The following is a 72,089-nucleotide window of genomic DNA, read 5'->3' as shown; positions in this document are numbered from 1 at the left end:
ACGACCACTTTTCACACTTATGGCCATTGTAGCATCCCCATGGTCATGTGATTTACATCCGGATGCTTGACAAGTGGTTCATATTTATGACGGTTGCTGCATCCTGGGGTCATGCGATACTCTTTTGCGACCTTCTGACCCCCAAAGTCCCTGGGAAAGCCAGATTCACTTAACCGCCGTGTTACTAATTTAACATCTGCAGCGATTCAGTTACGAAATGTGACATGAAAAATTGTACAATGGGGCAAAACTCACTTAATACATTTCTCACTTAGCAACCTTAGCAATTTTGTTGCGGTCGTCAGTCGAGGACTACCTGTATAAAAGAGGTATGTGAAATTAGTCCTTAACTTCCTAGCTTTGCCCAGCACAATTTTATACACAAATCATGTTGCCAGGGTTGAAATCAAGCAGGTTCTGGAGAACCGGTAGCGGAAATTTTGATCAGTTAGGAGAACCACAAATACTACCTCTGGCTGGTCCCAGAGTGGGGTGGGAATGGAGATTTTGCAATATCCTTCCCCCAGGAGTGGGGTGGGAATGGACATTTTGCAGTATCCTTCCCCTGCCACGCCCACCAAGCCACGCCCACCAAGCCACACCACACCACACCCACCAAGCCACGCCCACAAAACCGGTAGTAAAAAAAAAAATTGAATTTCACCACTGCATGTTGCCTAATTAACCACGATACCCATAAACCTGCTGCTGATGCTATTACGGGTTTTGAGAAATGCTGCCTGATTATGATGATAGTCTGGCTATAATTTTTTTTTTTGAGACAGAAAACAAGAAAGAACCAGAGCTTCAACCCTGCCCCCACGCCCCCCCCCCACCCACCCACCCAACAGGAGGGACCAGACCCAAACAAATTAGATCAGAACGCATTTGTCCCTTTCTCCTTTGAACCAAGAAACTTTGTGAAAAATCTCCTTTCTAAAGAGAGTCCAAACTCTCTCTTACCCGAAAGGCCCCCCTTACACACACACACACACACACAGACACACACACTTTCTTTTCTCCAGCAATATGGCATTTCCCAAGCCCAGAAAAGATATGTTATTGCTGCAGATGGTTGTTCAGCAACTGTTGTGCCCATTATGAACTGATTATTATTATTATTATTATTATTATTATTATTATTATTATTATTATTATTATTATTATTTGAATTTATATACCGCCCTTCTCCCCGAAGGGACTCAGGGCAGTGAACAGCCGAAAATTAAAATAGCATACAATATAAAAGTTAAGATAAGTAAAAATAAATTAAATTAATCGGCCTCCCAATTTAAAACCCCAAGCTATACATTTAAAAACTAACCCATAAAACCTATTCAGGCCAATGTTTTTACAATGGAAAAACAAATTTAAGGAAAGGTTATGTCCTTCTCTAGGGATGCGGTGGCTCAGTGGCTAAGATGCTGAGCTTGTCGATCGAAAGGTGCCGCATAATGGGGTGAGCTCCCGTGACTTGTCCCAGCTTCTGCCAACCTAGCAGTTCGAAAGCATGTAAAAAATGCAAGTAGAAAAATAGGGACTACCTTTGGTGGGAACGTAACAGCATTCTGTGTGCCTTTGGCTTTTAGTCATGGCGGCCACCACCATGGAGACATCTTTGGACAGCGCTGGCTCTTCGGCTTTGAAACGGAGATGAGGACCGCCCCTTAGAGTCGGGAACAACTAGCACATATGTGCGAGGGGAACCTTTACCTTTACTTAGGGGGGCAATGCTCATCTCTTTTTCTTAGCTGAGGGGAGCCAGCATTGTCCGAAGATGATTCTGTAGTCATGTGGCCAGCTTGGATATATGCCGAGGCACATGGAACGCTGTTACTTTGCCACTAAAGTGGTACCTATCTATCTACTCACATTTTCATGCTTTCGAACTGCTAGATTTGCAGGAGTTGGTGCAAGTAACGGGAGCTCATCCCGTCACCTAGCGCTGGGGTCTCGAACCTGAGCTGTCAGCTTTCCAGCTCAGCATCTTTATTAAACATGCATCCATCACATACCCCAAGTCCATGCTTTAACCAAAGAGAGGAATGGATGTCATTCCCAGGGGTTTGCTTTGTGTGAATCAGGACACTAGGACACTGTTCTCATCTGAAGAAGCTGAAGAAGCTTGCTGGATGAGAAGCAAAACGTCTTCAAAGAAAAACCAGAAAGTCCAGTTGCCTTTTGAAACAAAGCACCTTTGGGACAACGGGGATGAATGAGAATCTCCATAGACATTTAGCTCCTGATTACTGGTAAGAAAGCTTGAAAGACAATGATTTCAGTTTCTAGCATGCACATCATAGTATGAATATCCTTGGGATAAAGTCTGGTTGAGGAGTGGCATGCTGATCAAAATGTGTCATCAAATTGACTGGTATTATCTCTTCCTTCTTAGCCGGATGTGGCATGACTATGACTAAGGTTGATACATCATCTACCCCAGGAGTTCTTAACCTGTAGACCTTGCTTGGATCAATGGATAGATTGCTTGGAGCAGGATGAAAAGAACAAGGTTAAAGTACCACCGAAGTGCACAGAATTGTAAACAATCCACAGAATAATGAAGTGAAAAAGTTGTGAATGAAAAATACGCACCTAAGAGAATAATTACTGAAAAAGAAGAGGATGAGAGAAAGGGATTGCATAATGTTTAGAGAATTGTTAAGAAGAAATATCCTTCTGGGTTCAACTCCAAGTGGGGAAAAAGTCACTGGAAACATGGAGACTGCTTGGAAAGATGGTTTAATGGTGGACAGGATCACATGGTTTGAGTTCCTGAACAGAAAAAAGGGGCGAGACTCAGTGAATCCCCAGGTTTTATGCCCTCTTTGGCTTTGAAATTCCTGGGGCCCAGAAAGAGTATCCTGATTGGTTGTCAGACTCCCAGGGGGTGGGGGTCTTAGCTGGCCTTGCTGGCTGATATAATCTTCCCAGGTGCCATGTGGTGAGTTTCTGTTGCTAGATGGGTCCTATTGTATTGCAGATGATGGTCCTTTGACAAAGGATTGGGTTTCTGCCTCTGGCCCATTGACAAAAGGGTGGGGGGGCAAGAAGGTGGGAGCTGCTTGGTCTTTAAAACATGCTTCTCCATTTCTCATCCAGGGAAACATAATATTCTGCCTTTTTAATATTTCCTAAAATATTTCATTCTTCTAGGAAAGGGGTGGGTGCTAACTTCCTACAGAATATAAGGGGGGAAAAAGAATGTAAGTAAAAAAAGAACAAGGAATGATTAGAATATATTTTTTAAAAAACGATTGTTTTGATGTTTCAAAGATGCTTGTTCAAAAGGCAACCGGACTATTTTTTTTCCTTGAGGAAGACGTTTCGCTTCTCATCCAAGAAGCTTCATCGGTTCTGGCAAGACGACGATCCTGCCAGAACCAAGGATGACAATCCTCAAAGAGAAAAAACAGTCCAGTTTTGGGGGAAAAAAGCACCTTCGAGACAACGATGACCTGGATGGCTAAGAAATCTCCACACAAACATATTGTTTTGATGGAAACAGGAAAAGAAGAAGAAGAAAAAAAAAACGGTGCAGGGAGAATGGAACGAAAACTACCAGAAGGAAGGAAGAAAAGAGAGTCAAAGATGATTTGAGAAGGCTGAAAAAAACTGAGGTGACTACATGGGGGGAGGGCAGAATCGGAGAGAGGTTGAAATATGGTTGCAGTCAGCCTTAGGGAGGGGCTGCGAAGACTTCCTTTCTGCCACCCAAGCAGGAAGACAGCCGACGGCTGGAAGGAGGCCCCGATTATCCCCCTTCTTCACAACGGGGGTGAGGTGGGGGTGGGAAGTGGCAAGAGTGAGGCCACAACTGCAGGAGGATTTGTGAGTGGAGCCTGAGGGGGTGGGGCTGGGGGTGGGGGAGGAGGGTCGGAGCAGAACAATAACTGAAAGGGTTGGAGGGGACAGGAAAGGCAACATTTAGGAGGGGGAAGGTGGGAGGTAGGCCAGATGTTCTCTCTTCAACAGGTCACTGAGGAATGTTCTTGGAGAGAAAGTGTATGTGTGTGTGTGCATATACACACACACACACACACACACACACACACACACTCTTTATATATATATAAAGTGTATATATATATAAAGTGTTTTTCTATCAAGACACCTGGTCTACCCCAACATGTAGGAGGGGGCATTCTGCTCCCTTTCGACTTTCAGCTCCAATCCAGGAGCCCTCAACCAGTCGCATTCACGACAAACCATTTTATACCAAATTTATATTTTGCTGATAAAGAAATAAAGGGAGACTAGTATAGATCTATTTCAAGCGTTTTAGCTTTCATCAGCTAGCCATACCCTTACTCGGATTCGAACTTGGGCTTCCTGCATATTAGGCAGTTGAATTAATCTTCTGAGCCACAAGTTCTCCTCCCTTCATCAGCTTGAGCCAGGGGAAAGATTTATATATATATAATTATATATATATATATATATATATATATATATATATATATATATATATATATGTATATGTATATGTATATGTATATGTATATGTATATGTATATGTATATATATATATTATATATATATATATTATATATATAATATATAAAGATTTATATATTAAATTATATAATTTAATATATAAATATAAGTATATATTTATATATTAATATATATTCTTTATATATTAATATATATATATATATTATATTAATACATAAGATTTATATATATATATATATATATATATATATATATATATATATATATATATATATATATATATATTTCCCCTGTAATATTTTTCTTTTTTTTTTCTCATCAAAGTTTTTTATTTTTATTTCTCATAAAACATATATAAATGTATAATCTCTTTAACCATTCTTATCACACATATTATCTTTTGGTTTCCGTATTGGTTCATTCTTCATCCTAAAAGTTTAAAATACATTCGGAGTTGCTCTTCTACCATGCAGTATCTCCCTTCTTCCACAACAACCAATCCTCTCCTTCTCCCCTCTTACCCTTCCCTCCCTTCTTCTATTCTTTTCAACTTTCTTCTTTCCTCCTCTCCTTCCCCTTCCTTTCCCTCACTCCTTCCCCTCTTCCTCTTTCTAATCCTCTCTCCTCCTATTTCCCCCTCCCCTTTTCCCCTCTTACCCTTCTCTTCCTTCTATTCTTTTCAACTTTCTTCTTTCCTCCTCTCCTTCCCCTTCCTTTCCCCCACTCCTCCCCCTCTTCCTCTCTTCCTAACCCTCTCTCCTACTCTTATTTCCCCCTCCCTTTCTTCCTCTCCTTTTCTCCTCTTACCTTTCCCTCCCTTCTTCTATTCTTTCCAACTTTCTTCTTCCCTCCTCTCCTTCCCCTTCCTTTTCCCCCACTGCTCCCCTTCTTCCTCTCTTCCTCACCCTCTCTCCTCCTCTCATTTCCCCCTCCCTTTCTTCCTCTCCCTTTCCCTTTCTTCTTGGAGAGAAAGTTTATGTCTGGTTATTATGGGTTGGGGAAAAAGTGGCTGGAAGTGAACTGGAATCCGTGGTGGGGTGGGGGGGAGAGAAGGTTTGGGGGCAGAGGGAGCAGAAGCTGGTTGCCCAATACCATCGGAGGGAAGAGCCACCAAGTCCTGGGCAGAAAGAAAGGGACTCCAGAAAAGGAACCAACCCTTGAACAAGGTTGCAGCCATTGAAGGGTGTGTCTCCCCCTCCTCTAATGACAGATGGAGCTCTGGGAGTGGGGGGCCGGGGGGGGGGGTCCCTGGAGGGCAGGGTCTCCTTCTCCAGGCAAGGGTGCTTCCTTGCTCCAAGCCACCTGCCAGCAATGCTGGGGAGACCAGGGGGTGGTGGTGGTGATGGAGGGGACCCAGAAGCGAGCCGAGCTGGATGGGGAAGGGTCTCCACCCAAGCCCCCCTCGGCCCGGATGGCGACCCTTCCTGACTGCTCCATCCGAGGAGGGTTTCCTAGGGAAGATCCGGGCCACCCTCCGCTCTCTCCCCCTCCTCTTTCGCGAGCGGAAAGCAAGGCGGGGGGGGGGGCTCCTCTGGGAGCCTCACCTGAGCCCTCCCCACGGACAAAAGCGCCCGTGCGCGTCGGGTCCGGCGCCCCTTTGTTCGTCGGAGGCCGTGCCGGCTGCTCCGGCCCCGCGGCAGCGCCTGGCATGCTAACGAAGGGCAGCTGCCCCCCCCCACCACTTCCCTCTTCGGCCCCCGCCCGGCGTTGCCATGGGAACTGCAGGCTCGCAGCAGCTGCGGCCCCACTTCCAATGAGGGGGGGGGGAGAGAAGAGAAGGGAGGGGACGGAGAGGCGTCGCCTGCGCAGAAGCCACTTCTCTCCTCCCCCCCCATCCCCAATCCCCTCCGCCCCGATCGCGGAGGAGAAAGCGACATAGCCCAGGATGCTCAGCCAGTAAGCCCAGGTTTGGGGTACAGTTTGGGCCACATCCCTCCTGCTGCAAAGTCGGGGGTTGCAAGATCCAGATGTGACACCGCCCCCCCCCCCCCAGGAAAGAGGCAGAGAAGCTCCCGGCTCTTCTCTTCCTCTTGCAGATGGGCAGAGGCTCAGCCCCATAGCCAGCAAGGGCAAGGGGCTGGCTGATCTGGATGGGAGACCACTAGGAGATCATTGCCCGAGAGGGAGCTGTGTCCCAGAAGAAGCAGCAGCGGTGAGCCACGTCTGGGCTCTTGAGTAGGAAATCTGCAAGCTCAGCTTGAAGGCTTCTGTAGGAGACTCACCCGGTGCTCCTTCCCGGTTCTGATTCTTAAGACTTTCTCATTGTTTCCATCTCAAAAGAATTATTAAGCAATAATTAAGCAGTTTCCAGAAACAGAAAGAGGACTTCGGCTACTCCTTGTCCTTGTCCCCCAAATGTCCTGCCCTATTAAGGAGCCACAAGTTTTTGGCACAGTTTGTTTATTTATTTATTTATTTATTTATTTATTTATTTATTTATTTATTTATTTATTTATTTATTTATTTATTTAATTTTTCAGATTTCTATACCGTCCTCCTCCTTTCGGACTCAGGGCGGTGAACAGCCAAAGTAAAACACTTTATACACAAAAGTTAAAATAGATTTAAAATAATTAAATAATTTGGCCCTTAATTTAAAACATTTCAATTTAAAACCAATTTCAAATTTTAAAAACCCATTAAAAACTAGTTATGCCCAGTGGTGAAATCCAATTTTTTTTTTACTACCGGTTCTGTGGGCGTGGCTGGTGGGCGTGGCGTGGCATGGCACGGTAGGCGTGGCAGGGGAAGGATACTGCAAAATCACCATTCCCACCCCACTCCAGGGGAAGGATACTGCAAAATCTCCATTCCCACCCCACTCGGGGGCCAGCCAGAGGTGGTATTTGCCAGTTCTCCGAACTACTCAAAATTTCCACTACCGGTTCTCCAGAATCTGTCAGAACCTGCTGGATTTGACCCCTGGTTATGCCCCTTGAACTTGGTCCAAGAAAGTTGCCAAGGCCTGGCTTGTGGCAAGGACCAATGGGGCTTCTAACTTCCTTTGCACCATCCAGCATGGCCAAGAGGTGGCAGCCCAGAAATACCCCCAAATGCTGATGCTTTGGTGCCACCCAGTGGCCTTCTGCAGCTCTGCAGTGCAAGCTCCCTGTAGGCTAAGAAGGGGCCTTTCCCAGCTTGCCTTAAACAAGGGAATCTGGATACAGAGGAATGCTTTATCAAAACCATCGCTATGTTGGTTCACTCTCAAAGCTTGTTCTCTTCCTCTCCGATAACTTTGCACCTAAAGCATAGCTGGATCTTGCAGCCATCATCTCGGTTCCCTTGACCAGAGCTGTGGTCATCTGAAGAAGGTCTCCATGAAGGAGCCAAAACACTGATGCAGAAAAACAGTTTTTCCTTCATCAGAGTTAGTATCCCCTGTGGAAGCTTTTAAAAGGGGCAAAATAAACCCCAACCCTGTATAGTTTTAGTCGCCACAATATAAAAGAAGATGTTGAGACTCTAGAAAGGGTGCAGAGAAGAGCAACAAAGATGATTAGGGGACTGGAGGCTAAAACATACAAAGAATGGTTGCTGGAACTGGGTATGTTTAGTTTAATGAAAAGAAGGACTAAGGGAGACATGATAGCAGTGTTCCAATATCTCAGGGGCTGCCACAAAGAAGAGGGAGTCAAGCTATTCTCCAAAGCATCTGAGGGCAGGACAAGAAGCAATGGGTAGAAACTAATCAAGGAGAGAAGCAACTTAGAACTAAGGAGGAACAGTTAGAACAGTTCCTCACAGTTAGAACAATTAATCAGTGGAACAACTTGCCTCCAGAAGTTGTGAATGCTCCAACACTGGAGGTTTTAAGAAGAGATTGGATAACCATATGTCTGAAATGGTATAGATCCTATTCTATCCTGTCCTGTCCTGTCCTGCCCTATCCTATCCTATCCTATCCTATCCTATCCTATCCTATCCTATCCTATCCTATCCTATCCTATCCTATCCTATCCTATCCTATCCTAGGGGTAGTTTAATGAACAAAGATGATTAGGGGGCTGGAGGCTAAAACATATGAAGAACGGTTGCAGGAATTGGGTATGTTTAGTTTAATGAAAAGAAGGACTAGGGGTGACATGATAGCAGTGTTCCAATATCTCAGGGGCTGCCACAAAGAAGAGGGAGTCAAACTACTCTCCAAAGCACCAGAAGGCAAGACAAGAAGCGATGGAGGGAAATTAATCAAGGAGAGAAGCAACCTGGAACTAAGGAGAAATTTCCTGACAGTTAGAACTATTAATCAAGTGGAACAGCTTGTCTCCAAAAGTTATAGGTATTCCATCACTGAAGGGTTTTAAGAAGAGATTGGACAGCCATTTGTGTGGGATATTATAGGATTGCCTGCTTGAGCAGGGGGTTGGACTAGCGGACCTTTAAGGTCCTTTCCAACTCTGATATTCTGTTATTCATAGAAATCTTTTCCATCATGAACTCATCATGACCAGGCATTTTAGTCTTGATGCCCTTCAAGATCTGATCTGAAAATACAGGATAGGCCAGGGACTTGGAGACTTGGAGAAATCAACAGACTTGGAGAAATGGGGAACTGGCTGATTTAGCAACTGTTGAGTATAGAGTAGAGTGGAGTGGAATGGAATGGAATGGAATGGAATGGAATGGAATGGAATGGAATGGAACAGAACAGAACAGAACAGAACAGAACAGAACAGAACAGAACAGAACAGAATAGAATAGAATAGAATATTCATTATTGGCCAAGTGTGATTGGACACACAAGGTCCAAAACTAGATGGTCACTTTCAGATCTGACCCTCATCCAGAACATATTTTTAACTCACCTCCTTATTTGCCATCAGGAGAGGAATATTAAATTTCATCCCAAGTCTTTTAGAGTAGGGAGTCCATAAACTCCATACAGATAAAAAGAAAAGACAAATGACACAAGTTAATTTCATTAAAGTTTTGCTGCCGGGTACAAACCGGAGAACAGATGCATTGTTGTGTGTGTGTTTTTGCTTGTGTGTGTATTTCGAATGTGCATGCAAGCATACTCCTAAGTGTAAGTGGTATTTTGGCATTCCTAAGCAGTCGCCTGCTCATCCCTGGGGGATGCTGCACCTGAAATACTGATTCAGAAGAGCTGAGGGAGAGAAGCCATTCCGGTTCTTGGCAGAGATTTGGGGAAATGAAATACATGTCAGCCGAAAGAGTCACCCAAGGACAGGAGAATTTAATAGTGCCCTTCGGCACGTTTGAGGCTGGAGTAGCTCCCTCCTGATAGAAGGAGAGAAAGAGAGAGAAAGAGAGAAAGGGAGAGAGAGAGAAAAAGACAGAGAAAGACACACACAGAGAGAAAGACAGAGAGAAAAGAGAAGACAGAGTGGGGAGGAGAGGAGAAGAGAGGAGAGAAGTCTTGGGGAAAAGTCTGGATTGGCCATGGAGTAAAGGAACTAAAGAGACAGAAGTAAGGATAAAAGAGCCTGCACAGGAATGATTTCCCAGAGGTGGTTCTCCAGTTGCAATCTTTGTGTATGTGGTGTGTGTGTGAGAGAGAGAGAGAGGAGGGGGAGCTGCTTATTTTCACCACAGCCAGGAAGTCCCTGGTCCATTTAAAAAAAAAAAAACAGGACGAAAGGGAAAGTGCAACCCCACAGAGAACTGAGCTATTTGCAGAGGAAGGGAGAGGCATATTCCAAGGGCTGCTCTTTATTTATTTATTAAATTATATGTCCCCCATCTCACTCTGCCAAGCAACTCTCGGTGGTTGCTTCCCCCTCCAAGTTGATTTGCCTAGGGCCCTTAGCAAAGCAATGGATTTTAGCAAATGGGTTCCAGATCAGGGGTGCTATTCAGCAGGTTCTGACGGGTTCTGGAGAACTGGTAGCGGAAATTTTGAGTAGTTCGGAGAAGCGGAAAATAACACCTCTGGCTGGCCCAAGAGTAGGGTGGGAATGGAGATTTTGCAATATCCTTCTCCCAGGAGTGGGGAGGGAATGGGGATTTTGCAGTATCCTTCCCCCAGGAGTGGGGAGGGAATGGGGATTTTGCAGTATCCTTCCCCTGGAGTAGGGTGGGAATGGTGATTTTGCAGTATCCTTCCCCTGCCATGCCCACCAAGCCACTTCCACAGAACCGGTAGTAAAAAAATTTGAATTCCACCACTGTTCCAGAGCGTCCCCACGAGTGGGCTCCTTGCATTCCTTTCAATGCAGGTGAACTGCACCAGGGTATAAATCCCATCCCTAAACAATCGGAATAGTAGAAAGAACAAACCACCCCGGACAGCCCTTTTATACCTCCATGCAGGGAACCTCTGGAATTCTGGAAATAAAATCGGTTTTTCTCTTTAATCGGAGTGAAGTACTGCCTGCTTGTCAATGTGATTGCTCATTGCTGCTCTGGAGATGCTCAGAAAACCATGTTTAATGTCTGTTGCAAATGGGAATTGAATTAGTTGCTAAAATGGCATTGACTCGAAAGTCCCCCCCCCATCATTTGAAATATTATTACTGTAGTGCTGTGACAGCTTTCATTATGATACGGTATTTGAGGCAATAAACTACTTTTCCAGCATTTTAGTGCTAATGAAAAGATGGCTGTTTAAAATGACGTGAGAAGAGTGATCAGCGCTCCTCTATAGGTAATGATAAAGGGACTCAGTCGTCCTCTTCATGCAAAGTGACTTCTCATTTGGAGATATGGAGGAACCTAGAACCTAAAATAAGAAGGTTGAAAGGGATCTTCGAGATCTTCTAGTCCAATCCTCTGTTTGAGCAGGACACCCTATACCATTCTGGACAAATGGCTGTCCAGTCTTTCTTAAAACCTCCAGTGATGGGGCACCCACAACTTCGGGAGGGAAGCCATTCCCCTAATTAATTGTTTTCACTATCAGGAAATTTCTTATTTATTTATTTATTTATTTATTTATTTATTTATTTATTTATTTATTTATTAGTTAGATTTATATGCCGCCCTTCTCTGGAGACTCAGGGTGGCTTACAATGCGTTAAGCAATAGCCTTCATACTTTTGTATATACCTGCTTAGTAGGGTTTTCGGGGGCCCCTAAGCGGTGTTCTTTTTTATACAAAGTCAGCTTATTGCCCCCACAATCCGGGTCCTCAATTTACCTACCTCGAAAGGATGGAAGGCTGAGTCAACCTTGAGCCTGGTGAGATTTGAACTTGCAGGAATTGCAGGCAGTTGGCAACTTAAGTGCTACTTTAACAGCACTTAGTCCACTGCGCCACCAGGCTCTTTTTGGTTCTAGTTTGATCTTTCTTTAATGATCTTTCACCCTTTACTTCTTGTCCTGCCTCAGGTTTTGAAGCTAATTCAATTTTTTCTTCTTCTTCTTCTTCTTCTTCTTCTTCTTCTTCTTCTTCTTCTTCTTCTTCTTCTTCTTCTTCTTCTTCTTCTTCTTCTTCTTCTTCTTCTTCTTCTTCCTCCTCCTCCTCCTCCTCCTCCTCCTCCTCCTCCTCCTCCTCCTCCTCCTCCTCCTCCTCCTTCCCCTTCTCCTTCTCCTTCTCCTCCTCCTTCTTCCCTCAAGTAACCCTGACAGCTATCGTGTCACCCCTAGTTCTTCTCTTCATTAGGCTAAACATACCTAGTTCTCTAAACCATTCATCATATGATTTAGCCTCCAGACTTCTTACCATTTTTGCACAAAGAGAAGTTACATGGCTTCATTCTGCCTTTCTCCAAAAAGCTAAAACCCAAAAAAACTTTTCACAGAGCATTTCCCACCCCACTCACTCCAATTTATAGCATCAGACAGCTGCTTTACATCATCTTACTCGGGAAGAAGAACAAATCTCCTGAAACACAAAATTAAACCTTCCCACGTACTCACCCCTATTTACACAAAGGTACCCAGGACTAATTCATTTAGACAATCCTGAGATTGGCATGGTTTTTCACACAGGCTGTGCAGCATGGGTATTGTCCTGGTCTAAGGCTCTCTCCATCTTGAGAAGCCTCTGCAAATGTATGAAGCTGTTTCAGGGGTCTTCTCTTAAAAGTGTTTGTGGGCTCAGATTGCTCTCAACTCTACTTCAGAAGTTGTGGATGCTCCATCACTGGAGGCTTTTAAGAAGGGACAGGATAGCCATTTGTCTGAAATAGCAGTAGCAATAGCACTTAGACTTATATACAGCTTCATAGTGCTTTTACAGCCCTCTCTAAGCGGTTTATAGAGTCAGCATAATGCCCCCAACAGTCTGGGTCCTCATTTTACCAACCTCGGAAGGATGGAAGGCTGAGTCAACTTTGAGCCGGTGAGATTTGAACTGCCGAACTGCAGCTAGCAGTCAGCTGAAGTAGCCTGCAGTGCTGCACTCTAACCACTGCACCGCCTCGGAAATGATGTAGGGTTTCCTGCTTGAGCAGGGGGTTGCACTGCAGGACCTCCAGAGTCTCTTCCAACTCTGTTATTCCATGTTCTAGTTTCTCCTAGAACTCAACTCTGTGGACTGGTTTGGTTTTGGGCAATGGTTTCTTTATCTGCATCGCCATCATTAGCATCCTTCCTTCATTATATAATTTGGAAGAACATTTGCAACAATGGTATGTATTTTACCCCTCAAACACATCCTGCAAACATCGCAGTGCTTCTGTGAATGAAGACCGTCTCCCTCATCATCTTCTCCATGCCCTTCAGCTACCAGGAGGAGAAGAAACGGAGTGTACAAATGAGCAAGTTTCATGCAGTAAGCTGGTAATGAAACTATCATTCTTGAAACCAATTTAATCTTCTATTTCCTGGTACGAGATAAAGAATTAATTGGCAGCCCATGGCTTATAACGACATTTTTGCCGGAATGCTCCCTGGTGGCCAGTTGAAATGCTAAGTAATAGTTCCGTTGCTAACTCGGTGAGCAACCAGATGTGAAAGGCGTGGGTGCAAGGACATCTGCCACCACAGATGCCCCACTTGCCAATGCAGGGTGCGGCATCAGCCTTATATTGCTGCAGGAATCTTTCATGCAGCTCAGGGGAAAAAAAGGTAATTTAACAAACTGGGATGGAACTAATCTTAAGGTATGGTTTCACTTCTTGCTTTGCTAAATATTGTGGCGGAAGAGGAGGAGGAGGGAGAGGAGGAGGAGGAGGAGGGGAAGGAGGAGAAGAAGAAGAAGAAGAAGAAGAAGAAGAAGAAGAAGAAGAAGAAGAAGAAGAAGAAGAAGAAGAAGAAGAAGAAGAAGAAGAAGAAGAAGAAGAAGAAGAAGAAGAAGAAGAAGAAGAAGAAGAAGAAGAAGAATCACCATCTCTGGAAATTAACTGAGCAAGTTATAGGCTCAAACCATCAGAGTCGTCCTTGCTTATAGAAAAGCAATAACACTTTGCAAAATGAATGCGAGTGATTATGACATTAGCCTTGTCATAGTTATCCCAATCTACAATATCATTGAAAAGAGCCCTGGTAGCTCAGCAGACTAAAGCACTGTTATTAACATCAGCTGCCTGCAATTACTGCAAGTTCAAATCTCACCAGGCTCAAGGTTGACTCAGCCATCCATCCTTTCTAAGGTAGGTAAAATGAGGACCCAGATTGTGAGGGGCAATAAGCTGACTTTGTATAAAAATATACAAAAGTATGAAGGCTATTGCTTAACGCATTGTAAGCCGCCCTGAGTCTCCGGAGAAGGGCGGCATATAAATCAATTTTTTTTTTTTTTTTTAAAAAAGGGAGATGTTGTTGAGGCAGAAGATACCTGGAGGGAAAAATGGGCAGCTGTGAGATGGAAAGGAAGCAGATCTGCTGGCTTGAATGAAAGCTACATCATCTAAGCAGGGGTTGGCTGCTGGGGGTTCACAGGGGTTCGGGAGAACCTCTAGCTAAGATTCTGTGCAGTTTGGAGAACCCCCAAATCCCACTCCTGTCTGGCCCCACCCACCCCACCCTGCCTTGCCCCTCCCAGGAGTCCCCAAGCAGCCTGTTTTAGGTGCAGATAAGTGCAGGGTGCATGCGGAGGGGTGGAGAGGGCGAAATATGGGCCTACCAGAAATTCGGGAAGGCCAGAAATGGGGCCGTTTTTGGCCTCCAGAGGGCCTCCATAGCCTAGGGAGGCTGTTTTCACCCTCCCGGAGGCTCAAGAAAAGCCTCTGGAGCATGGGGAGGGCAAAAACGCCCCCCTGCCATGGTGCAGGAGGCCAACTAGGCCACACCCACCATGGCCACACCCACCCAGCAACCAGGCAGAGAACCCCTTGCTAAAAGTTTTGAATCCCACCCCCGCTTCTAAGCACCATATTGGTTATAGGCTTGGCATCCTGGACAGTTCCATATTCTTGGAGTTGCTGTGAGTCTGAGTTCTCTGGCTGTGCTTTTGACTGATTTCCAAAAAGCTTACCAGGTTGAGCCTGGTTAGTGCTTAGATGAGACTCTGCCTGGAAGTTCAGTGGGAACTTCCATGGGAGAGAGACTGGACAGTCTCAAAAGAATATGGTGACCCTGGCGAATCAATGATGTAGCCAAGAAAACAATCCAAGGTATTGTTGAATCTGAAGTGTAACAATCCAAATGTGCACAAGGGGGCACCAAAGGGCAGGGTTTTCAGTGTCTATCTGGAATGTTTGCGGGTCGGTAAGCTGTAATTGAAGCATCAGGAGATCAGCTAAACCTGAAGGATACGGTACTTCTTTATATCTAGAAAAAATAAATTGTCAAGAACTATTCAGAGCTAGAGTTCTTTTCTCTATTATGTCTGTCAGCTTCGACCTTGAGTGAATTGTGAACCAGGCAATAAAGATCGTATCAACACAACAATACCTGACTAAGGAAAACCTTCCAGCTCAGCTGTCTTAAAAGGGAACAGCAGCTTCTTCCACACTTTATCTGAAGGCTCTTTTTTCCTGGATCAGAAAGGCAGAAACCGGAGAGCATCAAAGAGCCAAGCAGCTCTCCACCCCAAAAATGAAGGGATGGGGTTCTTCTGAAGACCAGATTTCCAAGCAGGCTCTACTGGATTGGTACTGGAGCATTGCAGGTTGCGCAGGCTTGTTTCCATGTGGCGCTGATGCTTCACAGTCCTTCTGTTGTGGGAGGAATTACAGTCTTCCTTCTTCCCAATGCACAATCGTGTGCAAGATAGGAATGTTCTAAGGAGCACAGTAAGGACCCTGTTCACCATCGCACTCGGCCATCGTGCAACCTAGCATGGGGCTTGAATGAACGCACTGTGATTTATAAACATGGTTATGGATCATCACAGAAGTGTCAAGCTCAAGGCTCAGGGGCTGTATCCGGCCCATGGGGTGCTTAAATCTGGCCTCTCCCTGGAAATCGCGATGGGCCAGCCCACGGTGCCTCTGCCAGCGAAAACAAAGCTCTGGAGGACCGCCTGAGCTCGTTTCCACTGGCAGAGGGCTGCAGGAGGCCATCATGGCAGAAAACAAAGCCCAGGCGGGCTACATGTGGCCTCCCTGAGCTCCATTTTTGTTGGCAGAGGGCTGCAGGAGGCTGTCGCTGCCGAAAACGTAGCCCAGGTAGGCCGCACACAGCTTCCCTGAGCTCTGTTTTCAATGGCAGAGGGCTGCAGGAGGCTGTCATGGCAGAAAACAGAGCCTGGGCGGGCTGCATGTGGCCTCCCTGAGCTCCGTTTTCGATGGCAGAGGGCTGCAGGAGTCTGTCATGGCAGAAAACAGAGCCCGGGCGGGCTGCATGTGGCCTCCCTGAGCGCTGTTTTTGATGGCAGAGGGCTGCAGGAGGCCATCATGGCCAAAATGGAGCCTCGATGAGTAATGTCGAGTTGGCCATGCTCCCTGGTCACCCCCAGCCCCCCAAGGTCAAACAGAATCCTTTCGCGGCTCTCAATGAAATCGAGTTGGACACTCCTGGTTAACCTGACATGTCACCTGAGCCTCTGTGTTTGTTTAACACAGGGGTCTCCAAATTTGGCAACTTGTAAGATTTGTGGACTTCAACTACCAGAATTCCTCAGCCAGCCATGCAGGCAGTTGAAGTCCACAAGTCAAGTTCCCAAGTTTGGAGACTCCTGGTTTAACAGATGATGGCTTTGCACAGTGAGGGACCAGTCAGGCCTGGATCCGTCTGAAGGAATCCTACCTCAAGAGAAAGAATCTGGACTTCTGTGTTAGATCTGGATATGTCCATTGTTGCATCCAGTGGAGGCTGTTCTAGCTAAAGGAAAACGTTGAAAGAGCTACAGCTGTGTTGGGGCCAGAAAGAGGAGCTCACGGAAGGAATTCAGAAGCAAAGGAAGCTGCTATGACCTCCAGAAGCTTCTGCTCTGGCAACGGAGAACCTAGCAGAAAAACCAGTGAAGTCATCCAAAAGTCGATACTGTTATTCAATCAAATGAGTGAATAGAATCCTTCAATTGCAGCAGGTGAAGCTCAATGCCTCTCTGTCACTGGCTCATAATTGCCACATCTGAGGGCTGAAAATGATGGGGACTCTCCGCCATAAATTACACAAGAGACTTCTTGGAAGTCAAAGTAATTGACACCCACTGACCATGAGACAATTGCAGTCCCCAGCCTGAGCACAGGCAGATACATTTCAATTCTTCCCCACCTTAAACAATGCCTATCATTGGTTTCTCTCTCTCTTTCTCTTCCCCACACACAAAATAATACACTAAAATATTAATACAAAAATGTTGGCTCCTGAAACGTCTCATTTCATGGGTTCTCTCCACCCCAGGAATGAGGATGATCTCCAGGTAGCTTCCTTTGATGCAACACAGAGATGAGGACCAGATAGATGGGGCACCCGATCACCACAAAGTCCTTGAATCCAAGTGCAGTTGTCCTCCGAAGGGCCCAGATTAAGCAACATGGGACCATTGGAATCATCATTCCTAGAAGAACAGAAAGAACTTCTGTAAAATATTTACTGTAGGACTCACTCTTCGACTCCTTCTCCAAGAGCCACTTTCCCTTGCCTTTCTTTACTGAAGACTTACACCATCCAGAGTAATTTCTGGGAGATTCAAGTTGCTACAAGGGAAGAAAGAAAACTTAATCGAGGATAAAAGACAGTTCAAGGACATACAATTTAGCTGGACAGAAAGCTTCCTTGGACAGTGAAGTAACAGAATAACAAGAGTTGGAAGGGACATTAGAGGTCTTCTGGTCCAACCCCCTCCTCAAGCAGGAGGCCCTATACGATTCCAGACAAGTGACTGTCCAATCTCTTCTTAAAAGCCTCCAGTGATGGAGCACCAACAATTTTTGAAGGAAAGCTGTTCCATTGGTTAATTGTTCTCACTGTTGCAAAATTTCTCCGTAGTTGTAGGTTGCTTTTCTCCTTGATTCATTTCCATCCATTGTTTCTTGTCCTGCCTTCTTGTGCTTTGGAATATAGGTTGATTCCCTCTTCTTTATGGCAGCCCCTCAAAAATGGGAACACTGCTATTATGTCATCCCTTAGACTTCTTCTTCTTCTTATGCCATATCCGTCATCGGACGTTGGTGATCATGTTGGCAATCCTATTTTTGTCAACAGCCGTATGAAAAAGTGCTGCTGAGTTTTGCCCAAGCCAGTCCCTTAGGTTTTGAAGCCATGACGTTCTTTTTTTGCCTGGACCTCATTTCCCTTCAATCTTTTCCTGGAGGATTAAGTGAAGGATGCTGTATTTTTCCGGGTGTCTCATCACATGTCCAAAATATTCTAACTTTCGCTTTTTAATGGCTTTGATTATTTCCCTTGGCTTTCCCAGGCGGCTTATCTATCACCTCCTCATTTGTAATTTTGTTAACCCAGTTTATCCAGTTTTATTTGTCCAGTTTACTAAACTAGACATATCCAGTTCCTGCAACCGTTCTTCATATGTTTTAGCCTCCAGCCCCCTAATCATCTTTGCTGCTCTTCTCTGCACTCTTTCCAGAGTCTCTACATCTTTTTTATAATATAGTGACCAAAACCAGATGCAGTAATCCAAGTATGATCTTACTTATTTACTTAAGGCTTAAAAAAGCGTGTATTTTTTATTTTTATTTTTATTATTTTATTTATTTATTTATTTATTAAATTTTTATACTGCCCCCTCTCCCGAAGGACTCGGGGCGGTGAACAGCCAAAATTAAAAACACACAATACAAATATTAAAATACATTAAAACAAAATTAAATTTATCTTTGGCTTCCCCAATTTAAAACCCCTTACCCATAAAATTCCCCAATTAAAAGATTTTTAACCCAGCCCGGCTTGCTGAAATAAAAAAGTCTTCAGGGCCTGGCGGAAAGTACGGAGGTCCGGGATCAGTCTTATCCCTGGGGGTAGCTCATTCCAGAGGGCGGGTGCCCCCACAGAGAAGCCTCTTCCCGGGGGGTCGCCAGCCGACATTGCCTGACCGACGGCACCCTGAGGTGGGAGGTTATCGGAGGCAGAAGGTGGTCTCGTAAATAACCGGGCCCTAAGCCATGGAGCGCTTTGAAGATGAGAACCAGTACCTTGAAGCGCACCCGGAAGACCACTGGAAGCCAATGCAGCTCACGCAGGAGAGGTGTCACGTGGGAGCGTGTAGTTTTACTTCACTTCCCAAAAGATCATATGATTGCACTGTTGGATTTGACATGTAACGTGTTAAATGTTAGACTGATAAATGTGATTGGGTATATGTTTTCCATGCTTCATTGGGCATTCTAGGACTTTCTTTCTAGTTTTATCATTCTCCTGTAATTATTTATGTCCAATGGATCCAAACAATAAAGAGTTTTATGCTAATTTACATTTAATTAGGATTAAATTAAATACCGCTAGCATTGCTCATCATGCATTTAATGATTTTTAATAATTGCGAGCATCTGGGTGGGGTTATAATTTAGCACTCCTGTTTAGAGAAGCCTCCCAGGACTCGTGGAAGCCCAGAAGCTCCATCTGCTGTGGGTCTGGGATCCCAAAAGAACAAGAAAGTCAGTGTCCCAAAGGTGCTTTTTCAAGAGACAACTGAACTTTCTGTTTTTCCTTTGAAGATGTTTCCCTTCTCATCCAAGAAGCTTCTTCAGCTCTGACAGGATAGTGGGCAATTGAAGGATTTATACTCCTTGCAGCAGAGGTGGGATTCAAAAATTTTAGCAACCGGTTCTTTGCCCAGTGGCTGGGTGGGTGTGGCCATGGTGGGTGTGGCCTACTCGACCTACTGCACCATTGCGGGGGGTGGCGTTTTCACCCTCCCCAAGCTCTGGAGGCTTTCCTCGAGCCTCCGGGAGGGCAAAAACTGCTTCCCCTGGCTTTGGGGGCCCTCCAGGGGCCAAAAATGGGCCCATTTCCAGACTTCCGGAACTTCCGGGAAGCCTGTTTTTTGCCCTCCCAGAGCCTCTGTGCAGGCCCTGCACTTACCTGGTATCCAAAACGGGCTACGTGGAGATTCCTGGGAGGGGAGGGGCAGGGTGGGCGGGTCCAGCCAGTCTTTTCAACTACCGGTTCAGTGAACCAAATGTAAAATTAGCATCTGGTGCGCCCGAAGCAGTACGAACCGGCTGAATCCCACCTCTGCCTTGCAGACAGCTGGTCATTTGCATTCTTTTAGAGAGTCATTGAGGTTTATCTGTGTCCTCAGGGTCACCCGAATAGTGCAAATGGGTGTGGAGCCTTTTTTTTTTTAATTGAAAAGTTTTAAAAAGTTTTACAGACATTTCCCCTTCCCCCTCCCTCCTCCCCTTCCAAACCTCCCCTTCCCCACCACTTCCCAGAGCAAAATACAGGGTATAATATTTGACAATCATAAGCTAACATAAGCTAATTATCTATAGCTTCCTATCCCCCTCTTGAACTTTTAACTCCCCATTAACTAAACTAAATTTAAGTACTTTATAAAATCTCTCTAATCATTCATAAGCTATTTGAAATTTTTTAGTCCGATATTTGCCTTGAATATAATCAATCCATCTTTTCCATTCTAACATATATTTCTCATTTGAATGGTCCTTTAGATATGCTGAAATTTTCGTCATTTCTGCTAAATTTACTACTTTTAATGTCCATTCTTGAATAGTAGGTAAATCTTCCTTCTTGCAGTACTGCGCCACCAAAAGTCTTGCTGCAGTTATTAAGTTCAAAATCAAATTAGTCTCTATAGCCATACAATCCAGTGGTGGGTTCCTCCCGGTTCAGTCCGGTTCGGCCGAGCTGGTAGCGGTGACGATATGACGTCACCGAACCGGTTCTCCCCCGCCCCGCCCACCCACGTTATTCTTACCTTTTATTTGGTCCCACCCCCAATCTATTGCTGCCTCCTGAGTCCCAGCTGATGACTAGAGGGAAAAAAACTGTTTAAATTCTTGCCGCGGGGCTTCAAAGGGCCGTCCTACAGCTGGTCAGTGTTAAAAGCAAACAATGAGTCGGGTCGTAAGTGCGAGGACTTGGTCGTAAGTGCGAGGACCTTCCAGAAATGACTCTGACCAGCTAGCCACGCTCACCTAGTCACATGACCTCCAAGCCACACCCACAAAATAAGCCACGCCCACAGAACCAGTAGTAAAAAAATTTAGAACCCACCCCTGGTACAATCTGTAATTATACCTAACAAAAACAACTGTGGAGTAAACTTTATCCTTTTTTAAAAAATATTTTGAATAATCCACCATATTTTTTATCCAAAATGCTTTAACTTTTTTACAGGTCCACCAAAGATGAAAATAGGTAGCATCAACACAATCACATCTCCAACATTTAGGTTGTAAGTTTGGGTACATACAAGCTAATTTTGTATGTGTGGAGCCTTCTTGGCTCCAGGATGTTTTCTGCCCTGTGCCCCTTCACTGTTGAAACACAGGTGCAGCCTGTTGGGGATGAGTCTGGGTTATCTCCATCTCAAATGGAAGTGCAAATAGGTCCTGTAGTCTGCATTTTTTCTGGAAATCCATTCATACTCCCGCACCATTCCAAGGGTATTCATCAGGGGTGGGTTCTAAATTTTTTTACTAACCGGTTCTGTGGGCATGTCTTATTTTTTGGGTGTGGCTTGGAGGTCATGTGACTAGGTGGGCGTGGCTAGCTGGTCAGAGTCATTTCTGGAAGGTCCTCGCACTTATGACCAGTCCTCGCACTTACGACCCGACTCATTTGTTTGCTTTTAACACTGATCAGCTGTAGGACGGCCCTTTGAAGCCCCGCGGCAAGAGTTTAAACAGTTTTTTTCCCTCTAGTCATCAGCTGGGACTCAGGAGGCAGCAATAGATTGGGGGTGGGACCAAATAAAAGGTAAGAATAACGTGGGTGGGGGGGGTGGGAGGGCGGGGGGGGAGAACCGGTTCGGTGACGTCATATCCTCACCGCTACCGGCTCGGCCAAACCGGACCGAACCGGGAGGAACCCACCACTGGTATTCATCCCAAAGTGCATAGCTAAATTTCTATGGAGATTCTCAGTCATCCAGGTCATGGTTATCCCAAAGGTTCTTTTTCAGGAGGCAACTGGACTTTCTGGTTTTTCTTTGAAGATGTTTCGCTTCTCCTCCAAGAAGCTTCTTTAGCTCTGATAGGATAGTGGGGAATGGAAGTTTTATATTCCTTGCAGACAGCTGGTCCTTTGCATTCATTTAGAGTCATTGAGGCCACTTGGAGGTTGGAGCCTCAGAGGGCCTCTTTGACCCTTCTTTCCTGTAGTCTGCAATTTTTCTGGAAATCCGTTCATGCTCCCGCACCATTCGAAGGATGTTCATCCCAAAGTGAGAGCTGGACACTTCCCTAAGGCCTGGACAGTCGTTTGTGAAATGATAGATTGACACCGGTTTGCTGCAGGAACTTTTCAGAAGGAAAATCCTTCCTTCCGTGGTTCACCCTCACTATAAACCTGACAGTCACAATTGATTTTGAGTGATTAATCACAAGGAAGAGAAAATGTCTGAGCAGGCCTGATGTAGCTGGATGATTAAGCACTCACCACCTTGACTTGAAAGCTTATAGAAGGCATTTGTCACATTTGCTTTCCTAGGTGAAGAAGCTCTTTGAAGGCCTCCAGTATTTTCAGGCTGCAGAAATTGCTATGGCCTATTGCTGCAGTATGAAGTGGTATATAAATGGTATATAATAGCAGTAGCATTTATATACCACTTCATACTGCAGCAATAGGCAATAGCAATTTCTGCAGCCTGAAACAGTTGAGAGTCGGGAGGCCGATCCAACAGACAATCAATTTCTGCTAATTAGGCTGTGCTGAAGCTGAAATGGGCTGCTTCTTCTTGCTGCTTGCTGCAAGGAGGTAAATTGCTGGGAGGCAGAGTCCATAGGGTGGGGGCCAGTGGGTGGGCGGGGCTACATTCGGTGTATAAGACACACCCAAATTTTCACCCCCCTTTTAGGGGGGAAAAAGATGCGTCTTATACTCTGAAAAATACGGTATATACATTACCACTTCATAGTCCTTTATAGCCTTCTCTAAGCAGTTTACAGAGTCAGCTATTGCCCCCAACAATCTGGCTCATTTTACCGACCTCAGAAGGATGGAAGGCTGAGTCAACCTTCAGCCAATCAGGATCAAACTGCTGGCAGTCAGCTGAATTAGAGCCCCAGTGACGCAGTGGTTAAAATGCAGTATTGCAGGCTAACTCTGCCGACTGCCAGCAGTTCGATCCTGACCAGCTTAAGGTTGACCCAGCCTTACATCTTTCTGAGGTCGGTAAAATGAGAACCCGGATTGTTGGGAGCAAAATGAGGACTATGCAAAATGATTAGAGAGAGCTGTAAAGAGGGCACTATGAAACGGTATATAAGACTAAGTGTTTATTGTCATTGCTATTAGCCTGCAATACTGCATTCTAACCACTGTGCCACCACGGCTCTTAGCCTCCACAGTGTAGTTATCTAAAGAGTGAATCTTGGAAACATGCCTGCATTTCAACACCTTTTTTCCAGTGGTGAAATCCACATTTTTTTTACTACCGGTTCTGTGGGCGTAGCTTGATGGGCGGGGTGTGGCTTGGTGGGTGTGGCTTAGTGGGCATGGCAGGAGAAGGGTTCTGCAAAATCCCCATTCCCTCCCCACTCCTGGGGGAAGGATACTGCAAAATCTTCATTCTCACCCCACTCCAGGAGAAGGATACTGCAAAATCCCCATTCCCTCCCCACTCCTGGGGGAAGGATATTGCAAAATCCCCATTCCCTCCCCACTCCTGGGGGAAGAATATTGCAAAATCTCCATTCCCACCCCACTCTGGGGCCAGTCAGAGGTGGTATTTGCCAGTTCTCCGAACTACTCAAAATTTCTATTACCGGTTCTCCAGAACGTGTCAGAACCTGCTGGATTTCACCCCTGCTTTTTTTCCCCCCAAATGGACCAAAATGCAACAGCTGCGATATTTTAAAGTGAAACTCTACAAACGGAACTGAAGATTTTGTTTCTTTGTTTAAAACAAGAGCAGTGAAAAGAAGGACTAGAGCTGACATGATAGCAGTCTTCCAATTCTTGAAGGGCTGCCACAAGGAAAAGAAGGCCAGTTTATTTTCCAAAGCACCTGAAAGGCAGGACAAGAAAAAAATGGATGGAAACTAATCAAAGAGAGAAGCAACCTAGAACGAAGGAGAAAATTCCTAACAAGGAGAACAATCAACTAATGCAGGAGTGACAAACTGGCGGCCTGCGGGCCGAATTGATCACGTGAAGGCCACCACGCCCAATCCAGCACCATAAATGGGAAAAAGATCACGAAATGTCACGTGACGGCAATGGGACGCGGCGAGTTTGACACCCGTGAACTAGTGAAACAAATTGCCTCTGAAGGCTGTGAGTGTTTTATCACTGCAATCTTTGAAGAAGAGACTGGACAACCATTTATTAGAAATAGTATAGAACTTCTGCGAAAGCAGGGGGTTGGACTAGGTGACCTTCAAGGTCCCTTCCAACTCTGTTACTATTAATCAGGGGTGGGCTTCAACAATTTTAGCAAGGGGTTCTCTGCCTGGTTGCTGGGTGGCATGGCCGTGGTGGGTGTGGCCTAATCGGCCTCCTGCACCACAACAGTGGGCCGTTTTTGCCCACCCCAGACTCCAGAGTCTTTTCTTGAGCCTCCGGGAGGGTGAAAACGGCCTCCCTAGGCTCCGGAGGCCCTCTTCCTGAACTTCCGGTAGGCCCATTTTTTGCCCTCCCTGAGCCTCTGCACGCGCCCTGCACTTACCTGCATACAAAACGGGCTGTCTGGGGATTCCTGGGAGGGGAGGGGCAGGGTGGGCGGGGCTAGCCAGGATTGGGATTTGGGGGTTCTCCGAACTGCACAGAATCTTAGCTAGAGGTTCTCCCGAACCCCTGCGAACCCCCATCAGCCCACCCCTGCTATTGATGTTAGTTTCCTCTTAAAAAAAACAATTCTCAATTCTGAGTAGCTCACGATGTCTAAATAAAACCAAACATCACAAAAAAGCTAAAATCTGAAAACTGTACAAAAGAAACAAAAGACGAGGTGTCTGTTGTGTCTGACCCCCTAGCAAGTTCTAGTGCCATGATGGCGAACCTATGGCACGGGTGCCACAGGTGGCATGCGGAGCTGTATCAGTGGGCACGCAAGCATTGCCCTACTCAGCTCCAGCGTGCATATGCGTGCCGGCTAGCTAATTTTCAGGCCTTCCGGGCCCACCTGAAGTCGGGAAATAGGCTGTTTCTGACCTCCAGAGGGTCTCCCGGGTGGGAGAGGGAAGGCTGTTTTTGCCCTCCCCAGGCTCCAAGAAAGCCTCTGGAGCCTGGGGAGGGTGGAAAATGGGCCTACTGGGCCCACCGTGCCATCACGTGCCAAAAGTGGGGGTAGCGCAGGGGGCTCACGCACGCATGTGCGGGGGGTTGGGGCACATTGAATTATTTATTTATTTATTTAATTTATTTTTAAATTTGTATACCGCCCTTCTCCCTGAGGACTCAGGGCGGTGAATAGCCAAGTAAAAACATAAACTATAAACATTAAAATACAATTAAAAAGATATATATAAATTTGGCCCCATGATTAAAAACAATAACAAACAATTAAAAACATTTTTAAAAGTGTTAGGCCAGCCCGGTTTGCTGAAAAAAGAAGGTTTTAAGGGCACGGCGGAAGACACCGAGGTCTTGGATTCTCCTTATCTCTGGGGGCAGCTGATTCCAGAGGGTAGGTGCCCCCACAGAGAAGGCCCTCCCCCTGGGGGTCACCAGCCTACATTGTTTGGCTGATGGCACCCCGAGGAGGCCCTCTCTGTGGGAGCGCACAGGTCGATGGGAGGCCATCGGTAGCAGCAGGCAGTCTCGAAGATAACTAGGTCCTATGCCATGGGTATGGGCACATGCATGCGCGACCCCCCTACATGATCCCCACTTTTGACAAGCGATAGCAAATAGGTTAGCCATCACTGTCCTAGTGTATCATTTCTCTTAGTTAGGGCAACTGAAGAGTGGGTGCAACAGGTCTCTCAATGCAGGAAGCCCTTTCCTAGAGAACCAGGGGTGTACCATCCCTGGTCCCAGAAGCAGATAGAGAGGAGAGTGAATTCTAATCCAGAGAAGACCCAGGGAAAATATTAGGACTCCACCTGGTTTCTAGGCAACATCTCATTAGCTCTGCAGCTGCAGGTAACCTCTTCCATTTCTACATTTACCGTTCCCAGGATAAAGTAACCCTTCAATTCCACCTCCAGAAGAAACTTCCCTAGCCTGTTCTGAACCTCATTTCTACCTTGCTCTCAATCATCTTTAAACCAGCAGTGAAATCCGTCTGGATCTATCCGGCTCGCGCGAACAGGTAGGGCCGGTGGAGGGAGGCTCCGCCCACCATCTGGGACATCATTTACGTCCCATTTTTTACCCTCTGTGCATGAGCAGAAGGCTCTGCGTATGCGCAGAAAAGGCACACACGAGCGCTCACATTTCCGAAGCGGTAGCGAAGGTAAGTGCATTTCACCACTGCTTTAAATGCCAGTTAACAGACCGTCTACATGTATCTTGAAGCAGATTCGGGTGCAGCACAGGAAAAAAAAACAACCCACCGAAATAACCAGAAAAGGCTTGTGTGGAACAGGATCTACCTATTATCACAAGCCACAGTGCATGTTAATGTTCACTCACAAGAAAGTTATCTTATAAATTCTGCTTCTGAAGCAGAAATTATGGCTGCTCTTCTTCAGCTATTTAATAAATAAGCACTTTGTCAATGAATTTCAGGTCTGAGGCCCCACATCAATGTTACAAGCAATTTTAAGGTTTTCTTTCTTCTATTCGAACTTGTCTGATTCTAGGAGGCTGTCTGCTGTTTTCTTGGCAAGGGGTTTTCAGAAATGGTTTGCCATTGTCTCCTTCCTAGGGCTGAGAGACCGTGGCTGGCCTACAGCCACCCAGCTGGCTTCGTGCCCGAGGCAAGACTAGAACTCACAGTCTCCCAGTTTCTAGTCTGAGGCTTTGACCACAACACCAGACTGGCTCTCAGTCTCATAGTAGGCAGAGAGGAAAAAGGTTCTGTATATATTTTGCATCTTTATTTCAAACCTGGCAGCCTTTCTGGTAATTTTTCTAGATAAGAATTCTTGTTTGAAGCAGGAATTACAAAACAGAAGAAATGTAAACAAACATTCCACAAAAACTCTTTTCTCAACATCAGAACTCATTTAAGCAGGGGTAAAATCCAGGTTCTGACAGGTTCTGGAGAACCGGTAGCGGAAATTTTGAGTAGTTCGGAGAACTGGCAAATACCACCTCTGGCTGGCCCCAGGAGTGGGGTGGGAATGGAGATTTTGCAATATCTTCCCCCTAGGAGTGGGGAGGGAATGGGGATTTTGCAATATCCTTCCTCTGGAGTGGGGTAGGAATGGAGATTTTGCAGTATCCTTCCCCTGCCATACCCACCAAGCCGCATCCACCAAGCCATACCATGCCCACCAAACCATGTTAACAAAACCGGTAGTAAAAAAAAATTGGATTTCACCACTGTATTTAAGTAACCCTTTACTATTATCCCAAAGCCACCCAGAAATACCTTGAGATAAGATGGGTAGCCTATAAATTTTATAAATAAATAGATTTCCTAAATAAACCACCCTTATAAATTTCTCTTGTTGGAAACATAGTTTGTTAATCTGTGTTTCTAACATTCTCCAAATTATTATTTTTTAAAAATGCTTCTCTGCTGAAAATTGTAATCTGATCATGGGAGATAATGATATGGAGGTGTCCCAAAAAACCCTCCATCAGATTATTCCCATTTTTCACTCGGAAAATAACCCTGCTGAATATGACAAGGTGGAATGAGATGTTAGCATGATCTTCTTAGGTTTACGTATATAGCATGTGTATGTGTGTGGTATGTATGTATGTATGTATGTATGTATGTATGTATGTGTTGTTGTTGTTGTTGTTAGTTGCGAAGTCATGTCCGACCCATCGTGATCCCATGGACTACTTTCTTCCAGGCCTTCCTGTCCTCTACCATCCCCTGGAGACCATTTAAGTTCACACCGACTGCTTCAGTGACTCCATCCAGCCACTTCATTCTCTGCCATCGCCTTCTTCTTTTGCTCTCAATCGTTCCCAGCATTAGGCTCTTCTCCAGTGAGTCCTTCCTTCTCATTAGGTGGCCAAAGTATTAGAGTTTCATCTTCTAAAGAGCAGTCAGGGTTGATCTCCTCTAGGATTGACCGGTTTGAACACCTTGCAGTCCAAGGGACTCGCAGGAATCTTCTCCAGCACCATAGTTCAAAGGCCTCAATTCTTTGACACTCAGTCTTCCTTATGGTCCAACTTTCACAGCCATACGTTGCAACTGGGAAAACCATAGCCTTGACTCTACGCACTTTTGTTGGCTGCAGTCCCCATGTGCAGTGATCTTGGAGCCCAGGAAAATAAAATCTGTCACTATCTCCATTTCTTCCCCATCTATTTGCCAGGAATTGAGAGGGCCGAGAGCCATGATCTTCGTTTTCTTAATGTTGAGTTTCAAGCCAACCTTTGCACTCTCCTTCTTCACCCGCATCAAGAGGCTCTTTAGTTCCTCTTCACTTTCTGCCATTAGAGTGGTATCATCTGCATATCTGAGGTTGTTGATATTTCTCCCTTCAATCTTAATTCCAATGTATGTATGTGTATGGGTAGATGAATACTTTGAGAGCAGGCAAGAGAATTTCATTTTTAATGTGGGCCAGTCTGCGCGCAGTAAATAATGACAATAAAAGTTATCTTATCTTACTGGAAACCCCCAAAGCAGGGGTGAAATGTTCCTGGTTCGGAATGGATCGCCCGATTCGGTAGCAATGGAGGTGGGTGGTTCGGAGAACCGGTAGCGAAAATCTCTGCCCCCCCCCCCCCATGCCCAGCTGAGCCGCACGATCATCAGGCTTTTTTTTTTAACTTTTAAAAGCATTTTTTCTACAACCTCTTTGGCCAAAAAAATGCTTTTAAAAGTAAAAAAAAAAAGCCTCTGATGATCGCGCGGCTCAGCTGGGATCGTCAGAGGCTTTTAAAAGCATTTTTTTCTGCAACCTCTTCGGCCAAAGAGGTTGTAGAAAAAATGGTTTTGAAAGTTAAAAAAAAAAAAGTTGGCCACGCCCACCCAGTCACATTCCCCCCCACCAAGCCATGCCCACAGAACCGGTAGTAACAAATTTTACATTTCACCACTGCCCCAAAGTGCAATTTAATTGTGGAATAGCTGTTGTTTCTCCAACCCTCAGGAACAGCCTTCATTGATGGAAGTTGTAGTCCAACACCCGTGTGGACCCAAGTTTGGAGAGTGCTGAACATTAGTTCAATTGTTCTAAAGTTCCCATTTTTCCCACCTGTGTAACAATTGGAAGTTTGATAAGCTGGCTTCCCTGGCTAAGAAACAGAGATGGGCACTGCCCCCCCCCCAACCCCCAGTCAGACACAACGGGACAGGGGAAACCTGTACCTTTAAATCTTGTTGGGTCTGTGAAGTCCTTGGTACTCTCTGAACTTGCTTGTTAGCACACAAACCAACCAGAGCCCTCAAAATACCTTAAGTAAACCAAAAGACCCAGTAGCCCAAGAAGAAATAATAGGGATCATCTACAACATACAGTTTAAGGACTGTAACAGCCACTTTGTAGGGTAGATAGGCAGAAGTCCAGCAGAGCCCATCCATGATCGTGAACTAGCAGTCAGTAAACACAATGAAAACTCCTTAATTTCACAACACACGGATAGATCAACTATAGTTTCAACAGGAAAAATGTGAGCATCTTAAACCAAGCAGAATCCAAAATGATAGTGTCAACTTGCAAAGCTTTCAAGTTGCCATGAGCAGGAGGGAGGGAGAACTGAAGTGAATTCCATACATTCTTTCTGACCGCAATCAGAAGGAGGGGGTTTAGGTTTCACAGCCAGCCAAAGTGGTTAATTGGAGAATGTGATTTATGACATGGCCAGAGAGGAGGGGAGAGACAGGGTCATAGGGGAACGTAAATCTACGCAGGATCAGTCCTAACTGCATCCCAGTATTGCCGGAATGTTGCTCCTAATAAATGACTATATTTCCTTTGAAGTTTGGATCATGGCTCATGAATTAATTAGGGCATCTTTTGGAAACTTGACAGATAGGAATGATTGGAGCTTGGCACTCAGACATAGTAGCCATCGACAAGCACATAGAGATAGACAACATCAGCACACCATTCAAAATGGATATTATAAAGCTAAAAAGGAAATAAACAGACCACAATATTGCCTCTCCAGGAACCAATATCCAGGGATTAACCCCAGACAAACAATCATGCAGTAAACCTAATCAAGGAATTACATCCCCACCAACTCTGACAGGGCGAGTTACTGTCTATAAACAGAGAGCAATTCCCCCCCCCTTCTAGAATTGATGATATTACCTAGTCTGATAATGAAAAGTCTGTAAGCAAACAACCCAGCTCAGAAGGCACCAAGGACATCACAGTTCAATCCTGAGCTACAGAGATTCTCTCGGCTCTTGTAAGCTTCCCTCCCCCTTCCTTGTCTGCTATACTTTTGTTCTCTGATGCATCAATACATGTGCTGAAAAGGAACAGCCTCATTTGCAAAATCACCACACCTGGGGATGCTGTCAATGCAATATATAAAAAGGCTGAATTTTGTAAAGGTACTTATGTTCCTCTATAAAGCTGATCAAACGTGCTTAGAAAAACAGATGGAGGGAAGATAGAAGGCAGGTAAATTCAGATGTGGCTTAAATTGGACAATTAACACAGGAACAGGGTTTCTTCTTCTTCTTTTTTTTTTTCAGCAGCAGAAATCTTTTACTTAATGTGTAGTTTTGGAAATGCGTCCTGTGATGTTGTCACATCATCAGTTTTCCCACCGTGCTCGCTTTCCTTTGCTTGCCTCCTGCAGAAGCAGAAGCAGACGCATTTATGCCCAAGGCTTATAGAGCTTCTGTTCGAGTTGTTTATAAATGCCTCCTATCATACTTACAGTTATTGGTAGACTAGCGGTGCAGAAAATAGCAGCGGTGTCAACAGTAACATCCTCTCAGGAAAAATCGCAACAAAAAAACCATGTTCTAAAATCTTCACAAGTGAAATTATAAACCGGAGGCTTAAACTGAGTTTGAAACCTGGCCTTCCACATGTCCTGGGCTTAAAATCCGCAGTTGTGGTTGTACGGTTTTGGCCATATTCCAGTGGGTTTGGAATCCGTGGGTTCTAAGAGCTTTGTCTAGGAAGGAAGTGTCCCCACTTGGCCAGTCTGTGTCATGCCCCTGTCGGAGCCTGAATCTGCAGAGGAGGACAAGCCAGAGCTAGAGCTGATGGAGATTGATGTGTGTGTGTGTGGCTTTGTTGGCTTCGGAGGAATGTGGAGAGGAGCAGGCGAGGCAGCCCAGGCGAGGCAGCCCCTCAGGATTGGGACGGCTTGTTAGCAGGGAGGAAACAGGGCAGGATGATGAAGAGAGGGCAAGCAGTGGATATGAGGAGCAATGGAGCTCAGGCGATGAGCAAGAACCACCCCCTCCTGATCCCCGAACATGGAGAGTGGAAAGAAGGTGGGAACAGTGCAGGCTAACCCAACAACTTGGGAGGAGAGCGCCCCAACCCTTTTCACAAGGCACATCTGGGGACTGAGATTTAAGGAGATGCTATGGGGAGGGGCATTTGTTGGGAACAAATGCTGAATTGGTAGAGTTTGGTGTGCTGGTACAGACATTTGGAGTTTGCAGGACTGCTTGCTTCTTCCTTACTTGTGCTGTCTTCCTGACTTTGTGGATTCAGTACCTTGTTCCTGACTTTGTGGACTCATTGTTTTTTGGTTTGTGGACTCATTGTTTGTTCCTTGTTCTATGGACTCATTTCCCTGTTCCTTTGTTTTGCTAGATTGGGTGTAGTCAGAGGCTGTCGTGTGTGTGTGTGCTCGCTTTGCTCTGGGATTTGCTAAGAACATGGGAGCATTTGAGGGGAAATTTGGAGCATCAAAGGGGAGTTTGAACTCTCAGCTGGCTGTATGACCTTCGTGCCTTGTCCCGGGTCATCACAGTCTGGCTGTATAAGAGTGGTTCCTAACCTGTTGTCTACAAACCCCTGGGGTGTGGGTGAGATGCCATCACACAAAGGCTTGAAGAAATGTTATGATTTAAATTTGAGTTAAATCTTGGGGATCTATGGCCATGGTCTGTGGTTACAAAAGATATTTAAGTCTTGGTGGCACAGTGGTTAGAATGCAGTATTGCAGGCTAACTCTGCCCATTGCCAGGGGTTTGATCCTGACCGGGTCAAGGTTGACTCAGCTTTCCATCCTTCTGAGGTCAGTAAAATGAGGGCCCAGATTTTTTTGGGTGAAATATGCTGAGTCTGTAAACCGCTTAGAGAGGGCTGTAAAGCACTGTGAAGTGGTGTATAAGTCTAAGTACTATTGCTATTGCTGTCAGTTGGGGGGAGGGGTGTCCATGGTTGAGAACCACTGCGGTAGAAGAAGCAGAAATACACTGAGGGCAAAAAAAAACCAGAAGTCAATCTCTTGTAGGACAACTTCAGATTATGGATGTACCAATTTCTCTCGAGTTGTAGGAAAAGATGCTAATCAGAGCCAAGGTCAACCCAGGCGGTTTTCATAAAGAGCAGAAGAGAAATTAATAAGCATCGCATAATTAAAGATGAATTGTGCAATGCCCTCATACAAGAGATTTACTGAGGATTCCCCTATGAGCATTTTGCATAAAATTCGCCAAATGGAAGCCATGGCTTTTCATAAAACAATGGCTGTTTAGCCTCTTGAGCAGCTTGTGTGCTCAGCTATTGTTACCACTCGTTTTTCAACTGATTTACAAGGTATCTGGGAGCAATGAGGTGTTTTTTTTTTCCTAATCTTCTACATTAAAATGAATCTTTTAATAGCCAGGCTTGTGCTTGGGAACTGGTTTATGTCAATCAGAGCCGAGCTGGGAAATGAGGAGATCCCCATGGCTGGTCGTGGGAGAGAGAAAGAGAAGCCATTTCCCCAATAAAGACTGGCTGAGTTAAGGAGACTTTCCCCAAGACCCCATTCTTGCTAGTTGATGATCTTCATTCAAGGGCAAGGAACTGGCTGACATTACAAGGAAGTGCTCAGAAATGCTGCAGGATGTGCTTTGATGCTCTGTGTAGAAAAAAGAACCAAGGACTTAAAGATCAGCTCTTTGCTGATGGCCAAAATTGCGGAAATCTTTTGGGAAAAGTGTACTTTCTAAAACCACTTTTTTTGTGTGTGAGTCATTGCCATCCTTCAGTCTCAAAAGACTAGGGTATCGTGCTCTGGAAAGAGGTCCTAAAACAGCATCTAGTGTGACTAAAAAGGCCAATTCGAGAGTGGCAATCCCTTCCACACTGAGGGCAGATACATTCTGTCCCCTGCCCAGCCCCCAGATTTCGCTGGTTCCGGGACTGCCTCTTTGCCTCGGCCTGCTGAACAAGTGTCTCTTCGAATAGGAGAAGGCCATGCTGCGTCTTTAGCCTCCAAGCTGAACGATCAGAGGTCAAGGTTTCCCAGTTGTTAATGTCCATTCCCTGGGCCTTTAGGTCCCTCTTGCAAATATCCTTATATCGCAGCTGTGGTCTCCCTCTGAGGCACTTTCCCTGCACTTTTTTAAAAAAAATTTTTTAATTTGATTTATATGCCGCCCTTCTCTGGAGACTCAGGGCGGCTTACAATGCGCTAAGCAATAGCCTTCATTCTTTTGTATATTTATACAAAGTCAGCTTATTGCCCCCACAACTGGGTCCTCAATTTACCTACCTTAGAAAGGATGGAAGGCTGAGTCAACCTTGAGCCTTGGTGAGATTCGAACCTGCAGTAATTGCAGGCAGCTGGTCTTCATAACCAGCTTAATAACAGGGTGCCTTAGACCACTGTACTACCAAGGCTCTTGCCTTATTCTCCATACATGAGATCTTTCAGAATCTGACCCTCAGCCATTCTCACGAGATGCCCAAGCCAGCATAGATGTCACTGTTTCAATAGTGTATACATGCTAGAAATTCCAGCATGTTCCAAGACTGCGCTATTTGGAAGTTTGTCCTGCCAGATGATGCCAAGAATACGTCGGAGACAGTGCATAAGAAAGGTGTTCAACTTTCTCTCCTGCCGTGTATAAAGGGTCCAAGACTCACTGCAGTACAAGTGTGTGCTCAGGACGCAGGCTCTATAGACCTGGATCTTTGTATTTTTTGAGTAGTACCATAAAATTATATATCAATGGAAAGATAATTTAATCAAGAATGTAATGCAATAACTTTTATGAAGGGTTTGCTATTAGAATAGCAGTTACAGTATAAAGAAGAAAAGTGAAACACGTAGAAAAAATGAGATATACAAAAATGATCACCATAGAAAAAATGAGTTATACAAAAATTATCACCATGTCAGTTAATACTTAGTTGGGTAAACTTTTAGCATGAATTACGGCCTTACAACATCTTCCCATGGAATGAATCAAGTCTTTTAATTCAGCAGCTGTTCTAATGGGAAACCAAGATTGAAGGATGGCTTCTATTAACTGGGTTTTATTGCTGTGTAGCTTCTGACTAACAAGTTTCTTTAGTCGGCTCCATAGATTTTCAATTGGGTTAAGAAAGTCTAGGCTATTCCCAGGCCATTCCAGCAGTGGAATAGGATTATCCTGAAATCCCCCCCAAAAAGTGGTGTTATTAGCCATCAAACCTCAAAAATAACTTTCCCCAAAAGGTTTCCACAATTTTGGCCAGTATGGAGCTACTTTATTCCTTTCTTTGCTCTCCATGAAAGCTTTATCCATTCACATAGTTTCTAAACCTTGAAATATCTCCGCTGTTAGCAACCTGTTTCTGCAAAAGCGGCAATTCTAGTTTTGTCCTCTCCATGGAGAGATCAGCCTTTCTTCACCAATCTGTCTGCGTTTACCTTCCGCAACCAGGTTGGACATCCAGTGGCTCTTCTGATCCTTTAGGTCTCCATTTCAAACTTGACTTCCCAGAAAACCCATCTGGGACACAGCCGAGAGTTTAAAACGCTCAGAAAAAAATTATGTTGGCTCACCACTGGGAGGATAAACAACCGTAAGATATTTTACTTTTCTGAGCAACCTAGTTGTCATCCTTCTACACATTTTCATATGCTGAATAATTCCACAGAGTTAATAATCAACATTTGGTTTTTATTAAAAGAAAGAAAACTTCTGCATTCTGGAAGGACTTTCTGGATTTTACATCTAATTTGTTGTTGTTAGTTGCGAAGTCATGTCTGACCCATCACGACACCATGGACAACATTCCTCCAGGCCTTCTTGTCCTCTACCATCCCCTGGAGACCATTTAAGATCACACTGACTGCTTCAGTGACTCCATCCAGCCACCTCATTCTCTGTTATCCCATTCTTCTTTTGCTTTCAATCTTTCCCAGCATGAAGCTCATCTCCGGTTTTGGTACTGTCTATGGGGTTTTCATGGCAAAGATACTGGAGTAGGTTGCCATTTCCTTCTCCAGTGGATCACGTTTTGTCAGAGCTCTCTGCTATGACCTATCCGTCTTGGGTGGTCCTGCACGACATAGCTCATAGCTTCATTGAGCTACTCAAGCCCCTTTGCTATGACAAGGCAGTAATCCATGAAGAGGTTACATCTAATACATACCTCCATTCTCATATTGCCCCTAAAATTTTCTAAGGGCACAGCATTTACTTCTTCTTCAGGATCCAAAATGTTTCACATTTACATTACCCTGGTGGTGATCTTTCCAAGAATAGAATAAGAACTGACACGATTGTTGTTCCCATACTTCAGCAGAAGGTTTACTTAGGCTGAGAGAAGCCATCATCTGCTTCAGGGGTGGGTTCTAATTTTTTTTAATACCAGTTCTGTGGGCGTGGCTTATTTTGTGGGTGTGGCTTGATGGTCATGTGACAATTATTTAGGATTTAGCAGAGGTACTGGTCTACCAGGGTTTTAACTGCTTGCAGAGCTGTATCGATCTACCTATTTATTTTTTGCAGGCACTGGTCTACCCATTTATTTTTGCAGACACTGATCTACTCATATATTTTTTCAGGCACTGATCTACTCATGCATTTTTGCAGGCACTGGTCTACCCATTTATTTTTGCAGGCACTGGTCTACCCATTTATTTTTGCAGGCACTGGTCTACTCATTTGTTTTCTTTTAACACTGATCAGCTGTAGGGCGGCCCATTGAAGCCCCGCGGCAAGAGTTTAAACAGTTTTTTTTCCCTCTAGCCATCAACTGGGACTCAGGAGGCAGCAATAGATTGGGGGTGGGGCCAAATAAAAGGTAAGAATAACGTGGGGGGCGGGTGGGGGGAGAACCGGTTCAGTGACGTCATATCGTCATCACTACCTGCTCGGGAGAACCGGGCCGAATTGGGAGGAACCCACCACTGATCTGCTTGGTCATGAGTGCATCCTAAGAACAGAGAAAAGATGGAAGCAAGTTCTTCGTGTGCAGGAAACTCTAGTTTGTCCTCTCACCTTCAGAAACACCTCAGTGTGAATCTTCTGCTGGTGACCAATGTCAGAAGAGAGACCAATCAGGGTCTGAGCTAGCATAGTGCTACCTTCTGCGTGATTTCCTGAGAGCTATGATGCCAAAGGTGTATTTATTTATTATTAATTAATTACAAAGACTAATATCTCCAGGTGTGAAAAACAAGCCATGTTTGGTTCTCTGCTGATTAATGAGGAGTAATTAATCATCTCCCTTGTAAACAAGTACTTAATATATCAAACTGAAATATTAGTCTTATTTATAGAACAGCATCAAAGCATGTGGCGGTTTATAGGGATTTCAAAAACACACACTGGATGGTTTTGATTGTATAGAAGTTCCAAGATGGGGCACAAGGAAGAGGCAACTTTGCCAACATCATTAGAGGGTTAGAATAGAATAAGAGAGTTGGAAGGGACCTTGGAGGTCTTCTAGTCTAACCCCCTAATTAGGCAGGAAACCCTACACCACTTCTGACAAATGGTTATCCAACATCATCTTAAAAACTTCCAGTGTTGAAGCATTCACAACTTCTGGAGGCAAGTTGTTCCATTGATTAATTGTTCTCACTGTCAGGAAATTTCTCCTTAGTTCTAAGTTGCTTCTTTCTTTGATTAGTTTCCACCCATTGCTTCTTGTTCTACCCTTATACCAAAGCATACCCTCTATGCTTTGAAGAATAGTTTGACTCCCTCTTCTTTGTGGCAACCCCTGAGATATTGGAACACTGCTATCATGTCTCCCCTAGTCCTTCTCTTCATTAAATTAGACATAGCCAGTTCCCGCAACTATTCTTCATATGTTTCAGCCTCCAGTCCCCTAAATCATCTTTGTTGCTCTTCTCTGCACTCTTTCTAGAGTCTCAACATCTTTTTTACATCGTGGCGATCAAAACTGAATGCAGTATTCCAAGTGTGGCCTTACCAAGGCATTATAAAGTGGTATTAACACTTCACATGATCTTGATTCTATCCCTCTGTTTATGCAACCTAGAACTGTGTTGGCTTTTTTGGCAGCTGCAGCACACTGCTGGCTCATACTTAAATGGTTGTCCAAGATCCCTCTCACAGTTACTACTATTGAGCAAGGTACCACATATACTGTACCTGTGCATTTTGTTTTTTCTTGCCTAAATGTAATTTTTGCTTGCTATTTTTTTGTGGCTGATAGAAGAAAACAGAACAATTAGCAAAGCTTAGGCTCCTCCAAAATAGCATCTATGAGCAAATAAGAGAGATGCACTAAGCACAAACATACACTACCATATCCCCTTCCCTCCAGTACCCTTTATCTATTATAACCATCAACTTAATCTATCAGTCTAATGGCCAATCAAAGTATTTCCATAGATGAATGGCACTTCTAGAAGAAATGTGCAGAAAATACTTGGAAATACTTGGAAATTTTAATGGATGTCCTGTACAGAATTTTCAAGTTCAGTGAATTGTGGGTGCAGATTAGCAAAAATGAGAAATTAAAATGATCTAACCTGATTGATTTGCAAGTACTGTATCTACTAAACTTGATAGCAATGCGGTGGCTCAGTGGTTAAGACACTGAGCTTGTCGATCAAAAGGTCGGCAGTTCAGCGGTTCGAATCCCTAGTGCTGCATAACAGCGTGAGCTCCCGTTACTTGTCCCAGCTTCTGCCAACCTAGCAGTTCAAAAGCACGTAAAAAATGCAAGTAGAAAAATAGGGGCCACCTTTGGTGGGAAGGTAACAGTGTTCCATGCACCTTTGGCATTGAGTCATGCCGGCCACATGACCACAGAGACATTTTTGGACAGCGCTGGCTCTTCGGCTTTGAAACGGAGATGAGCACCGCACCCTAGAGTCAGGAATGACTAGCACATATGTGCGAGGGGGAACCTTTACCTTTACTAAAGTTGAAGGAAGTTTGAGACAGGAAGACAAGAGATAATTGCCAAAAAGAAAAGAAAAGAAAAGAAACAGAAACTCTTTGCCCGGTGAAATGTTGCTCCAAAGGCCAAAGTTTATCAGAACAGTGTGCCTAGAAAGCAAACCCTGGAATAATACAATGGAATTAAAAATAAAGTGCAATCCAGACTGTTCATAAATCTCAGCTGTGCAGAAATTCATTGTTGCAGTGTCTCCTTTTGAAGGCTTTCTGCTCTCCTGACATGAGAAAATAAATCTTAACGTCCAATCTCTCAGGCCCTTTCCACCTTCTGGATCAAAATATCTCAAATGTCCTTGCATTGCGAGTGGTCACAATCAGCTCAATATTACCAAAGCATTGAAATGAGTTTTATGCTCTACAGGACCATCTGTTAACGTAGCTGCCAATCTGGATGTCAGAAGTGGGCGACCTCCAGCCGCCTATCGCCCTGCATCATTTCTGCATCTTTTGTTTCTCGTTTGCGACTTTTATAGTTCAAGGATTACATAATTGGCTGACCTCCATTATCCCCCTTTTATTCTGTTTGCACTGAACCAGATAATGACAGTGATGCACAGCTCTGAGCATCGGATGGTCTTTGGGGAGAGGACTTGAACCAGTCGGGAAGAGAAAGTCACAGAGGCACCATTGGACACTGCCATCTCAAGGAGACTGGGTTTTTCAGTAGTCCTTCCACACAACCACCTTTACAAACTAAGTTTTATGAAATAGCAATGTTAATGCATGAGAAGGGAACACATTCATTCTCTTCGAGTAATCAAATCATTGGATCCAAGCTCACAACAAACCAGGGATGGGTTCTAATTTTTTTTACTACCAGTTCTGTGGGCGTGGCTTATTTTGTGGGCGTGGTTTGATGGTCAGGTGATAATTCTTTAGGATTTAGCAGAGGTACTGGTCTACCAGGCTTTTAACTGCTTGCAGAGCTGTACTGGTCTACCCATTTGTTTTTGGAGGCACCTGCCTACCCATTTGAGAACCCATAGCTTCTACATGAAACAGAGCCTGAAGATGACAGGATGTGAGCCTGTCGAAATGTTGCTTTAAGAAAAACTTTTAAAGTCACTGGTAGGATTTTAGCTGAGGTTTTAAGGGACCTTGCAGAGTGCTCTGTAAGGATTTTTAGAAGATTTTAAGCTGGGATTTTAACCAGGATTTTAAATATTTTAACCCAACTTATTTATAATAACGCGGGAAAACACCTGAGATTTTAACTTTTTGCATATATATATATATATATATATATATATATATATATATATATATGTATGTATATATATGTATATATATGTATATGTATATGTATATGTATGTGTGTGTGTGTGTGTGTGTGTATGTATATGTATGTATATATATATATATATATATATATATATATATATATATATATATATATATATATATATAATGTAGGTCTTTGGTTATTTGGGTTTTCTCCTGCGTAAAATTGGAGGTGTCTTGGCAACGTTTCGACGAAGTCTCATTCGTCATCTTCAGGCTGGTGTTTTCGGCTTCATGCTTCTAGGAGCAAATTTGCTCCTAGAAGTATGAAGCACGAAGCTGAAAACACCAGCCTGAAGATGACGAATGAGACTTCGTCGAAACGTTGCCAAGACACCTTCCAATTTTACGCAGGAGAAAACCCAAATAACCAAAGACCTACATACAAACACCCGCGAAAATCTCAGAAAACAAATATATATATATATATTATTCCAACTTATCAGAAATCTTCTGTGTGTCTGCTTTTCAATCTGTATTCAAGCAGTGGTGCCTGGATTAGCCCAATAATCTTTATCCATCCCACACTACAGTAAATCCTCTTGTGCCTATCATGATGTATGAACCCAGCCACGTTTTCATTAACCACTGACTTTCTTCACGATGGCTTCCTAGGAGGCACTGACTCAGTCACCGGGCACGATCTTCAACACTGTTATTGCCTCCTGGTGGATTATGAATAGGAAAGCTTAGGTAAGTATCATTGGGTCACCACGCTTTGTTGAAAGGTGATCTTAGACTTGGATTTGTAGACTGAGATAATTGCACATTAGTTAAGCATCCTTCCTCTCTTGGGAACATAAAAGGCCAAATATTTTCTAAAACAAATCTGTTATTCTTGTCTTTCGTTGCATTCATATATTAATACTATATTATGATATAATTCTCGCAGTGTTGCAATTAGATTATCCCTGTCTCCTGTTTAAAGAATTTTAGCAGATTATTTTCCTTTTAACCAGTTGATTATTCAAGGTAAATACATATACATATTATCTAAATCTCAGTATAAGTGTCTGTTAAGATACTTGTTGTGGCCCACTGGTAGCAGACTCGGACGATGAGGAGGTTGGGGAGGAACGTGGGCCAGTTCTGGAGTCTGGGAAAGGCTCTGATAGATGTTCTGTGTCAGACACAGAGAGAGCCAAGGCAGTGCGACATTTCCCAGCCACCGGAGAGGCAGCTGCCTTTGGAGGCTGATATGAATGAGGAGGAAGAACAGCTGGGGCCTGTTCCAGATGCACGTATGCGCAGAGCAGTTAGGAGAGGTGAACAAAGGAGGACAAGGAGTTGACTCGGGAAGCAAAGCACACGTGGATGCTGAATGGCCCCTCCCTGGCTGGGGAATAAATAGAAGGAAAGGGGAGTAGTGGTCATAGGAGACAACAGTTTGTATTTCTGAAGATTTTGCTCATTGTGTTTCGTGCCACAGAGACTTCTTGCCAGAACTTAATTTGCAGCCTTGTGGCTGGGAGCTCATGGCTTTGGAATTATCACAAAGAACTGATAAGGTCTGTTACTGCTGTTAACTCCTTGAAGGACTCTTGCTTGGACTTTTCAGTGGGTGAATGCCATTAATTCACAAGAGGTAAATAAAGAGGGGTTTTTCAGGGTAAGGAGTCTGTTTCTTACTTCTGCAAAGACTGGGTCAGAACAATACTGAAGAAAGCCTCGTGATATCTTACACTTAATAAAGTGTATATAATAAAAGTCTATTATAATTACCTGTTATACCTGAAGCCCTTATAGACAGAACACTGACACTGACATCCTCTAAACTCCACTGAAGATGGAGAACGAACGAGCTCAGAGAACGAACCTTTACCCTCATAATTACATGTATCTGTATTTTCCCCCCTCATTTATTAGTCAGAGAGTGGTCTTTCCAAGAGAATCCCCTGGATAGGCCTCATTCCACCCAGGACCTATTGATTTCCTTACTGATTTCTAGCCTGGAATTTGAATTCATGAACCTCCTTGATACTGTAGGAAGTTAGCACCAGGGGTGAAATCCAGCAGGTTCTGACAGGTTCTGGAGAACCGGTAGCAGAAATTTTGAGTAGTTCAGAGAACCGGCAAATACCACCTCTGGCTGGCCCCAGAGTGGGGTGGGAATGGGGATTTTGCAGTATCCTTCCCCTGGAGTGGGGTGAGAATGGAGATTTTGCAATATCCTTCCCCTGCCACACCCACCAAGCCATGCACACAGAAATGGTAGGGGAAAATTTTGAATTTCACCCCTGGTTAGCACCAGCCCTCTCCTAGAAAAATGAAATATTCAAAGAAACATTAAAAAGGCAGAATTATTATACCTTGCTGCATGAGAAAAGAAGAAATATGCTCTTGGAAAGCAGCCCCCACCTTTGTTAATAGCTCCAGAAAGACAAAAGACATCTTATCTACAACACAAGACCTTCAGCTCCAGAGTGATGGGACATGGCCCTCAGGACATGATAGGATTAGCCCTCTACCCATCTCACCACATGGCACCTGGGAAGATTACATCACTCAGCAAGGCTCAACCAAACTTAGTCTCAAAACACAGCCTATAGAGTTGCCCCTGCATGGCCCCATGTGAGTCTGACAACCAATCAGAACACAAGTTCAAATTCAAAAGCCCAACAGAAGGTATAAAACCCAGGCACTCTCAGCATCTTGGCCCTTTTCTGCTCAGGAACTCAAGCCGTGTGATCCTGTTCATCAATAAACCTTCTTTCCAAGCAATTTCCATGAATCCAGTGCCTCTTTCCCCACTTGGAACTGAACCCAGATGGACATTTCTTCCAACAATGCAAAGATGCCTAAAGCATGGACCTACCCCCCCCCCCTTTTTTTTTTTGCAAACTGAGGAAGAGGGTCATTTAAAAACCGTTGACTGAGAATTGCTATTAAATCCACCCAACTGCAGAATTGAGATTGTAGATTGTTTAAAGACGTCGGATCGCTGAGAGTCATGTGAATTCGTAAATCACCCTAGTGACTTATGTCCAGCTCAATGTCAGAAGGGATTTTTTTCCCCCAAGAAACTTGAAGTTGGCTATCGACACAGAAAGAAACTACCTGGAGTATCTCAACTCAAAGCAGTTGGAATTCAACTGTCCTTAAGATGCCAAAAAAATATATATCTAAATTATAAATAAATAAATAACTTTATTGTCATTGTATGTGTATACACAGCATACCCATACAACGAAATTCACTTAACATCCAAAGACCAGGTCCAACACACATAACAATCCCCAAACACACTCCCACTCACCACAATTCCCCACCCCTAAACCACCCAAACATCCACACAACAGACCAAGTAATACTGTCCAACAGCTCACTGATGGTGGCCCTTTAGTTCATTATATTCTTCCTGTAAGTCACAAAATGCCTTCGGTTTTACTTCCCATGGCTTTTCGGTATTGTATTGCAGTTTCTCAATTTTTCAGCATTTTGCTTACTTGTTCATGCAGTTAATTGTCCAGTGCGATCGAAAAGCTTCTGCTCGCTTGTAGTAGCAACCATGGACATGCTTCAGCTACTCTGGATGCCCTTCTACAAATTCACTCATAAATGCAAATTCACTTCTGGATTACTTGGTTCATCGTTTCTCTACTTCTTTATCAGGTGTGTATAACACAGAGAGACACACATGTACATATTATGCTGTATGTTCTTGTGGGGGAAGAATACGTTGATGCCTCTTCGTTTGAGTCCTCAATCCTTGGCGAAATTTGCAAATCCCAACCTGTGTCTGGTTGTGCTATTGCTATCACTCTGCTATTTGTCATAAAAGGGTTCCCAGATAGATTTTATATTATATTAATTGGCCATAATTAATTGGTTTTTATATTAATTGGCCATAAGCAGATAATGCTCTAATCTAACATGAAAATATATGTCCAATTTTTGCCATGGTCTCCCAGGAAATTCATGAAACATCCTTGAAAAGGGTGTGTTTCGATTTTGGATTATTCAACATGTGGAACATTTTACAGTCCTGAGGATTAGGGACTCCTTCCTGGGTCTCTTTGTGCTTAATACAATCACAAAATGTGATTTTCAGGAGATACTTGATCGTCATTTCTATGGAATTAAAAATTAATCCTTTTCTTTCGATTGCATTGTACAAGTCTATTGTTTTATTTTATTTTGGTCTATGATCCATCTTCTTGGTCGTCTTTAGGAATTTCTGTTTGGGTCCATCTTTTATCAAATGCTCTCGAATCAACCACACGCACACACACCAACAGACGTTCAAGAGTTAAAGACCAAACCAGCTGGCAAAATCCTTTTCCTTATGATAACGGAACGTGGATCCAGCCAAGACTCATTACCCTCATCACTGTCCATCTGTGGCTGCATGGATGTGCTTGGCCCCGGCTCTATCTCTTGCCCTTTGGCGGACACCGAAGGCATTGCCAGAGAGGAGGGTCTTGGAGAAGGAGGCCTTGCCCACTCCTCTCCTTCACTCTCGGAGTCCTCTCCTGCCAATGACACAGGCTCTGGTAACGGAGCCACAACAATTTCTAGGATACAGGTAAAAGTCCTACTGTCCCCATTTACTTGTACTCATTCCTTGTTCATGTCCATGTTTATACTTATACTTGTTGTCTCGTACATGTTTGACAAATTAAACAAACAAACAAACCTGAGCGGCACCTGGGAGCAGGTTCCTTCACAAATTGGACTTGCAAATTTCTGGAGAAGAGAAAGGGAAGTACCCTCTATTGCACCTGCCGAGAGGACGAGCTAGTCAGTCCATCACCAGCTCAAGTGGAGCAGTACCTCTAGAGGGGAGCTGCACTAGTGATTCTTCTCTCCACTCCACTCATTTGGAAAAGGAAGCATGGGAAGAAATATCCATCTAGTTCAATTCCAAGCCAGGAGAAAGGCACTGGAGACAAAATGGAGGCTGGAGGCTGATTGGAAAGATGGTTTAATGAGGAAGCAGAAGCACATGGGTGATTCTCGTCAGCTGACCACATGGAGTTGAGAGTGAGGGGTTTTTATACCTTCTCTTGGGCTTTGCACTTGAGCTTCCTGTTCCTGTGCAAGAACATGTATTCTATTGGTTGTTGTCAGACTTTTGTGGGGCCATGTAGGAGTCATAGCTGGCAAAGTATAGGCAAAGTACAAATCTTAGGTGTTTGTCTGAGCTAAGTTTGGTTGAGGTTTCTGAGGGTGATGCAATCAATGGGATTTTCTGAATGGGTGTTGGGTAATTCCTATTGTGGTTTAATGGCTTTTTCCTGTGTTGGATCTTGGGTGAGTGTATTTGCTTATGAATAGAGCTATCTAAAGGGGATGCAGTGGTTCAGTGGCTAAGATGCTGAGCTTGTCGATCAGAAGGTTGGCAGTTCAGCCATTTGAATCCCTAGCGCTGCATAAAGGAGTGAACTCCCGTTATTTGTCCCTTCTGCCAATCTAGCAATTCGAAAGCACATAAAAAATGCAAGTAGAAAAATAGGGACCACCTTTCGTGGAAAGGTAACAGCGCTCTGTGCGCCTTTGGCGTTGAGTCATGCCAGCTACATGACCACAGAGACGTCTTCAGACAGCGCTGGCTCTTTGGCTTTGAAACGGAGATGAGCACCACCCCCTAGAGTCAGGAACGACTAGCATGCATGTGCAGGGGAATCTTTACCTTTTAGAGCTATCTATCTCTTTATCTCTTAAGTGCTGACATCTGCTGTGCTCTAGTAAGAAAAGGTGGGGACTGCTTTCTCCCGCTAAAAAAAACCTTCTCATCCAGGGAAATATAATATTCTACCTTTTCAATATTTCTCAAAACATTACATTCTTCTAGAAGAGGGGTGGGTGCTAACTTTCTACAGGAGCTAGTACAACAGCACTGAGGTAGTATGACAAATTGAGCAAAATACATGATTTTATGTAGGTATTTAGCTTTTTTAACCTCCATTTTTAAATTAAAAGGGGGATTTTTTTCTTCTTCTTCTTCTACCAGTAACTAATCTTGTGATCTTCCATCAGTGTCAGCAGGAAATGATCTCTGGAATATCAATGGGAAGTTTATTTGGGGAAATAATAACATTCGACTTAGAATAACTTTATTGTCTCTTTAAATGTACACTAATTCAGCGGTCACCAACTGATGGTCCGTGGACCACTGGTGGTCCACGAGAAAATTTTGGTGGTCCACAGAAAAATTATTTGCATTTTTTATATTGCACTAAATCAGGGGTCCTCAAACTACGGCCCCTGAGCCGGATACGTGCAATGAACGTTTGTGCTGCTGCAGAAAGTCTTCCCCTTGGAGTCTTCTTGTGTGGGTCGGAGGGGGACAGAAATTCCGACTTGGGGTCTGCTTCAGCCTCCTGGTCCAGGGATTTGGGTGAAGGCTGGAGGAAAGTGCCACTAGTGGCGAAGAGCCAGAGGGCCTTGTTCCAGTGGGACAGCATCATGGCCTGGAACTGGCTTACCATCTCAGCCCACTGAGCCTCCAGGCGCCGGTACCTGGCCTTGCACTCCCGCAGGTCTTCCCTCTGCTTGGAAAGCCTATGCTAGTAGTCCTCAGTGAGGTGTTTCTGCTGAGCCTCCTTCTCGGTCAGATCCAATTTGAACTGAGCTGTTTTGCCAACTCTTTCTCATAGTGGCTGCTTAGCTCCAGCAACTGCTTCCTGTTGGGGCCCTAAGGAAGAAATCCATTTGAACACAACGTAGGTGAAATCTAATTGAAAATTATAAAATAGCTGCATTAATACATGAATACTATATCACAATATAATTCTCGCAGTGTTGCAATTAGATTATCTCTGTCTCCTGTTTAAAGAATTTTAGCAGATTATTTTTCCTTTTAACCAGTTGATTATTTAAGGTAAATACGTATACATATTATCTAAATCCAGTGGTGAAATCCAATTTTTTTTTTACTACCGGTTCTGTGGGCGTGGCTTGGTGGGCGTGATGTGGCTTGGTGGGCATGGCTTGGTATGCGTGGCAGGGGAAAGATACTGCAAAATCTCCATTCCCACCCACTCTGGGGCCAGCCAGAGCTGGTATTTGCCGGTTCTCCAAACTGTTCAAAATTTCTGCTACCGGTTCTCCAGAACCTGTCAGAACCCGCTGGCTTCACCATTGTCTAAATTTCAATATAAGTGCCTGTTAAGATGCTGAAGAAAGCTTTGTGCTATTTTATACTTTGTTCTCATTTATAATTACATGCCACAACCAAAATAGCCCTACAAAGGAAACCCATCCTTGCTTCTCAGCTCTTCCATGGATTAAGAGAACAGACCTCTCCCAAAGGACCTAGAGCTGGTCTAAGGTCCTGTTTTGTGTAAATCCCACCTCCTGTTGTCTGTGTAAGCTTTCCCTACACAACAGGAGGCCCTGGAACTCCAATAAAATACAGAAGACCAAGGACGTTTGATGGTGAAGGGAATCCTGGTGATTTATGCCATAATTATTCACAGCACTCAGCAAGAAGTCTTGGGGCATTTGTTTAATCAATCATGTTTATTAATGCTATTAATTTTCAAACATTCCCCCCTGAAAAACAGGGGACTGTCCGCTAGCAAGCACAAGAGTACAAGGTAGAAATTACTCTATGCTGACAAATGAATTTAAGCAGAAACAGATTTGCAAGAGGAAGGTTTAGAGCTCAGGTCCTCTAATGTTTTCAGTCTGTATAACCTGCTTAAGTTAACAACTTAACTTAACAACTTAGCAATTTCCAGAGATGGCGATTCTCCTCCTCCTCCTCTTTCTCTTCTTCCTCCTCTTCCTCTTCTTCCTCTTCCTCTTCTTCCTCTTCTTCCTCTTGTCCTCCTCTTCTTTCTCTTCTTCCTCCTCTTCCTCTTCCTCCTCTTTCTCTTCTTCATCCTCTTCCTCTTCTTCCTCTTCTCCTCCTTCTCTTCTTCATCCTCTTCCTCTTCTTCCTCTCCTCCTCCTCCTCCTTCTCTTTCCTCTCTTTCTCCTTCTCCTTCCTCATCAGCCTATCATGGAGCCCCACCATGTTGTTTCACAACACGGTTTGAGAAATCCTATTTCAGATGGACACTTATGGACCTTTGCAGAAACAAAGCACAGAATACGGCAAAAACTCCAAACTTCTGCTTTTGTTTTAGGATAATTACTCCATTAAGCTAAACAACCATGAATGTCCCTGAATTCTTGGGAGTTTCCCAGATAGTATTAGGTTGGAAGGCTGGGCGTTGTAGTAGACGACATCTTCTACAGATGGATAAATGGCTTCTCATCACAAGGCCTGCAGCAACGAGCGCACCTCTATCCTTCACTGATTCCTCTACCCATTTCCACAAATTGTCCCCTTGGACGGGAAGTGAAGCTTTATAGAGAATGGCTGATTTTGAGGTCTTTGTTGATTTGGTTTTCTGTTTTGGTTATTGTTGGTTTGGCTTCCTGTTTTGCGTTTCTAGCCCTGGTATAAAATGAATGGCCTCTTCCAGCACTGCCATGCTCAGATGGCTGGTTGGACCAATTACAAATTGTAGAGTTGATATCCAAAGCTCTATTTTAATAGGTAACTTAATAAGAAAAATAGGGCTACTATTGAATGACTTTTTGCTGTCTTTCTGCCTCTTAATCTTAAATACCCAGCAGGTCTCTTCACATTCCAGAGCATCTAATGATGTTTGAACAAAACGAACAGTGCCAGCTTCCAATAGATAAGATTCTGCATGGGCATTTTCTTGGAATTTCAGAAACCAGACAAAAGGAATAATTCCTTTCATTTCCCTTTTCTGGAAGAAGATTCACAAAGCTTCCACTTCTGAAGGGATCCGAAGAAATGGAGATGCACCAGAAAGACGTTTCTGCCTGAGATCCAGAGTTTTCAGAGTTTTTGCAAAGTCGCTCATCACTCAGTGACAAGTACACAAAAAGGACATAGTAAGAAAAACGTGCACAAAAGTAAATAAATAAAAATAACCCCAGGCAGTTTAGAGTTTAAAAAGGGAAAAGATAAAGGTAAATATTCCCCTCGCACATATGTGCTAGTCGTTCCTGACTCTAGGGAGCGGTGCTCATCTCCGTTTCAAAGCCAAAGAGCCAGCGCTGTCTGAAGACATCTCCGTGGTCATGTGGCCGGCATGACTAAACCAGTGGTGAAATCCAATTTTTTTTTACTATTGGTTCTGTGGGGGTGGCTTGGTAAGTGTGGTGTGGTGGGCGTGGCTTGGTGGGCATGGCAGGGGAAGGATACTGCAAAATCTCCATTCCCTCCTCCCTCCAGGGGAAGGATATGCAAAATCTCCATTCCCACCCCACTCTGGGGCCAGTCAGAGGTGGCATTTGCCGGTTCTCCGAACTACTCAAAATTTCTGCTACTGGTTCTTCAGAACCTGTCAGAACCTCCTGGATTTCACCCCTGGACTAAACGCCAAAGGCACACAGAACGCTGTTACCTTCCCACCCAAAGGTGGTCCCTATTTTTCTACTTGCATTTTTCACGTGCTTTTAAACTTCTAGGTTGGCAAAAGCTGGGACAAGTAACAGGAGCTCACCCCGTTAGGTGGCACTAGGGATTCGAACTGCTGAACTGCCGAACTTTTGATCGACAAGCTCAGCGTCTTAGCCACTGAGCCACTGCATCCCTTCTTTAAAAAACGGGGGTAGGGGGAGGAAGGGAAAGGAAGCCTTAAAAAGAAAGGAATGAGACAGTGGGGTCTCAAATCATCTTAGAAACAGCTATTGGATTTCTGATTAGTTAACAGGAGGGTAACCTGGTAACCTCCTAAATTAGTTAGGAGGGTAATCAGGGGTGGGTTCTAAATTTTTTTACTACCGGTTCTGTGGGCGTGGCTTATTTTGTGGGTGTGTCTTGGAGGTCATGTGACTAGGTGGGTGTGGCTAGCTGGTCAGAGTCATTTCTGGAAGGTCCTCGCACTTACGACCAGTCCTCGCACTTACGACCTGCCTCATTTGTTTGCTTTTAACACTGATCAGCTGTAGGACGGCCCTTTGAAGCCCTGCGGCAAGAGTTTAAACAGTTTTTTCCCCTTTAGTCATCAGCTGGGACTCAGGAGGCAGCAATAGATTGGGGGTGGGACCAAATAAAAGGTAAGAATAACGTGGGTGGTGGGAGGGCAGGGGGGGAGAACCAGTTCGGTGACGTCATATCGTCACCGCTACCGGCTCGTCCAAACCGGACCGAACCGGGAGGAACCCACCACTGCGGGTAATATGTGTCTCTCCCACAACAAAGAGCCTTGATAGTACAGGGGTTTAGTGCACCCTGTTATTAACACAACTGCCTGCAATTTCTGCTGGTTCGAATCTCTCCAAGGCTCAAGGTTGACTCAGCCTTCCATCCTTTCTAAGGTAGGTGAAATGAGGACCCAGTTTGTGGGGGCAATAAGCTGACTTTGTATAAAATATACAAAAGAATGAAGGCTATTGCTTAATGCATTGTAAGCCGCCCTGAGTCTCCGGAGAAGGGCGGCATATAAATCAAATTAAAAAAAAAAAAAGACCAGAAAAAGAGCATGAACAGAAAGCCTAAAATTAACCTCTTGCCTAGGCATGTGTTTCTTGTTGGAGGGCAAAGTCCTTACTGGAATTCCTGGGGAGGTTCTTTAACCTTTTTTGAAATAAATCTTACTTACCAAACTTCCTGAGACTCCTTCTTGACAGTTCACTACTTCTGGTCTGGTCAGAAGCCGATCAACTCAGGAATGATGGAAGGTTATTTGCTTTTCCAAGCAGGTTCCAAATTATGGTCCTTGTAAAGGGATAAAATAGCTTTGGAAAATAATTTGACCCTCTCGTCTTTGTAGGGGCTCCTCCAAAGATGAGGGGGAGTCAAACTATTTTTCAAAGCACCAGAAGGCAAGACAGGAAACAATGGTTGGAAATTAACCAAGGAGAGAAGCAACCTAGAACTAAGGAGAAATTTCCTAATGGTGAGAGCAATCAACCAATAGAATGGCTTGCCTTCAGAAGTTGTGGTGCTCCATCATTGGAGGCTTTTAAGAAGAAACTGGACAACACTTGTCTGGAATGGTTTACCAAAGCACTTGTAGGCAGGACAAGAAAAAATGGATAGAAACTAATCAAGTATAGCAGCAACCTGGAACTAAGAAGAAACTTCCTAACAGTAGAGACAATTAATCAGTGGAATAGTTTGCCATCAGAAGTTGTAGCAGGAGTTGGATTTAGAAGACCTCCAAGCGTCCAACTCTATTATTCTATGTTCTATGAAGCAGGTCATGGACAGCCAGTGAGGTCATTCTGGAACAGGAATGGACCTCTGATGGTCCAGCAGAACAATGAGCTGGGCACATTGCCATTCAACTTCTGTCAGGCCCTTGGCATGATTAATGGAAGTCTCACTGGGCAGATCATAACAATTCTCTGGCAGAAGGCTGCCACTGATTTGAATGTTGATTTGAATGTACAATAGCCAGTTGGTTAAAACTGCTGCTTGTGTCAGGTTTCGGTGCTATCTTAAATAAACTTCATTCTCAAACGCAAAGTCTCTAATGAATCTTTTCTTTATTTAAGAATAGAAATAACGTCATCCCTGAACTCTTGTGCAGCCAAAACCGGCACCTCCTTCCAAACCCCTCCCTTTCCGTTCTTCAACCCCAATGTCTCATTGGCCATCGTGCAGATCCATCTCTCCGTCCCAAGCACTTTCTTTTCACAGGAATTTCCCCCTCCCTCTATCTCCCAGGTAACGCTATCTACTAAAGAGCAGGAAACTAGGTAAAAGTTCATCTCAGCATTAAAGCAAAGCTTCTCCCTCTCTCATTCATGTCAGCGCTGGAGGAGATCATAATTTGGAACGCTGACAGCTTGCCTCTCTAAGAAGAATAGGAATATGGTGGGAACTGAAGAACTGAAGATGCTTCTTGGATGAGAAGCAAAAAGTTTTTTAAAAAAAAAAAACCCAAGGAAGTCCAGTTGCCTTCTGAAAAAGCACATTTGGGAAAACCGTGATCTGGGTGATTGAGAATCTCCATAGAACATGGTGGGAAAATTACAATTAAAACCAGAGCAACATTTTAAGTTTGGGCGGGTGGGAGACTAGAAATGGTTCAGTCATTGGAGGAGAGAGTTTCCTAAGAATTAATTGAGTTATTAATTTGCCCTTCTGCATCCATGGCCTGGGATAATAAATGACCTATTTTATTGAAGGCAGTTTCAGTATTAATAGCATCATTATGGCACATTTACAGAGTCTTGGTTGGCAAACTCTTGGTCTTTCTGCTCTTTTCTGGCTTTCCGAGACGGGGTGGGGGAAAATTGCTTTTCCCTAAAACAAGATGTTCAATCTTTTTCAGTTATGGATCCTTTATTCGCCTACCAGGAGCCTCGCTCCAAAAGCCAGACATCGCCAGGACAGAACAAATGGCCTTAAATTACATTTAATTAAGTGCAGTTCATAGGTTTGCTTCTCAAGTGCTCAATAATTTCCCCTTCGGTCACATTAAAAATGACCATTTGGTGTCCATCTGTACATGAGCATTGGGTCTTCTCCAGATTCAGCAGGCAGTCGCAAAGCAAAGATGTCACACTTGCCTTTAAAGGATGCACATAAGTGTTTAAGGAAAGCCAAGGGTCACATCACCTGGTTAAAGAAGGTTGCGTAGAATGGGACTTTAATAGATTTGGAAATATTTATTGCATACGGTCCCCAAAGTATATAGAGTTGAGCTTTTGAAGGCTAGCATTTGTAAACTGGGAGAGAGCAATAGCAATAGCACTTAGACTTACCGTATTTTTCAGAATATAAGACGTTCCAGACTATAAGACGCACCTACCTTTTTTGGTGAGGAAAAGAAGAAAAAGAAATCTGCCTCTGCCTCTCAGCAATTTTGCCTCGTTGCAGCAAACAGCAAATAGCCTGCTTTACTTTCATTTTCGTTTTCAGCATAGCTTGATTAGGACAAGAAAAAAAAAACTGCTCCCAGCAATATACCTCCTTGCAGCAAGCAGCAGAGGCCCGCGCAACAATAGGCAATAGCAATTTCTGCTAACCCTAATTCTTCTTTTCTTTAAACTACCCAAATCCAAAACCTTTTTATCAAGTGGAATCCATTCTATGATTGCCTTGATCCACCTGCTATCAGTTCTTCTTGCTGTATGACCAGCCCATTTCCACTTCAATTCTTTTACTCTTTTGATGATATCATATATTTTCATTTGTTCTTTAGTCTTTGTGAAGGTCTTTGTATCTTGTCTTGTAATGCCGGGCATCTATCTTTCCATGGCTCTTTGTGTCCCTCATAGCTTTTGTATCGAATGTGAGGTTAATGTCCATGTTTCACCAGCATTTGTTAGAGCAAGTAGCACACACTGATCAAAGATTTTTCTCTTCAGGCAGAGGTTGTTCTTGAAAATTATACTTAAATTGCCAAATGCCTGTCAACCATATTTAACACATTGTTCAGCTAGATTAGCAGCTACACAGTTTCAGGATAATAGATGCATAGAATTCATCTTGCAAACAGATGCAAACAGATTACAAACAGCTTACAAACAGATACCTAAGCGTAGTACACAAAATTATCTGCTACAACGTCCTATTTCAGCTTCAATCGCAACAATACATGAGCACACAATAGATACAAACTTAAGGTAAACCGCTCCAAACTTGATTGCAGAAAATATGATTTCAGCAACAGAGTGGTCAATGCCTGGAATGCACTACCTGACTCTGTAGTTTCTTCCCCAAACCCCCAAAACTTTAACCGTAGACTGTCTACTGTTGACCTCACCCCATTCTTAAGAAGTCTGTAAGGGGCATGCTTACCATCCCTGTCCTAATGTCCCCATTTATTCGTATCCATTTCCTGTATTCATAATCATGTTTATACTTATATCTGTTATCTTATACATGCTTGACAAAGAAAGAAAGAAAGAAAGAAAGAAAGAAAGAAAGAAAGAAAGAAAGAAAGAAAGGAGGGAAGGAGGGAGGGAGGGAGGGAGGGAGGGAGGGAGGAAGGAAGGAAAGTTTGGAAGAGTAGTTTTTTCAAGTCCTTTCCAAAGTTACTCTGAATGAAGAACCCTAACAGACTTTTGAAATTCCAAATTGTCTTTTGTAAAGCTGATCCCCCTCTCGTCCTTTTCCCTAAGCCTGTCTGGCATTTTTTTTTTCTTAGCAGAGATTGTGCATCTGGCATGTCTAAATGGAAGGTGATCCCTTTCCAAAGAGATTCAAAGGAACTGGGATCACCTATTTGGCATTGGATAGAACTTGCCATGATCCAGTCCAAATATGGAGTACACTGGTCACCATTCCAGGTTTATCTGGATATACACTCGGGGTGGGCAGCTGGGAGTTCGCAGGGGTTTGGGAGAACCTCTAGCTAAGATTCTGTGCAGTTCGGAGAACCCCCAAATCCCACTCCTAGCTGGCCGCGCCCCGCCCACCCCGCCCCTCCCAGGAGTCCCAATGTGGCCTGTTTTGGATGCAGGTAAGTGCAGGGTGCATGCAGAGGCTCGGGGAAGGTGAAAAATATGCCTATTGAAAGTTCGGGAAGGCCTTCAGAGGGCCTTCAGAGCCTGGGAAGGTTGTTTTCGTCCTCCCGGAGGCTCGAGGAAAGCCTTCGGAGCTCAGGGAGGGCAACCCAACTCCCCCGCCATAGTGCAAGAGGCCGACTAGGCCACGCCCACCATGGCAACGCCCACCCAGCAATCAGGCAGAGAACCCTTTGCTAAAATTTTTGAAGCCCACCCCTGTATACATTCCAAATAGTTATAAAGCCACCCCACCAAAGTCAGTGACATCTACAGTACAGGTTGAAGTTTTTGTTCAAGAATAATTTTCCATTCTGCCTAAATACACTTAGGAAGGCAGCTATTAAAACAACACCCCCAACCTGACGTTCTCCAGCTGTTCGGAGCTTCAACTGCCATTATTCTCAGTCAAAAGGACCTTTGGGCCTGTTGGATGAGAGCAGTGGAGTTACATCTGAAGGTTCCACTGTGGGGAAGACTCATTTCAAGCAGGGGTTACCGTATTTTTCAGAGGATAAGACGCACCTTTTTCCCCCCTAAAAGGGGATGAAAATTTAGGTGCGCCTTATACACTGAATGTAGCCCCATGCACCCACTGGCCCCCCATTTTGGCCTCTGCCTCGCAGCAGTTACCTCCTTGCAGCAAGCAACAAGAAGAAACAGCTTTTTCAGCTTTGGCACAGCCTAATTAGCATAAGTTGATTGGATTGGCCTCCCGACTCTCGGCTGATTAGTCTCAGCTGTTTTGTGTAGGGCTCTGCTGCTTGCTGCAAAGAGGTAAATTGCTGGAGCAGATTTTTTTTCCCCTTGTGCTAATCAAGCTATGCTGAAAACGAAAATGAAAATAAAGCAGGCTGTTTACTGTTTGCTGCAATGAGGCAAAATTGCTCAGAGGCAGAGGGAGATTTCTTTTTCTTCTTTTCCTCACCAAAAAAGGTAGGTGCGTCTTATACTCTGAAAAATATGGTAAGTGTGATTGTTTATTTCAACGTGACTTAAGAGCAGCCAAACCACGGTGCTTATTAATTGCAGCACAATTGATTTAAGATTTTAAAAAGCCTTAGGATTTTTGCTGCAAGGAAAACTGATTAACATTTGTATTTGCAGGTATGTACACCACACAAATTTGCAAAGATGAGTATTTGTGTATGTGAGTGTGTGTGTGTGTGTGTGTGTGTGTGTGTGTGTGTGTGAAAGCGAGTGTGGGTATATTTGTCTATAAACACTCTCACACATACAGACATACATAAGGTCATGCTATACTGTTGCTTATTTAAAAGAGAAAGAGAATCAATATAGTTTCATATACTAAAAATAGTTCTAGTTCTGGATGGAGGGAAAAAAACTCCCATTAAATATCCTGCAGGGGAAAAAAAAAATGAAATAAGCCCCAAGTATTGTGTTTGGATTTAAGCCACTTAAAGCATTTTTATTTCCCCCACAGGTTCAGCTTATGCCAAAATTTCAGGCAGGATTTTCTTTGGCTTTTTATGACTTCCTTATATTATTCAACCCATTAAGTTGACCAACAGATGGCTGTTTGGATGCCAGTTCAGCACTTTTTTTGAGAAACCGGGGCTATGCAAATGCCACGGTCACATTCAGGTGGGAAGGAAAAAGGAGCTTGTTGAAATATCCAAGGAACGTGCAGCGAATGCTACAAAAGCCATCATAGATATACAGTCACAAGCAGGTGAGCCAAAGGTGCAAATATCTCCTTTGCAAGGGCCCAGCCCTCAGCTCTCTTGTTGCACTCTTACCGCATTGGTGTCAAACTGGAGTTCTTCAAGGGCTGGAGCCAGTGGTGGGATTCAGCCAGTTCTCTCCAGATCACGCGAACCGGTAGCGGTGACTGCAGGAGGATCTGCCCACCTGCCCGGACGTAATGCACGACTACTGTGCATGCGCAGAAGGCTGTGTGCATGTGCGGAGGTGACGCAGGTGCTCACATTTGCGAACGGGTAGGGAAGGTAAGTGAATCCCACCTCAGCATTGTAGTTGTCCTCTGCAGGCCGGCCAGCTTGGGGGGTGTGGGGAGATGGGATGGATGGCAGATGGGACGGATGCCTCCTGCAGCACCCTGCTGGACAAAATGGGGCACGGGGGTCATGCACACACCTCTGCACCCCGTTTTCGGCCTTGGATGGCATCCTACAGCACTTTGCTGGTCATTTTGCACTTTGCTGTTTTGGCCAGCAGAGTGCTGCAGGAGGCCATCCAGGCTGAAAATGAGGTGTGGGGGGCATGCATGGCCCCCCCACACCCCATTTTTGCTGGCTGGTCCTTTACTATTTCCAGGCTGTTTCCTTTACTATTTCCAGGTTCTCGAGTTTGATACCTCTGCTCTACTGCTAAAGTCTACTGCAGGAGTCCCCAACCCCTAGGCCACGTCTGATTACTGGGCCATGTCCAGTGGTGGGTTGCCCCTGGTTCACACCGGTTCTATAGAACCAGTAGTAAAACTGGCAGGAAGCTCCGCCCACCGACCCCGACATCATCAGAATGCTTCTGCACATGCACAGAAGAGTGCACGCGTGGCCCCATTGCAAACCAGTAGTAAAGGTAAGTAGAACCCACCCCGGCTACGTCCTATTCAAAACCAGGCCGTGCGAGCAACACGAAAGCATGGGGTGAAGCTCCACTAGCACAAGCAACAGGAAAATGTGTGCATGTGAAGCTCCAACTCTGTGAGCGGTGGGCCCTTGAGCTTTCATGCGAAGCTCCACTCACAGAAGCAGAGGGCATTTGAGTGGAAGGAGCTTCCATTCGTGCAAACAGAACTTCGCATGCAAGCACAAGCAAGCTCCGCTCGTGCATGAAGCCCCATTCACACGAGCGCGTGCCCACTGCTCGCACCAATGCAGCTTTGCACATGCGTGTGTGCCTGCCATTCCCTCCCTGCCTCTGCTGAGCCAGGCCACTAAGGTGGAAAGGTTGGGGACAGCTGGTCTACTGTGAAAACAACTGGGAAGCATTGTGTTTTTCAAGACAGTCCATTTATGTTTCCATACTTTTTTTTTAAAGCCATCCGTGGCTGCAAGCCTCAGGCCAAGTTGGCCAGAAAGAAACAAGCTTTTCTTTGGAGATCTTTCTGTAATGCATCCCTCTTCAGAAGCAGCTGCAACGAGTGGTTTGCATTAGATAGCCCACCTATGAGCCACGGTAGTGCGGTGGTTAGAGTGCAGTCCTGCAGGCTGCTTCTGCTGACTGCCTGCTTACTGCAATTTGGCAGTTCGAATCTCACCAGGCTCAAGGTTGACTCAGCCTTCCATCCTTCTGAGGTGGGTAAAATGAGACCCAGATTGTTGGGGGCAAGAGGCTGACTCTATAAACTGCATAGAGAGGGCGGTAAACATTGGGAAGCAGTATATAAATCTAAGTGCTAGTGCTATTGTTTTTATGCTGGGAACTGAAAAAGATCTCAACCACAGAACATCAGACCAGGAGTTTGTGCCACACGTCCACCATTCTCTACTTCCAACTGATCTTGTCAAATTAGCCACATCCTATTTTTTTCATGTCCTTCATCTCTGGAAATATTAGGCACTATGGATTGTTAGATGAAGGTCACAGGCTATCCTAGCCTCGTGTAATGATGACACATTCATGGAAGACAAGGAAAGCAACAAAAATATTTAAGGGTCTGGAGGCTAAAACATACGAAAAATGGTTACAGGAATTGGAAAGTCTATTCTAATGAAAAGAAGGACTAAGGGAGACACGATAGCACTTTCCCAATATTTGAGGGGGCACCTACAAAGGGATCAAACTATTTTCCAAAACACCAGAAGGCAAGACAAGAAACAATGGATGGAAACTGATCAAGGAGAGAAGCCAGCTAGAATTAAGGAGATTTTTTTTTTTAACAGTGACAACAATTAACCAGTGGAATAGCTTGCCTTCAGAAGTTGTGGGTGCTCCATCATGGAGATTTCAAAAAGAGGCTGGACAACCATTTACCTGCAATGGTCTCCTGCTTGAGCAAAGGGATGGACAAGAAGATCTTTGAGGTTCCTTCCAACTCTGTTATCCTGTGTTCTGTGATTACGCTTTGGAGGAGAACCAAGCAGGATCTGATTAGATCAGGATCTCCACTCAGAATTCACTGAAGTAAATCCACAACTGAGACGAGAGGTCTTTCTTTTGGGACTGATGGACAAACGGTTGGGGAAAACAAGTCATGGATTTTAGTTTTTGTATATGACAGGTGCTGCAAGATTATTGTATGCGCAAAGATGGAAAGATTTGACATTACCCACAGTGGTGGAAGGGTTTGTGAAAATGATGGAAGTTGCTGAGATGGCTAAATTGACTTCTTTGATGAGAGAAAAGTTGATATCTACATTTATTGCTTATAGACTTTTTATGTACAACAACAAAAAAAATGAGGGTATGAGTTATGGTTTTCATGATTAAACAGAATAGATTGTAGAAAGAAGAGAGGTATACAATAACCCTAGAACTGTGATGGCACTTCTTTGCGGGCACGCGAGCCATTGCCCTAGGTCAGCTCCACCACGCATACATGCACGCCGGCCAGCTGATTTTTAGCTGGCCCCACCCACACTGTCCCTCCCCTCCCAGGAGTCTCCACGTGGCCCGTTTTGGATGCCAGGTAAGTAAAGGGCTCATACGGAGGCTCTGGGAGGGTGAAAAATGGGCCTCCCAGAAGTCTGGAAATGGGCCGTTTCCGGCCTCCAGAAGGCCGGGGGAGGCTGTTTTTGCTCTCCCGGAGGCTTGAGGGAAGCCTCCGGAGCCTGGGGAGGGTGAAAAACAGGCCTACCGGAAGTCCACAAATGGCTGTTTCTGGCCTCCGGAGGCTTCAAGAAGGCCTGCTAGGCCCAAAACAGTGCATTGGGGGGGGGGGGCAGCGTGGGGGCATTGCATTATGGATGTGGCCATGCACACTCATGCTATCACACACACACATACACCTTCGGCACCCGAGGAAAAAAAGGTTAGCCATAACTGCCCTAGAATGAGAGGTAAACCTATAACTGTACTTATTTAAAGAAAATTGAAATCAACCTCTTTGTATCTTTTCTTCTTTCCTGTCTTTCTTTTACTTTCTTCCATTTCTTGAACTTTTAGCTTTTTCTTCTTCTTTTTTTTTTGTCCCTTATATAAATTTCCATTCATTTTTATTTTCCTTTTAAAAATCTTTAGTAAAGTTATAAATAAAATAAATAAATAAATTCCGTGGGTTTTCCAAACATCTAGAGGACTGAAACAGTAGCAAGGCGTATTAAATCTCCGCTTTCAATTATTCATACTTGCTAATTTTGAGTGACTGTCATAAGCGATACATCCAACCTCAGAAACAAAAGACAAAAGTGTCATATCTTTGAGAGACTCCCTGGAGGCTGAATGATTATCTGGGGAAGAAGGGAACGGCAAAATCTCCTTTTCACATAGACATATATTTGTACTTTAAAAAGAAATATATATATATATATATATATATACATATATATATATATATATATATATATATATATATATATATATATGCAGAAATGATGATTAGACTTCTGGGACATGATTACGATTATGCAAGCTTTTTATCACCCAAGTGAGTCTATTTATTACGTTTGGAAGCAGACAGGGGGGAAAAAAACATCTGGTAAGAATCAAAAGATGATTCATATGGAATGAAGTCCTAACAATAACCAGGATTTGACCAATTCCAGGTCTGTACCTACCTGTGGCTTGGCCAGTTCCCTTAACTGGGGTGGTCTGGAACAATACAAATGCACACATCCAGGGAAGTTTCCCCCCACTTTTTGGTAGCTACTGCGGTTACTGGAATCACAGTGAGTAAACAGGTATGCAGGGGTGGGCTTCAAAAATTTTAGCAAGGGGTTCTCTGCCTGGTTGATGGGTGGGCGTGGTCATGGTGGGTGTGGCCTAGTCAGCCTCCTGCACCACAGTGGGGCGGGGGGCATTTTTGCCCTCCTCGGGCTCTGGAAGCTTTCCTCAAGCCTCCAGGAGGGTAAAAACCGGGACCGCCTACTACCACCAATAGCCTCCCACCGGCCGGTATGCTCTCATAGAGAGGGGCTCCTCTGGGTGCCGTCGGCCAAACAATGTCAACTGGCGGCCCCCAGGGGAAGAGCCTTCTCTGTGGGGGCACCTACTATCTGGAACGAGCTCCCCCCAGAGATACGGAGGATCCTGGATCTGCGCACCTTCCGCCGTGCTCTAAAGACCTTTTTATTTCACCAGGCGGGCCTGGCCTAACTTTCTCCCTCTTTTTAAACATTTTAAATATTTTTAAATATTTTTTAGTATTTTTAATATTCAAAGTTTAAATTTGTTTTAAATTGATTGGGGTTTTAAATCTGTCTGGGCCAAACTATTTAATTCGATTTTATCTCTGTGAGATGTAAATGCCTTATTCCCTAATGTGTAAATAATGTATATATGGGACATCGGGGGTTAACTTATTCTTTGGTTCCTAATGTATTCATAATTCACCACTCCCATTCTTGGCTCCACCCCTTGTATATATAAGGAGCCACCTTCACCATTTTCCTTGCTTCTATCTGTGAATATTCAGTGAATATAGAATGCCTGTTATAATTAAAGAGAAATATATTTAAACCTCTAACTCTTATTATCATTATTGAGTCTGATCCTGAAAATATTGCAACAAGTTGGTAGCAGAGGATGGTTAATTGACTCAATAAATACTTAAAGATGTCTAAGAAAGATAGGCCCAACACCAGGGCCTACAGCAAAGAAATAGAAACTGAACAAGAAATAATCAACGAATCCACAAACGCGATTTCGAGAGAATCCGAAGAATACACCACTGAAGAAGAAGAACTAATAAATGAAAATAATGACCAGGAGGAAATCGAAATAGAAAATAACGAACTCAGGTCAGAGATATTAAAACTATTAAAAAGCCAGAAGAATGATGAAAGCCTCATCGCGAATCTCCAAGAAATGCTGAAAAACAGCGGAGCAGCGAGAGAGAAAAACATTGCTAAAGAGAAACCCAAAGACCAAAAAACTGTGAGTGATATGACTACAGAGAAAGTCGTTATGAAAAAGAAAAGATGTGATCCCGCGCGAAATTTTGAATGGCAGCCATCTTGGTTCCAACAAGCCTCCAAAGTGAGCGAAGCAGAGCCAATCAAAATGCCCAGTTCAAAATTTCTGGCGCGAAAAACGTTATCAGACAACGAAAGCGAAAAGGAAGATTCAAACTCTTCAGAAGAACCAGAATCAGAAAGCGAAGACGACTTAACGAAATCCCAAGTAAAGTCAGCAATGAAGACGCTTTTTGCTGCATTTGGGCCAAAATTAAAAATTTCCAAAGCGACAACGAAGAAGCTAGAGAACAAGCCGATAACTCAAGACCTGCACGCTCCCATCCTGACTTCGAGAGCGACGACGCCCGAGCCCAGAGAGCCATGTCGATTCCGCCCTACACCGCAGACCGGATCAAGTATCAACGCACACAAAAGAAAGAAAAGAGCAGTCGCCGCCATCAAAACTCCTAAAACCGAGCCAGAAACCGACTCGTCTGAAGAGGAGCGGAGCGAGCGAGCTGCAATGGAGAGAACCTTCCACGACGACGCCAAAGAAGAAATGAGCAACGCGCATGTGCGAAACTACGTAGACAGTCCGGAAAGACTTGAACTGGCCAGAGAACCGCGCAGACTCGTTGCGAGCATCCCCATGCCGTTTTGCAATTTCCTGCACTTGCGAGACCACGGACTACCTCAGGTTGTAAGTAATGGACAAAATAATGTGGGAAACTTACCCAGTGACTTCCCAAAACTTAGAGTTGATGGCATTAATTTGCAAGAATGGTATCAACAGCTCCAGGTTGTCTTTATGAAAGAAAATTTACTATTCTTTATCACTAGTCCTCCAAGAAGACTTTGGACTTTAAAAATAGATTGTTTACATCATAGAGCATTTTTCTTAATAATATCTAGCGTGTCTCCTGCAATGTATCATAGCATCAAACCAAACCTAACTGTTTCAGAAATAATTCAATGCATGTTTAATCTGTTTCACAGCGATAGTGTAGCTACCACTACAAGAATGTCTAAGGATTTCTTTTCTTCCAGAGTAAAACCAGGGGTTTCCATAAGTGAGCATTTGATATCTCTAAACAAAATAAGAGCTGAGCTGCATTTGAGGGGGGAAGTGATTTCAGATCAAACAATGAAAAGTGTTATTATCAATTCACTTGATTCATCATGGGATAGTTTTATGTCACACTTAGACACCATCAATCTAGGATATTTATCCATAGAAAGTCTATCTAACAAATTGATAGCAGAAGACAATTCAAGAAAAAATCGTTCCAGCAATCACACAGAACACAAATCTTTTAGGAAAGTAGCTTTCCAGGAAAAATACAATGAAGCTTTTAAATGCCATAATTGTGGGTCCAGGGAACACAATAGAAGAGACTGTCCCAAAATCCCAAAGGAGAGACATAGGTCAGAGTATAGGAGCAAATACAATTATAGACAGTCTTCCACAGATAGACATAAATATAGAAGCCCACCAAATTACAGAGATAGTAGAGGGAGTAGAGAAAATTCAAAAGAGAGAAAATCTGGTTCACTGAATGGACTAAATAAACAAGACAGCACTAAAACACAACAAAATGAGAACAATAATTGGCTTATTGATTCTGGGGCAACCAACCACACCACTAATAACAAAAATATATTGTCTTCATTTACAGAAGATAAATTTGTAATAAAGGTAGCTAATCAAGAAAAGGTTCAAGTATTAGGCAGAGGAAATGTGACCTTGCCTGGCCTAGGAAAAATAGAGGGGGTATTGTTAATTCCAGAAATACCTCATAACATACTAAGTGCCATAAAACTAAGCAGAGATTCTGACATCAATATAGTTTTCTCAAAGGGGAAAGCAACTTTAGAGAAGGACAAAACAAATGTAGGCACTGTGATGATTAAAGGAGGCCTACCCTATCTAATAACAAAAGAAAGATGGTTACATAACATTGATTCAAATATGGAAGATTGTATTGAGGCAGATGATGAAAATGTTAGTAACAGTGACAATGATGAATGTAAAATATCTCATGATCACGCAAATACACACAATGAGAAGAAACCAAGAATAGGTAAACCAATTCATGATGAGTGTGCTCACATCTTGCATAGGAAGTTAGGACATGCAAGTTTTCCTGTAGTACAAAAAATGACTGAACACGCAGAAGGTGTCAAAATAAAAAATTGTGAAAATTATTTGGAATGCTCAGTATGTAAATCCACTAAACTAAAAACTAGTCCCAGACCAAAAAAATCCAACAGATCAACTAACAAAATTTTTGACTTAGTACATATGGACCTAGTTGGTCCATTAACTCCATCAATCACTTATAGAAAACGTTACTTCCTAACAATAGTAGACGATTACAGTCGCTATGGTTTTGTTTACACATTAAAACACAAGGATGAAACCTTTCAGAAATTTAAGGAATTCTACAAACGCATAGAAACACAACATAATATCAGAATAAAACAAATTATGACAGATAGGGGATGTGAATTCATGTCTAAAGAATTCTCCCAATGGTTAAAGGATAGAGGAATGCTACATTTCACGTCTAGTCCATTTTCTGCGTTCCAAAACGGGATTGCAGAGAGAAAGAATTCCACACTACAAACCATGATTAGGTGCACATTAGAGGATGCTGGTTTAGGCAAACAATTTTGGTCAGAGGCCTTACATTACTCAAATTACACTCAAAATAGAACCTGGTCCAGTATTGTGAATAAAACACCATATGAGGTGATGTATAATAGGAAACCCAAATTAGCACACATGCACATATTTGGAGTCACTGCAGACGTACACATACCTAAGCAGTTGAGAAGAAAGGGAGAAAACGTATCCAGAAGATTAAGATTTATGGGATATGAAACTGGCACCAAAGGGTACAGATTCATTGATAATAATAACAAATTTATAGTCTCCAGAACAGCTGTGTTCCATGAACAGGCCAATTGGTCTAAATTACATCTTAATGAAATATTTCCAAATAAATGCAAAGATACAAAATCTTGTGAGGAAGGGACAATAGAAAATCAAAATATCAACAAAAATAAAAACAAAACCAAAACTTGGACAAATAGTCAGCACAAAATAAAGACAGACACATTAACAAAAAAGGAAGCAAGATATTTGCATGATAACCATAGCAAACCCGAAAGAGCTATTAGAAACAATAGAAATCAAGTACCAAATAAATACAGAGATTACATAATGCATATGGATGGTGAACAAATGACACCTAATACATATGAGGAAGTATTAAAACTCCCTCGTGAAGAAAAGGAAAAATGGGAACTAGCTATGAAAAAAGAGATGGAAAGTTTGCAAGGATTAAATGTGTTTACACCTGCAATTGCACCTAAAGATAAAACGATTATAGGTACCAGGTGGATTTATAAAATTAAGAATCTAGAAGGAGGCAATACTCTATACAAAGCTAGATTGGTTGCACAAGGTTATGCACAAAAATATCCGGAGGACTACACTGACACATACTCCCCCACAGTGAGAACAGAGAGTGTTAAAACAGCTCTAGTAGTGGCATCTGCACTCAATCTTGATGTATTTCAATATGACATACAGACTGCGTATTTACACGCAAAACTAGATAAGGAAATATATGTAAGAGCACCACACAGTCAATACACTAATAAGAATGAAATTTGGCTATTGAACAAGAGTCTATACGGATTAAAGCAATCTGGCAAAAGATGGTACGATTGCTTGGTAAAAGTACTTAAGACCATGGATTTCAACGCTACCACTGCTGATAACTGTTTCTTTGTAAAAAAGAGTGATGATCATATTGAATTTGTATTAATTTATGTAGATGATATTTTATATATAGGAAAACACAAGGAGAGAAGAGAAACCTTTGTAAATAAGCTAAACGAACATTTCTCGTTGAAATCTCTAGGTAAAGTAAACAAATACCTTGGTGTACAAATTAACAAAACTAGAAGGGGATTCAAACTTACTCAGAAAGATAAAATCATTGAACTTCTGAACAAATGCAATTTAAACAATGCCAAACCCTGTGACACTCCTATGCAAACTGATTTCCTTAGAAACACTGATGAATCTTCCCCTGAATTCAAGGACAATACATTTTATAGATCAGTCATAGGTTCACTTCTTTATATATCTAATTGGACCAGGCCAGATATTGCATTACCACTCAACTTATTGTCAAGATATGTTAGCAAACCTACAATGTATCATTGGGAAGCAGTCAAAAGAATTCTAAGATATCTGAAAAGTACATTAGACTTTTGCTTAGTATTAGAACCTAGTAATGGTAAAGAACCGAAACTTACATGTTACGCAGATGCGGATTGGGCTGGAGATATATCATGCAGAAAGAGCACTTCTGGTTATATTTTTCTATTAAATGACTGTCCAGTTTACTGGTACACTGGTAAACAAGAACTGGTAGCCACTTCGACCACAGAAGCGGAATATGTTTGTTTGTCCAAAGCTGCAAATAACCTTGTATGGTTTAATGATTTGATTTCAGATGTTTGGAAAAAACCTGCTTTGCCTTTTGTTATGCATGAAGATAATAAAGCAGCCATTGAAATATCCAGATCCGATGCCATTGGACAAAGTCCAGGCATATAGATATAAAATTTAAGCATGTGAGACAATTGTCTCAAGATGGATTTATCAAAGCAGTGCATTGTGATACCTCTGAACAATTAGCTGACATATTGACGAAGCCTTTACCTTCTAAACAGCACAAATATTTAACATCAAAATTATATGTCTTATATTGTCCTGAATCTGAATGTAATTGGTGTTGTATAGCGAACCGGCATTTAGAGGGGGATTTGTGAGATGTAAATGCCTTATTCCCTAATGTGTAAATAATGTATATATGGGACATCGGGGGTTAACTTATTCTTTGGTTCCTAATGTATTCATAATTCACCACTCCCATTCTTGGCTCCACCCCTTGTATATATAAGGAGCCACCTTCACCATTTTCCTTGCTTCTATCTGTGAATATTCAGTGAATATAGAATGCCTGTTATAATTAAAGAGAAATATATTTAAACCTCTAACTCTTATTATCATTATTGAGTCTGATCCTGAAAATATTGCAACAATCTCTGCTTTTTAAATTTTGTATGTATGTATTTTATTGTTGGCTGTTCACCGCCCTGAGTCCTTCGGGAGTAGGGCGGTATATAAATCAAATAAAAGTAAAGTAATGTAAAAACAGTCCCCCCAGGCTCCGGAGGTCATCTAGAGGCCAGAAATGGGCCCGTTCCCGGCCTTCCTGAACTTCTGGTAGGCCCATTTTCCACCCTCCCCGAGTCTCCGTACACACCCTGCACCCAAAACGGGCTGCATGGGTACTCCTGGAAGGGGCAGGGCAGGGTGGGCAAGGCCATCCAAGAATGGAATTTGGGCATTCTCTGAACTGCACAGAATCTTAGCTAGAGGTTCTCCCGAACTCCTGAGAACCCCCAGCAGCCCACCCCTGCAGGTATGGTTAGGTTTTCATTACCCAGACATACTGCTTCCATGCAAATAACACTTCGTACAGGTAGTCCTCAAATTATGAACCACAATTGAGCCCAAAATTTATGTTGCTAAGTGAGTAATTGGTTAAGTGAGTTTTGCAAAAACTTAGGTTGCTAAGCGAGAAATTTGTTAAGGGAGTTTTGCCCCGTTTTATGACTTTTCTTGCCACATTTGTTAAATGAATTGCTCCAGTTGTTGAATTAGTAACACATTTGTTCAGTGAATCTGGCTTCTCCATTGACTTTGCTTGTCAAAAGGTCTCAAAAGAGGACCGCATGATCCCGGGATACTGCAACCGTCATAAATATGAGCAAGTTGTCAAGCATCCGAATATAAATCACATGGCCATGGGGATGCTTCAAGGGTCATAAGTATGAAAAATGGTCATAAGTCACTTTTTTTCAGTGCTGTTGTAACTTCCAATGGTCACTAAATGTACTGTTGTAAGTCAAGTCAATAACTAATACCTGTAGTTATTTTGACTGAAATCCAAAACATGTTAATTAGGGTCTGTCTGTATTTGTATCAGAAGCATTCACAAAGCTAACCAAAGTGTGCTTCTAGATTGAAAGGATTTGCCGATGACCACACTGTTGCCCAGGGGACGTTCGAGTGCCAAATATAATGCAATCTTCAGGGAGGTTTCTTTGATGTGCCCCGCTTATTGGGGTGAAAATGCTTTTGAAGTGAGAGGAGTGTATCTTCCATAAAGGTTTTGAAGAGTATCTAATAGAGCTGTGATCATCTATTGCAAGCAAAGACGAGTAAAAGAGTAACTCTGTCAGCCATCAGATGCTGTTGTACATACCTGTTTTTCCCTGAAAATAAGACCCGGTCTTATATAAGGCATCAGGTCTTATTTTTGGGGATGTCTAATTACTGACTCACCTTGCCATGGCAACACCGAAAGCCCCATCCAGCAGGAGCCTGCTGCTGGCCCACCTCTGCAGCCACTTGCCGCTCTCGCACGTATCTCCCCCAGCCTCCATTTCGCTTCAAGAAAGGCCTCTGCAACTGATAGCAGAGCTCCAGATTGATCCAGGTCATGGTTGTCCCAAAGGTGCTTTTTTCAAGAGGCAACTGGACTTTCTGATTTTATTTTTCTTTGAAGACGTTTCATTTCTCATCCAAGAAGCTTCTTCACCTCTGAGATGAAAAGAAGGACTATGGATGACAACGTGACAGCAATGTTCCAATATCTAAGGGATTGTTACAAAGAAGAGGGGGTCAACCTATTCTCCAAAGCACCTGAAGGCAGAACAAGAAACAATGGATGGAAACCAATCAAGGAGAGAAGCAACCTAGAATTAAGGAGAAATTTCCTGACAGTGAGAGCAATTACCGGTAATCAGTGGAACGGCTTGCCTTCAGAAATGGTGGGTGCTCCATCACTGGAGGTTTTTAAGAAGAAATAGGACAGCCAGTTGTCTGAAATGGTGTAGGGTCTTGCTTCAGCAAGGGGTTGAGCTAGAAGACCCCCAAGTCCCCTTCCAACTCTGTTCTTCTGTATTTTGTTAGCTGACATGGCATTCTTGTTTGCTCCTGTCTCAACGGGTCTTTCTGTGAAGTCTAGGACAGAGGTTCCTTCTCTAACAATTTGTTTGGGTCCCAAACAGAAACGTTGCAAAGGGTCCTAGCAAAGAAACACAAAACAAAGTAGATCAGCATATCAGCCATGCATGCACATGGACACAGGGAAGAATTACTTTGCTCTTCTCTCTAAGACTGGCATTGAGAGCTTGGGGGTCACGGAGGTGGAAGAGTTCCAGGGCGTATCTTAATGAAAATAACTCCCTTCTCTCTGGCCACCTAAAATTATTTATATCAAACAATAAATAATATCCATAGAAGAACCCGGGTGGTGCAGTGGTTAGAATTACAGGCTAACTCTGCCCAGAGCTGTGGAGTTCAGTCTTGGCTGGCTCAAGTTTAACTTAGCCTTCCATCCTTCTGAGATAAGTAAAATGAGGACCCAGATTGTTGGGGACAATATGCTGACATTGTAAACTGCCCAGAGAGTGCTGTAAAACAGTATAGAACAGTATATAAATCTAAGTGCTATTGCTATTTCTATAGAATGTTTTTGGGTTATCCAGGTACAGTTGAACAGAGGTGCGGGATTCCCCAATACGGTGTCCCTACCTTTGCTGGTGACAATCTGGAACTGCACCGCCTACAGCCTGAACTAAGCATAGTACACAAAATTATCTGCTACAACGTCTTACCTGTCAACGACTTCTTCAGCTTCAACCTCAATAATACACCGGCAAACAATCAGTACAAACTCAAGGTAAACCGCTCCAAACTCGATTGCAGAAAATATGACTTCAGCCACAGAGTGGTCAACGCCTGGAATGCTCTACCCAACTCCAATGTTAGATCCTCAAACCCTCACAGCTTCAACCTTAAAATGTCTACCATGGACCTCACCCCATTCCTAAGAGGTCCGTAAAGGGGGCGTGCACAAGCGCACCAGCGTGCCTACCATCCCTGTCCTACTGTCCCCATCTATTTGTATTCATTTCCTTTGTTCACGTCCATGTTCATATTTATACCTGCTATCTTGTACATGTTTGACAAACTAATCAATAAAATAAATAAATAAATTCCATTATTCAGGCACTTAAGGTAAAGGTAAAAGTTCCCCTCGCGCATATGTGCTAGTCATTCCTGACTCTAGGGGGCGGTGCTTATCTCTGTTTCAAAGCCGAAGAGCCAGTGCTGTCCGAAGACATCTCCATGGTCATGTGGCTGGCATGACTAAATGCCAAAGGTGCATGGAATGCTGTTACCTTCCCACCAAAGGTGGTCCTTATTTTTCTACTTGCATTTTTTACTTGCTTTCAAACTGCTAGGTTGGCAGAAGCTGGGACAAGTAATGGGAGCTCAGCCCATTATGCAACACTAGGGATTCGAACTGCTGAACTGCCGACCTTTCGATCGACAAGCTCAGCATCTTAGCCACTGAGTCACTGCGCCCCTTTTATTCAGGCCTCTAATAAGACTATATCTTCACAGGTTCCCTGCTTTCCTCTTTGTCTTCCGAACTTTTCGCAAATGCGAGTCATTAATTACATCCATTCGATCATTGCTGTTGTTGCTTTGTGGGTTTTCTTGCAGAAGGGGAGGGGGGTTTGGGGGTGGGGGTTAGAAGAAGCGCTGTGCTTCGAAGACTCCCAAGGCTGCTGATGGCTGTACAGCTGCCAAAACGAAGGAGGTGCCGCTTCCTTTGAATATTCAGGCTAAAGCAATTAGATGTAAAGCATCTAATTTCAGATTCAGCTTTTTTTTTTTTTTTTTTTTTTTGCATCCTAATAAGGTTTGCCAAGCTGGTTACCCTGATTTCCTGGAGGAGAAGGTCATTTTATATTATTTGCTTATTTTTTTAAAAAAACAGTCATAGCCTCCAGCATCGACGGAGGCAGGTTAATACGTTTTGAAATTGTAAAATTAAGGTATGAAAGATTCCGGGGCTGTGCGTATAAAAAGATTACTTGCCAGCTTCCAAGCCACATCTATGCCCATGTGCATGTAAGCTACGACAAACCGAATGAGCAATAATTCACCTCTTGATGCCCGGGCACAAGGATGTAGATTAAACATGCCAAATAGGACTCCCCCTTTTTTTTCTTTCTTACAGCTTTTACGACACCCGGGCCCTCGAATGGATGAAGAGATGCAATTTGGCAGAGATGTTTGGGGTGTGTTGAAGGCCAAGCAATGCTCGTTGACAACTTATTTCCTTCCAGGCACGCCCCAAATCCCCTTCTTCTCCCTGCCCCCTTAGCTAACTGAATCCTTCTGGAAAGTCCGATGGCCTTTGCCAGCTGTCTGGGCCATGAAGGAATGTGAAGGAGGATAATGACAACCTCAGCAGGCCAATCCTCTAAGGTAGCTGCCCGACAGCACGGTTCTAATTGAATCCGTCGCTATTTCCCTTGAGAAGACCCCCAAGTTGGAGGCAGATGGCGTAGCGCATACAATGAAACCTGCAATTTTCTCTTCCCGACTGGGCCCGAGATTCGTTCTTCTTTCCCTTTTTTAATATTTTAACTATTTCCCTCAAATTATTACGTGCCAAAGAAGAAGGGGGATGAGACTCCTCAGGATAAATTACAGTCTGCGGCGAGACGCTTCCCACAGCAGCCCCGCCAGGCAATAATTGTGCTGCCAGGTGTATGAGGGGAAATGAAAATATCCCCCATTAATTGTGAGCGTCGCGATTAAAAGCCAAGCCAGGAGACTTCTGAATGACAGCTTCTCTGTCACAGCGAGCGACTTGGAAGAGCGAGAAGGATGTCCTTCAGACAGACGAGCTTCAGCCTACCATTGAGGGTGCAGCTCTTATGGAAATGATCCAAGGAGTCTTTACTTTACTCACCAAGCCACATAAGCATCTACCCGATATTTATTTCTTTGAAGGGTCCTTGGTGTTCTCTGAGCTTGCTTGTTTTCTTGCTTTGCTTTCAACCCTGAGCTACAAATATTTTTCTTTCTTTCTTTCTTTCTTTCTTTCTTTCTTTCTTTCTTTCTTTCTTTCTTTCTTTCTTTCTTTCTTTCTTTCTTTCTTTCTTTCTTTCTCTTTCTTTCTTTCTTTCTTTCTTTCTCTTTCTTCCTTTTTCTTCCTTCCTTCCTCCCTTCTTCTTTCCTCCCTTCCTCCCTCCCTCCCTTCCTTCCTCCTTTCTTTCTTTTTTCTTTCTCTCTCTTTCTTTCTTTCTTTCTTTTTCTTCCTTTTTCTTCCTTCCTTCCTCCCTTCTTCCTCCCTTCTTCCTTCCTTCCTTCCTCCCTCCCTCCGTCCCTTCTCTCTCTCTCTCTCTCTCTCCCCCTCTCCCTCTCCCTCTCCCTCTCTCTCTCTCTCCAGCTTAAACGTATGTCTCTGACAATTGGCCTGGGACATCTGCACTGAAACCTGAAAATTAAAATTAAAACCAGACATTAAAATCGAGGATATGCGGGCAAGGCTGGGGTGAAACAGGGGTAGGTAGGATCTGTTGTTACTCAATCAACCACCTCCACTGTGCTGTTCCCCCATTGGGGTCCAAGGCCCATTGCCAGAGCCATGTCTTTAGGCCCTTACAAAAGGATAGGAGGGTTGGGGGCCAACCCTGCATTGGAAGGGAGGGCAAGATGTTCCAGAGGGAAGGAGCAACGGCAGAGAAGGTCAGTGGATGGTCTCCATAGTTCCATCTGTTTCTGGGACTAGTGGTGGTTGCCCCTAGTTCGGACAGGTTCGCAAGAACCGGTAGTAAAACTGGCAGGAGGCTCCGCCTATCAACCCTGACATCATCAGGAAACTTCTGCGCATGCGTGCACAGCCCCATTGCAAACAGGTAGTAAAGTTAAGTAGAACCCACTCCTGTCTGGGACCATTTGCTTCTGAGAGACTGGAGGAAAGAAAGGGTTATCTAAAAACAGTGAACATGAACAGTGTGGATAAGAGATAATTCTTGATTTAGAAGCCCATGAGACTTTAATGGATACAAATTAAAATTCTGCAACTAACTAGGAAGCATGTGAACATATCCACCATGCTATTCCCTTTCAGCAGAAGCAATACTCAACAAAGCCCAGAAAAGAA

The sequence above is a fragment of the Pituophis catenifer genome, unplaced genomic scaffold (genome assembly GCF_029215685.1).
Source record: "Pituophis catenifer annectens isolate HBS135680 unplaced genomic scaffold, rPitCat1.0.hap2 SCAF_4, whole genome shotgun sequence".
NCBI classification, from domain to species: domain Eukaryota; kingdom Metazoa; phylum Chordata; class Lepidosauria; order Squamata; family Colubridae; genus Pituophis; species Pituophis catenifer.
This window is presented reverse-complemented; position numbering follows the sequence as displayed.